General features: G+C 35.5%; 6 protein-coding genes across 12 annotated transcripts in view; 3 read left to right on the forward strand and 3 right to left on the reverse strand.

Moving 5' to 3' along the window:
• The first annotated feature begins 12,378 nt into the window (after window positions 1-12,378).
• LOC125190603 (uncharacterized) lies at window positions 12,379-17,356 on the forward strand. 3 transcript variants are annotated; one of them, XR_007170944.2, is made up of 11 exons: window positions 12,379-12,570; window positions 12,686-12,816; window positions 13,352-13,494; window positions 13,781-13,847; window positions 14,309-14,366; window positions 14,857-14,951; window positions 15,056-15,159; window positions 15,726-15,854; window positions 15,954-17,034; window positions 17,151-17,202; window positions 17,283-17,356. XR_007170944.2 is itself a non-coding variant. In XM_089058508.1 (11 exons), the coding sequence occupies exons 3-9, from the start codon at window positions 13,370-13,372 to the stop codon at window positions 17,026-17,028; spliced, it is 1,653 nt and encodes a 550-aa protein (XP_088914634.1). In that variant the 5' UTR covers window positions 12,379-12,570; window positions 12,686-12,816; window positions 13,352-13,369; the 3' UTR covers window positions 17,029-17,034; window positions 17,160-17,202; window positions 17,283-17,356. The 3 variants fall into 3 exon arrangements, 2 of the variants coding, with proteins under 2 accessions (XP_088914634.1, XP_047943891.1); XM_089058508.1 differs by having other exon boundaries at window positions 17,160-17,202; XM_048087934.2 differs by having other exon boundaries at window positions 17,151-17,356.
• Window positions 17,357-20,209: 2,853 nt separating this feature from the next.
• On the forward strand, window positions 20,210-25,049 carry LOC125188567 (phytyl ester synthase 1, chloroplastic-like). Its single transcript, XM_089058803.1, has 13 exons — window positions 20,210-20,906; window positions 20,998-21,049; window positions 21,323-21,378; window positions 21,521-21,679; window positions 21,787-21,891; window positions 22,255-22,361; window positions 22,646-22,767; window positions 23,043-23,151; window positions 23,370-23,500; window positions 23,624-23,993; window positions 24,156-24,269; window positions 24,358-24,449; window positions 24,518-25,049. The coding sequence occupies exons 1-13, from the start codon at window positions 20,540-20,542 to the stop codon at window positions 24,816-24,818; spliced, it is 2,085 nt and encodes a 694-aa protein (XP_088914929.1). The 5' UTR covers window positions 20,210-20,539; the 3' UTR covers window positions 24,819-25,049.
• Window positions 25,046-28,072, reverse strand: LOC125188569 (protein IQ-DOMAIN 22-like). The gene is made up of 4 exons (XM_048085501.2): window positions 27,641-28,072; window positions 26,487-26,687; window positions 26,036-26,113; window positions 25,046-25,968 (listed from the first exon to the last, which is right to left on the reverse strand). The coding sequence occupies exons 1-4, from the start codon at window positions 27,947-27,949 to the stop codon at window positions 25,228-25,230; spliced, it is 1,329 nt and encodes a 442-aa protein (XP_047941458.1). The 5' UTR covers window positions 27,950-28,072; the 3' UTR covers window positions 25,046-25,227.
• A 15,022-nt stretch (window positions 28,073-43,094) lies between these two features.
• Window positions 43,095-48,368, reverse strand: LOC125188884 (uncharacterized). 3 transcript variants are annotated; one of them, XM_048085959.2, is made up of 15 exons: window positions 47,976-48,368; window positions 47,009-47,423; window positions 46,790-46,921; window positions 46,618-46,722; window positions 45,709-46,306; window positions 45,527-45,567; window positions 45,364-45,429; window positions 45,160-45,260; window positions 44,990-45,068; window positions 44,783-44,881; window positions 44,632-44,700; window positions 44,482-44,531; window positions 43,774-43,855; window positions 43,572-43,666; window positions 43,095-43,496 (listed from the first exon to the last, which is right to left on the reverse strand). In XM_048085959.2, exons 1-15 carry the CDS (start codon window positions 48,257-48,259, stop codon window positions 43,391-43,393), a joined length of 2,322 nt encoding a protein of 773 aa, XP_047941916.2. In that variant the 5' UTR covers window positions 48,260-48,368; the 3' UTR covers window positions 43,095-43,390. The 3 variants fall into 3 exon arrangements, with proteins under 3 accessions (XP_047941916.2, XP_047941917.2, XP_047941918.2); XM_048085960.2 differs by having other exon boundaries at window positions 45,709-46,285; window positions 47,976-48,363; XM_048085961.2 differs by lacking the exon at window positions 46,618-46,722 and having other exon boundaries at window positions 45,709-46,285; window positions 47,976-48,363.
• Window positions 48,369-59,165: 10,797 nt separating this feature from the next.
• On the forward strand, window positions 59,166-66,162 carry LOC125188939 (putative NOT transcription complex subunit VIP2). Of its 3 annotated transcripts, XM_048086042.2 has the most exons (16): window positions 59,166-59,413; window positions 59,834-59,934; window positions 60,065-60,176; window positions 60,257-60,435; window positions 60,596-60,644; window positions 60,736-60,882; window positions 61,188-61,243; window positions 61,363-61,408; window positions 61,496-61,588; window positions 62,466-62,572; window positions 62,653-62,793; window positions 63,149-63,466; window positions 63,867-63,919; window positions 64,001-64,042; window positions 65,318-65,462; window positions 65,753-66,162. In XM_048086042.2, exons 2-16 carry the CDS (start codon window positions 59,917-59,919, stop codon window positions 65,810-65,812), a joined length of 1,566 nt encoding a protein of 521 aa, XP_047941999.2. In that variant the 5' UTR covers window positions 59,166-59,413; window positions 59,834-59,916; the 3' UTR covers window positions 65,813-66,162. The 3 variants fall into 3 exon arrangements, with proteins under 3 accessions (XP_047941999.2, XP_047941997.2, XP_047941998.2); XM_048086040.2 differs by having other exon boundaries at window positions 61,199-61,408; XM_048086041.2 differs by having other exon boundaries at window positions 59,167-59,413; window positions 61,199-61,408; window positions 63,152-63,466.
• Window positions 66,163-70,187: 4,025 nt separating this feature from the next.
• CYP87A2 (cytochrome P450, family 87, subfamily A, polypeptide 2) overlaps window positions 70,188-70,723 on the reverse strand; it is a 2,416-nt gene continuing 1,880 nt past the window's right edge. Inside the window, exons 8-9 of the mRNA XM_048087898.2 lie at window positions 70,584-70,711; window positions 70,188-70,508 (exon numbers count right to left, since the gene is read on the reverse strand). Coding sequence (XP_047943855.1) covers window positions 70,418-70,508; window positions 70,584-70,711 — 219 coding nt within the window. The 3' untranslated portion in view covers window positions 70,188-70,417. The remainder of the gene's footprint in view (window positions 70,509-70,583; window positions 70,712-70,723) is intronic.

The raw sequence follows: 70,723 nt of genomic DNA on the forward strand, positions 1-70,723 counted from the left end.
ATTGACTTAATTAATTAACTTCTTATTAATTCCAAGAGTGGACTCAGCATGAAACACTTATTTATTATTCATAGAGTAATCAAACTCCAACTAGCTAGGTTCCGAATAATAAAACCTTGTTTCGCGCTCCTCTTGAGGACATTATCAAACGAGACTCAGCTCGTGCACGATTCAATATAATAGCAATCCTAGCACCGCTAGATATCGATCACCACTGCCCAATATATCAGGATAATTGGGTTACGAAAAACCCGCACCATTTGATAAGTCAAAGCAATGCATAATCAATACCGTATGCTCAATGCTAACCTACATTGATTAAGAAATAAATATTTATCAAGACCTCGCCTTTCAGTAGATAGCCCAAGGCAAGTCTTGCTGTTAGATCCGTTCAGTGCTATACCACACCAATGTCATCTTATTTCAGTAAGGCTTAGAAATATACGGACTGACATTGCAACCTTTCTCGATGGGTAGTCTAATTCCATCTAGGTTGTGAAATTCATATTTTTCTTTGTTTAGAACTGACCGTATTACCTTAAAGTGGACGACGCCCACAACCGGTCTACTAAAACAAAGACTTAGACTTTGTTAAGTTAACTTATACATTTAAACATGCATTAACATCCATTAAATGTAAAACATAACAACATTATGACAAAAATAATCTGTTTTATTCATTGGAAAATAAAATAAGAGTTTTACAGTATTCAATCACTCGAAACGTGATTTCTAGTATACAAACTCTAACAATCTCCCACTTATACTCAAAACACTTTCGAGTATACAAAATGTGCTAACGTCTAAATCTCCCACTTATACTGAAAGCGGATTGAGGTCTTGAATTAGTCGAACTCCCATTCCTTCAACATGGCTTTCATACGGCTTTACCGCTAACGCCTTCGTGAAAGGATCTGCCAGGTTGTTTTCTGACTCAATCTTGACCACTTGTATGTCTCCTCTCTGCACTATATCTCGAATGATATGATACTTCCTCTCTATGTGCTTGCTCGCCTTATGAGCCCGTGGTTCTCTCGAATTTGCCACAGCACCGGAATTGTCACAATAAACGGTGATGCTCTTGGGCATATTCGAAACCACACCTAAGTCCAGAAGGAAATTCTTAAGCCAAACAGCCTCTTTTGCAGCCTCCGAAGCGGCCACATATTCGGCTTCCATGGTAGAGTCTGCAATGCATTTCTGCTTTACACTCTTCCAAATTACGGCTCCACCTCCTAAGGTAAACACATATCCGGAAGTTGATTTTCTCGAATCTAGATCAGCCTGAAAGTCTGAATCTGTATATCCTAAAGGACAGAGCTCGGCTGCATTGTAAACTAGAACATAGTCCTTAGTCCGATTAAGGTACTTGAGTATGTTCTTTACGGCAGTCCAATGTCCTTGGCCGGGATTTGATTGATATCTTGCTACCATGCCAACAGCAAAGCAGATATCGGGTCTAGTACAAAGCATAGCATACATGAGACTACCAACTGCCGAGGCATATGGTATTTTTCTCATCTCTGCTATCTCAGATGCTGTCTTAGGACACATCTCTTGAGACAACTGGATGCCATGTCTAAAAGGTAGGAAACCTTTCTTGGCATCTTGCATGCTAAAGCGTCTAAGTACCGTTTCGATGTAAGATTCTTGGGATAAGCACAACATTTTCTTACCTCGGTTCCTAAGAACCTTGATACCGAGAATGTGTCCCGCATCACCCATATCTTTCATCTCGAACTGGCTGGACAACCAAGTTCGCACTGATGACAACATCTTTTTATTGTTTCCAATTAGAAGAATGTCATCTACATACAAAACTAAGAACACAACATTTCCTTTTTCAACCTTCTTATACACGCAGCTTTCATTAGGGCATTTTTCGAATCCAAACTTTTGAACAGTTTGATCGAAACACTGGTTCCATGATCTAGATGCTTGCTTGAGACCATAAATGGCCTTCTTAAGCTTCCAAACCATGTGTTCCTTGCCCTTCACTACATAGCCTTCGGGTTGTTCCATGTAGATGGTCTCCTCAAGACTCCCGTTTAGAAACGCAGTCTTAACGTCCATCTGCCATACTTCCCAATCCATGTAAGCTGCTATAGACAAAAGTATACGGATCGATTTGAGCATGGCCACTGGGGAGAAGGTCTCATCGTAATCGATACCTTCCTTTTGGGTATACCCCTTAGCCACTAGTCTTGCCTTGAAGACTTTAACTCGTCCATCGGGTCCACGTTTACGTTTGTATATCCACTTGCTCCCAATGGCAGTACAGCCTTCGGGTAGGACAGACAAATCGTAGACGTCTTTGTCTAACATAGATTGTAGTTCCGAATCCATTGCTTTCACCCATTCGCAATGATCGACATCAGCCTGCGCCTCTGCAAAATTCCAGGGATCCAGTACATTGCTGTCCGAGGAGTGATCCATACACTCACCCAAACCAATGTATCTATCGGGCTCATGAGAGACCCTCCCACTGCGGCGCGGCACTACAATATCTGGAGTATTAGTTGAAGTTTCTGGAATTGTTGTTACACTTGGTAATTGTTCTTGGTTAATGGAAGTTGAAACTTGAGTTAGCTCTTCTAGAGCAATCTCAATGCTGGACTTATGATTCATTACATAGTCTTCCTCTAAGAATGTGGCATGAGTGCTCACAATCACTTTCTGATCTCTGAGACTATAGAATTCATAAGCTTTCGTTCCTCTAGGGTATCCTATAAACACGCAAACCTCAGTCCTTGATTCCAGCTTAGTTGGATCCTTTTCCAATACATGAGCCGGACACCCCCATACTCTGAGATGTTCTAGATTGGGCTTACGCCCATTCCACAACTCATATGGGGTAGTAGGAACAGATTTAGAAGGTAAGACGTCTAAGAGATAGTTTGCAGAAAGCAAAGCATGACCCCAAAACGAAACAGGTAACCGTGCATAACTCATCATCGATCTGACCATATTTAATAAGGTCCTATTCCTTCTTTCAGCCACGCCATTCTGCTGGGGTGTGCCCGGCGCAGTCGTTTGGGATTCAATCCCAGCTACCGATAAATAGTCCAAAAACTCGGCACTTAGGTATTCGCCTCCGCGATCAGATCGCAGGCATTTGATACTCTTACCATGTTGCGTCTCTACTTTAGCCTTAAACTCCTTGAACTTGTCAAAAGTTTCAGACTTGTAGCGCATCAAATAGATGTATCCGATTTTCGAGTAGTCATCTGTAAAGGTGACGAAATATCGAAAACCGCCCTTTGCCTCGGTTGACATTGGTCCACACACATCAGTATGAATGAGCTCAAGTACTTCTTTGGCCCTATTCCCCTTTGATCTAAAAGATCTCTTAGTCATCTTGCCTTCGAGACAGGACTCACACTTCAAAAACGGTTCCTTCTCAAGACCTTTAATAAGATCTTGATCAACCATCGCATGAATCCTTCTTTCGTTGGCATGACCAAGTCTAAGGTGCCATAAGTACGTTTCATTCATTGAAGTTGAAGGTTCTTTTCTTTTCTTAGAAATTTTCGATGTAGCATTGAGTTCTGATTTACGTTGATTAAATTGTGTAGAAGTGATCGTGTACAGATTGTTTTCCATGATACCGCGACAGATATAAGAACCATCTTTCTTAATAACGCAATTGTCATTAAAAGAAATCGAATATCCATCATAAGACAATTTAGAAACTGAAATTAAATTTCTTCTAAAAGAGGGTATCAACAAAACATTCTTCAAAATCAAAAATCTATCACTAGAAAAACGTAAATAAACGTCTCCCACTGCAACGGCCGCCACTTTCGTAGCGTCGCCCAGCTGGACCTCTATCTCACGATCATGTAGCCGTCTTGTCACCTGCATCAAGTCAGGATCAAAACATATATGATCAGTTGCTCCAGTATCAATAACCCAAGTATGAGTAGATGTCAAAGCCAAACATGACTCGACTACTAGAGCATGGTGCATACCTGTAGCCTTGCCCTTTTTAGGACAATCTGGCTTCCAATGACCTTTCTCTCCACACTTGAAGCATTTTCCAGTTTGCTTCTTGTCACCCCGCTGTTTCTTCTTTCCCTTAGCATTGTTGACTGCTACTTGGTTCGGTGCCTTTTTCTTTCCTCTTCTAGCCTTAGAGCCAGAGGAATTAGGCGCGATACTCATCATAGCTACTTTAGCTTGAACCATAAGGTCCTCCGCCGACTGAAGTTCAGTCAGCAACTCTGCTAAAGTATAATTCCGTTTGTTCATCTCAAAGTTGAGCTTGAACTGCTGGAAGCTAGGGGGAAGACTCTGAAGGATTATAGTAACCTGGGACTCGGGATCGATCGTCCCTCCCAATACCTCAATCTGGTTGAGGTGACTCATCATCTCGAGGACGTGTTGCCTCACAGACGAGCCTTCCTTCATAGACTTCGTCATGATACTCCGAAAGGCTTGAGACTTAGCCGTTCGATTCTGAGTACCAAAAAGATTTGCGAGATTTGTCATGATCTCGGCGGCAGTTTCCATGGCAGAATGCTGATGCTTGAGTACTGATGACATAGAAGCCAACATGTAGCACTTAGCCATCTCATTCGCCTTATGCCACCGTCTATGCGCATCTCGCAATGCTTGGCTGGCACTAGCAGCCGGGACAGCTGGGCGTGGAGTAGTGAGTACGAACTTGTACTCTTCTGCTGTGAGAACGATATCCAAGTTTTGTTTCCATTCGATGTAATTTTGGCCTTCGAGTTTGTTTTCTTTGAGAATGGCAGAAAGAGGATTAAAAGACATCTTGACGAATTTTATTGCACTGCAAACAGAAGATTTTACTATTTGTCATAAACTTATGTAAGGAAATTGAGTAGATTAACCATAAAACTTTTCAAAATCTTACAACAGCCAAATTAATAAATTGTACCCTCCTCTGGAGGTAAATACGCATTAAAATTTTGACAATTTTACTGGTCACAGCACCGACGCATCAATATCTTCCTCCTCTGGAGGTCAACACGCCTAATGTTGCCTAAGCATGACCATCAGATTTAGCATTACAGAATTTTATTTCTACAACACACTCCCATAACAATGTTTATGTGCTGATAATAAAACCAAGCTATCTCATAAATTCTGATTGAACCCTGAAACTTGTAATTCCTTAGGATTATTGTCCCTACTCTGTAGGTGGCGATAATATTAGGAATCACTTTCTAGTTCATTCTATTTATTATTTGAGAAGTCCGCCCTTATGAACTTACTGTTTTCGTAGGATTATTGTCCCTACTCTGTAGGTGGCGATAATATTAGAAAATCAGCTTCACAAAATTTGGCAGTCCAACCGATGGAGACCATATATAAACATTTAGTTCATAATTATCGCTTAGATATTTTAGTTATGGTTTTTCATTAATTATCCTTTAGCCTTAAGGCAGATTAAGACTAATTAAATTCTGTTGGCATTTAATTGACTGGATAATTAAATCTTTCATTATCTTTAGTATCTTAGTTTAGGAATTATTATTCTAGAATTTAATTCTTATTCATGTCATACTATAAGATATATCTAAAATAAAGTACATTATTTATAATCTTAATTAGACATGAAAAATTAAATTCATATAATTTCCAAGTTCAAGATTAGGAAGATGATTAATTATATTATTTAATGTAATCTTACATATATCTTATCTTATTATAGATTCAAGATATATTATATATTTAGGAAACTATTAAATTATTCTTATCTATATCATCTAGGATATAAAATATTCATAGATATAGAAAATAATCCAAATATTCCTAAAATCTAGGGAAATCTTCCCAAAATATTTTATTTCATTAAATAATATTATTTTTAATGATATCTATTAATTAATAAATTAAATAATCATTAAAATAATCTTTCGTCGATATCTAGTGATTCGAGGTTCGCACGAATCAACACGACGAAGATTTGAAGACTCCCACCGGAGACGCTCGCCGGAGCGGCAAGTTCGCCGCCCGACCGCCGCCGGCAGGCCGCGCCCGAAGGCGCGCGCTTCCTCCTTCCCTCGCGGCGAGCGTATGCCGCGACTCCCTCCGTCTTGCCGAGCATCCCGCGGCCACTGACCGCCATGCTCCGGCGAGCTCCCACTCAACCGACGGCCTCGCGCGAACCAGCAGCTGCGGCGCTAGGCGCAGCTGCTCTCGGTCGTGCATCGCCGGTGACGGGCGACTAGGGTTAGGGATTCTAGGGTTAGGGTTTATCCGGTAGAGCTTCGGCACCTCGGTGGTTCTCGGACGAGCCACCGTGCCTCATCTCCTCTCCAGCGACGAAGTCGATTCCGGCCTGGGCATGCGGTCGAGACCGGCGGCGCGCACGAGCCCTTGCTCGTCAGCGCGTCGCCGCTTGATCGTATCCCTTCGGCTCCTTTTTCTGTCGCGTCGAGTTCAATCGGGGCCGGCTAGGGTTTGCACGGGTTTCGCCGGCGGCGCGCGCGAGCCCTTGCTCGCCGGCGCGTCGCCCGATGCCCGACTCCCTCGGCTCCCACTCAATTCGACAACCCTACTTCGATTGCACGTAGTGCGATTCGTCCCGGCGCAAGCGCCGACGAATCGCACATCTCGTACGTTCGAATAATTCAAGTTCTATGATTCGAATGTTCTTGAGTTCAACATGCATAAACATAAATAATAAAACAAGAACACGCTTCGTAATCAAATAAGACATGCATACATGAATTTCGCGAAATTTAAATCCAAATAATCAGAGCCAAAGACTGGCTCTGATACCAATTGATGGAGCTGGCAGCGGAAGCGGGTGCATAAAACAAATCACATAATTATCAGATCTATTTAGCAAATTATTTAGACAAAAGCTATTCGCGCAAATTTCACATGTATCATGCTCATAACTTGAATCAATCATGTTTTAGAATATAGAAACCTAAAACATGCTTTTCTACGGAGCAGGAAAAATACCTTGTTTAATTCTCCAAAGAATTGAAGATGGCTAGCGACTTCTCCACGTGATGCTTTGAGTACTAGACCACAAATCTTCTCTCTGGTTCCCGAACTGTACTCTAATATCAGTGTGGGCTGATCTTACTAGAATACTAGGACTTAAATAAAGAAGACAGAAGAAATCCTTTTTGAAACAGGAGAGGAATTCGAAAATTCCTACAGCTTGTGAGAGCTGAAATTTTCGAAAATTTTAGCAAATAAAATTGTGTTATTTCTGTCTCCTTTATTCTCCTATTTATATTAAGTTCCTTTTGGGCCCAGACAGGGATCTATGGAAGGCTTTGGATATGGGCTCATCCAATTTACTTTTACTAATTAAATTGAACCCACAATTTAATATAAGTTATAATTGGAATATTACGAGCAGCCACTACAGAAGTAATATTGAACTCTCCCCATCCAAATCCGAAATTACAAGTAATCCGGGTTTCCGTTTATCTTTCATTTCCCGCGCTTAAGATTAAAATGTCCATTAATTAATTAATGTCTGCTATTGACTTAATTAATTAACTTCTTATTAATTCCAAGAGTGGACTCAGCATGAAACACTTATTTATTATTCATAGAGTAATCAAACTCCAACTAGCTAGGTTCCGAATAATAAAACCTTGTTTCGCGCTCCTCTTGAGGACATTATCAAACGAGACTCAGCTCGTGCACGATTCAATATAATAGCAATCCTAGCACCGCTAGATATCGATCACCACTGCCCAATATATCAGGATAATTGGGTTACGAAAAACCCGCACCATTTGATAAGTCAAAGCAATGCATAATCAATACCGTATGCTCAATGCTAACCTACATTGATTAAGAAATAAATATTTATCAAGACCTCGCCTTTCAGTAGATAGCCCAAGGCAAGTCTTGCTGTTAGATCCGTTCAGTGCTATACCACACCAATGTCATCTTATTTCAGTAAGGCTTAGAAATATACGGACTGACATTGCAACCTTTCTCGATGGGTAGTCTAATTCCATCTAGGTTGTGAAATTCATATTTTTCTTTGTTTAGAACTGACCGTATTACCTTAAAGTGGACGACGCCCACAACCGGTCTACTAAAACAAAGACTTAGACTTTGTTAAGTTAACTTATACATTTAAACATGCATTAACATCCATTAAATGTAAAACATAACAACATTATGACAAAAATAATCTGTTTTATTCATTGGAAAATAAAATAAGAGTTTTACAGTATTCAATCACTCGAAACGTGATTTCTAGTATACAAACTCTAACACATCGGAGGCGCCGTTGGATAGGGCTACCGACCTCGACCGTTTGCTAGAGGAGCTGGAGGAGGATGCTACGACGTCGCCCCTTATACTTCGGATGAAGGCGCCCCTCCTGCCAACAAGCGAGGTACTTGAACGCTTTGAACTCCAAGCTTTGGTAGGTCGCCAAGGCGGCACTGATGATGTCGAGCTCGCTCTTGCCGCTCCCCGCCGCCCGCTCTTCCTGTTGGAAGTACCCCTGGAACTTACCGATTGCCTCGTTGCATCTGTAGATGCAATTGCGCACCATACTATCATTGCGATAGATGGTTCCCCCCAGTCGGGTTTCATTGTAAAGACGAGTGATGCGCCACCAATACGTATCCCCGGTTTGGTTCGTGCCAACGTCCGGATCTTCGAAGACTGCCAAGTAGGCTTTGAACATCGCCATCATCTCACCCGGAGTGTACGGGGTGCGGGTTCCACGAGTAGGAGGAGTAGGAGTAGGAATAGATGTAGGCTGTAGGAGTAGGAGTAGAGTTGTTGCTCCCTCCCGATCTGGGTTCGGGTGCCCACCCGAACCCGGAGGCATTTCGGTTGTCCATCGGGTAAGGACGGTAGCCACCTGAAAATTGCGAACCTTGGATTTGAGGAGGGGCAGTAAATTGCGTTTTCGGACTAGGGATTGGCTCATCGGAGTCGAACCAATTGTGGTTCCAACCGCGATTGCCGGAGGGGTGATCGCCGGAGCCGGACATTGTGTAGTGTGGTGGGAATTTAGATGAGAGAATATGAGAAAAAAGATGAGAGAATGTAGATGATAGAATAGATGAAATGTGATTTTTTTTGTGTTGAAGTGCGGGTATTTATAGATGAAAATGTGAATTTTGGGGAAAAAAATTGAAAAATAAATTAAAAGTGGGTGGAAAACGGATATAATTTTTTGGGAAGTGGGAATTTTTTTTTTTTTTTTTAAACATTTTTTTAAATAAATTTATGCCAACGGCTATGCCGTTGGCCAATCAGAACACGCCACGTAAGGCTGCTCAGCGATATGGACGTTCTCTTAGCTAAGAGCAGCGCTGTGCCGCTGGCACGGACGGACAGCTCACGCAGCGGCGGACGAGCTCGTCCTTGCCGCTGGCACGGACGGACGGACAACGAAAAACCTACCGCTGCGAATGCTCTTACTAATATGAAATGAGCAGTTACTTAGTTGCTTAGTATTCAAAACAAATGCCATATTAAACAAATGCACCAAATGATGTAACCACCTGATCTATTAGGGTGTGGCATTAAATTACCTTAATTTTGCATCTATTAATTTAATTCTGCATTATTTTCAAATCGATGATAAAAAAATATTACGAATTCAGAATTAATGGATACAAATAATATCTAAGGCTATAAATATATGTCATTTGCTTAGATTTTAACTCATTTCTTTCTTAATGCATCACTGATTTTCTGCGAAAAAAGAAAATTATATTTTTAGAGTGGTTCTTGATCTCTATCAATATCACATTTTTATATGCATCTACTTTATTTATGTACTCTTTTTGTGATTATTATAATACTAATACTAATATTTGTTGTTTGTGCTCTTATGGGAAGAAGAAGTTGAAACCATAGAATTCTCCTTCCTCGGTGTTCTACAAATCAAACATTGTCAAGTTGGAATGTGTTTTTAATAAGCGTACGGTATGTGTTTTGCCATCTCTCACCTTATAAGGTTTTTTAGTTATTTATCTAAAATATTTAACTTTCAATTTTATTTTTCCCTGCAGGGCGTTAAGATTCAAAGAGCATATTCTCAACTTTTGACAATAAACCTTTGAAGGGTTCTTGCATGTTAATTGTAGTAATTGGTGTTTAGTTTGTTTAAATTGATGATATTTGTAGTACGAGTATTGTAATAACTTTTCATTCTATTTACGTATTGTTTTTTTAATTTTATTTTGATTTTTTTTTGGATTAAAAAAATATAAATATTTTTCTAGATTTTTTTCTACTATATTACCACCATTTTATTTCTTTCATATTTTAGTAATCATAATTTTTCTTTTCAATAGTAATAGTTAGATTTTTAAGTTTTTTATTTTATTATTGATTATTAGTTTTGTTCCAGTTTAAAGTTATGGTAAAATATATTTTATTATTTAATTTTTTAATTACATATGTATTTTATTGCAGTTATAAGAGGTGCAACAAATGGCTCCAAGCAAGGAAAACAAGTTATTTTATCTTCGAGTTTTGTTGGAAAATATAAGTAGTGAAAATTTGGAAGATTTTAGTTTGTAACGACGGGTTGGTGGTTCTTTAAATTCTAATTCTAAGTATACAAAAGCTTTTAAAAGTATAATCCATTAATAGGTTTTTATCTTGTACGATTTAATTCTTGAACATTATAATCTGACTAATTGTTTCAAGTTTATTATGCTTCACTATTGATTTGTATATATATAAATCCTCTTAATTTATGATTTAAAATTAATGTTTTGAATATATATTAGTCCGTGTATAGCACGGGTGTAATACTATTAATTATAAACGGCGAGGGAGTAGATTACAATTAGCATCATATTTTTTTATCAGTATCTAGAAAATATATTTTTAGTCAAACTTAATTTATTTCCAAAAACATAATCCATAAAAATATCTAACCAATTAGTTTTTTTCTAGAAATGGCAACTACGGAAAGAACAAATCAGATCATGAATTTGTAAGTTAATAAAATAAAAATACATTATGTATACACTCATTCATAGTAGTATAATATACTACACTTTAGATAGATATGAATATAATTGCGTGGAGTATGTACTATGTGAGTTATATGAGGAATAAAAAACAAGATTGTGTTCCATGATGTTAAAGTTGAATCCAATTGGTAGTTTAAGAAAAAAAAAAGAGATTATTTTGACCCCTAGGAAGTTGGGCGAAAATATGATGACCACTGACCAGATATATTTGTTTGATAATTTATCTACAAAACATAAATCTCATAGATAACTTATGATTTTTATTCTGATGTGATACTCCCTTTACAAGATTTGATAAGAAAATTTGAATTTCTATGTTCTAAATTGTCTTGTGAGTTATCTAAGGAATAAAAAACAAGATTGTGTTTCATAATGTTCAACCTAATTGAGAGTTTGAGAAAAAAAGAGAGACTATTTTGGCACATTGGAAGTTGTGCGAAAGGATGGTGTCCAGATTGTGCATTCTCGCCGGGATATTTGTTTGATAACTTGGGTGAAATCAGAGAGTGAATGAGTGCAACGAATAATGCACTCATAATCAAAGATTGAGGTACAAAACATGACTTCTTGGACGTTAGCTTGGTTTTTGGTTTTCCACCTACAACATATATGTGGGTGTTTGCTCTCTGCTCTAAATATAGCTTGCTCACTACTCTAAATGTAGCTGCTTGTGATGAGTCTTTGGTCGTTTCTGCTTGATGGTTTGCTTTTTTTGATAGGGGTTGCTCGTGTTAGTTTTCTGGTAGATTAGCTTTGTTGGCTTTTTCTTTAGGTTAGCTTAGTTGTTTTGTTGGTGCTTTTTGACTAGTTTTCTTCTTTGTATTTTGGACTTCTTGCTCGTTAATTTTGATGGCATGAGCCTGCTCCTTTGTGCATAAAAAAACTTTCATTTATGATAGTTTCAAGCCACGTACTTGGAATTTGAGCAGGAATCCGACGCATCGGTGAAGGTGGGCCGATGTCGGAGACGGAACATGGTGGAGGTGCTGACCGATTCTTCAATATGTCCCCATGAGTTTCCACGGGGAAAGTTGTCACCACCTCACTTTGAACGTTGTCGCTTGAATTGGATGTATGTTGGAATCTAAATCCGGTCAAGCAGTTTGGCAGAATCGTACAAGTAATGAAACATTTAATTTTATGAAATTAAATCATAAATCTATATTTAGATTCCAATAGTTCCTTACATAGCTTGGTGCCATATAATATAGTGATAAGACAAAGAAAACAAATCTAATTACATTGCAATTAAATCTTTTCGAGCGAAAAGGATTGTTTGTCAAAAATAGTAAAAATATATCAATTTCCTTAGAATTTTTTAATCAATATTTGAACTACATTGACTTCGGCAACTAGATTCTCTGCAACTATTTTTAAAAAAAAATCCGTAAAAGAAGGAAAAACTGGCGGGTCTACTATCCTTATTTGAAATGCAGAGCTGAGCAGCAATAATCCCCTCTTTCTCTCTCTTCATAGCTGTCAATTGAATCTTGGGAGTTTCCCGCTGCTCCTCCGCCAATGCCATCATCTCATTGCTAAAACTCTTCCTTCTTTTTCGCCAACGTTTCAACCCTAACTCCGCAGCTCACTCCTCTTTCTCTAACGCGTAATGCCGCTGCTTTCCTTTTTATTTCTATGTTTTCCTTATTGCTTCCCTCCCTCTCTCTCTCTTTGCGGATTCTTAAGAGCTGCTTACGTTTTTGTTGCTGCTTGATTTACAGTTACAGATCGTGCCACGTATTTATCTCGCTCGCCGCATTGATTATCACTCGCTCATAGTCTCAATGCTATGCATTTCGTCTTCGAACTGGCTGTCGGTGCCGATTGTAGCTCGATGAATTGCCATTTCTAGGTTTTGTATTGTTCTTAATCTGATTGAAAATTGCGATCAAGTAGTTGAATATTCGTCATGACTCAATCATTTGCTTTGTGATTTGTTGATTCGTGGGGCATTTGATTGTTTTCTCACTTCCCATTCATTTGTTTGTGAGCATCTGAGTTTGATTTGCTCTCTGTATTTCATACCAGTCTAGTGTGTAATTATGTTGCATTCGTTTAAGATAATTTTGTTATATCAGCAGGCGGTTTATTATTTGGGTTTTTACTCTTTTTGTTTCCCATAAATGGCATTAGGATGTCAAAGTAGAACCTTGATGCTTTATTGACAGCCTATCTACATGTTTCTATGGTAAAGTGCTTAGTTTTTCCTCTTTATAACTAGTACGCGGCATTCCTTCGTTTCATAACTAGCACACCACCCATCCAAATGCAGGAGGTTAATGGATATGTATCTTTTGTAAATATTTGATGGATGTTTGTGGATGCACTCCTGATTCTAATTGTTTTATTAGTGAATCCTATTTTAATATTTTGCTGAATATTGATAGTCGACTGACAAGGAAGTCATGATCCGAGCAAGAAAGGAAATACGTACACCAGAGTCAACAAAAGAAGTTGGATTTGCTTCATACTCATCATTTTCTGACAGCAGTTCTGATGTTGTGACTCCAAGATCTTCTTCTGATTCTGGGTATGCATTTATCCATTTTGTGTTCTGATATACAGAATTTACATCATTGGCTCAAAATTATTCTTGTTATTACTTATTTGTGAATGGCAGAGAGTATTCTGCAATACGAAGGAGTATGATAATTTGAGAAGTGTCTTTTTGGTGTTTTCGGCTATGTACTTAGGTAGTTCATGGTGGGGGCAATGATATCAGGAAGATGATGAATGAATTTCGAAGAGTGAAAACTTATGACAAGATTCTCTATTTAATCTTTAATACTGAGTATTTTTGATTTTTTTGCTTGTAGCTTAAGTGTCCGGGGATGTTCCCATCCAACCAAACGTTCTTCTCAAGCAGGCTGGACGGATGATGAGGTAAGCATCTACTTTATGATGTGTGACTAACCCCAATTTGATGTGAACATGGAATAAACTCGGTTATAAAATCTTCCCCTTTTTTAACTTCTTGGTTCAGGGATATTACAAACAGATAGTAGTTTTGCCACATTACTGTATTACCGTGCTGATGTTCTGATTCAAATTGGATTGTGTCATAATTTGTTTGTTTTTCTTGGTGCGGTTATAAAATTGACTATATCGCATCTGACAATTTGAGTAATTTTTCGCTAACTTATTGTTAGATTGTTGGAAAGACAGGTATCTTTCATAAAACATGTTTTTTTTATGTTTAACTAGGGAAAGTCTTTAATCTGGAATAAGGAACATTTGTATTATTAAATGATGACTTGTTTTGTGTTATACTGGAATTTAGTGCTGACACCAGCAGAGTTCGTTTCTTATTTTTCTGAGATAATAATTGATATATGCTTTTGCAGGATAAGAGGCTTACTGAAGTAGTGCAGAGGTTCAATGCCAAGAACTGGAAAAAAATATGTGCGTATGCAATGTTGTGTTTTCAAGCTAGTTACGTTGCAATAACTTTCTTAAACATATTTGGCCCGTCTTTGATGCTTCTGTACTTCTCATTCTCTATTATTTGGATTATATTGCTTTCTGGTAAACTTGTATCGTGTGAATATATCTTTGCGTTATGGACTGTCAATGTTTTCTGCTTCTTCTCCTTGTTAAGGCGTAAAGATCAATTTGGCCTGTGAAAGCTGTTATATATCAATTTGTCTTATTGGTTCAAATTTAAAATATGGAAGCCAACAAAAGATGGTTTTGAATCTGGTGCATGTTATGCTGCTATATTTGAGTTAGAACATCATCTCGTAATCATTAAATAGCTTTTATTTCATATCATTGTCACTCCATGATGTGCATGTGTTGTAGAATCTAGAGATTTTTATAGTTTCTGATCAGCTGTCACTCTCGTATTGTTTTAAATTTGGTATTGTTGACCAATTGATATTTTCTCGTGCAGCTGAATGCATGCCTGGAAGATCAGATGTTCAGTGCTTGCACCGTTGGCAGAAGGTTTTGAACCCAGACCTCAGGAAAAGCCCTTGGACAAAGGAGGTATGTTTTTTTCGTCATTATTACTATGATTTATGTGTAACATAAATATCTAACTAAGCATTAGATTCTTATACAATATTGATTTCTTTTCTCTCACTCTTCAGGAGGATGATCGTGTTACTGAGTTTGTTGTGAAGTACGGTAGTAAGAAATGGTCATTTATTGCAAACTTTGTACATGGTCGAAATGGAAAGCAGTGTCGCGAAAGGTGATTTATCTGCATATTCTTATTGATTTTTGATGGGTTATAATCTATAAACATCTGGCGTCTTAATTTTTGGGTCTATGTAAAGATTTCTTCAATTAGCCTCTGATTATCTCTTAGATATGTTATCAGTTTACCTGTTTCAACTTAATAGGTATTTTAAGTGTTGGTATTCCTCTAAAAACGAAATGAACTATTTGGAAGTATGTTTGATTAGCTTGTTTTATATAAGTATAATTAGATCACTGGCATGCCTCTTCATCCTTTCTAGTCGATGCAACGGTCATCCAAAGTTTTTGGTTTGGAATAATACTTTATCTTGACAGCAACGCAGAATGAAAATTCTATGTATCTAGTTAACAGATAAGTGAACTTATGAACTTTCATATCAAAGCTGAGGTTCATGTTTTGATTTCTTAAATAGCGTCTTCAGGTTATAATTCCCCTTCACCCAAATTTTACTGTCTTGCTGTGTTTTTCTACAAGCATTACTATGATCTGTTGTTTTTGTGCTTATTGTTGTAAAGGATATTTCTTCGTCTTCTGATTTGCCCTACATAAGTATCCAGGTGGCATAATCACTTGGATCCGGCAATCAAGAAAGATGCATGGACAAAAGAGGAGGAAGAAACTTTAAGACACTACCATCAACTACTTGGTAACAAATGGGCAGAAATTGCGAAGTTTCTCCCCGGAAGGTATCTATTTCAAGGTTTCATATCTGCACAGTAGGAATTCAACATGTTTATTGGCTCTTCATGATCTCTTAACAAAATAACAAATGGTTGGCACTGCAGGACTGACAATGCTATAAAAAACCACTGGAATTGCTCGGTTAAGAAGAGGCCTGATATGAATTCGCCTCCTATTTTGGCAATGGAATCGCAGGGAAGTTCGTATCTGAATATCTTCAATAATGAAGAAGAAAAAATGCGAGCTGAAAGTGGTACAATATCGCCTTATCCAGACCAGAAGGTCACTCAGAAAAGTGATGGTTCCTGTTCTACAATCATGGCCTTTGGCAATACTAAATTTCCTGCAGATCATGCACAGGCAAAACCTGCCCTGCTGGATTCCTGCAGATCTTATGAGAAAGGGAGTACAAACGGTATTCATTTTGGTTCCCCGCCCACCAATATAAGTGGCAGTTGTTTCAATGGCAGCTGCAATAAAGTCGGATCCTATAACCAGTCAACCAACTCGTTGAATAATGTTAGAGAAGATGCTCTGGATAGCGTCCCTACAAATCCAAAAGTGTTTACATCACCTCAGATGTCTAGAGACAGCCAATGTGTAACAGATGGAAGTTGTGATCACTCACCTGTTGATACCGTTTTAAGCCTCTCAGTGTGTGGATACACTGACAATAGTATAAAGACCAGAAAAAGAAGCAGGATCTGTCAATCACCTCTATTGGCTGATGAGGGGAGTGGATTGTCATGTTATGATCCATCTCGGCCGAATGGTTCTGATATTAAAACTGAACATGCTGGTCATCAGCTCGTTAGTTCCTACCCCATTAACCTGTCACTATCTATCTCTAGTCCAGAATCTATACTGAAGAGTTCGGCTATAAGTTACAGAAATACGCCTTCAATTATACGGAGGAAAACATATAGAGAAGTAGCTAGTGGAATTTACTCTAGCACTTTTAGCACTTCAATGCACGCTGCTGACTGCTCAAATTTGACGAGTGAGAGAGGTGGCTTGCCTTGTCACGACACCAGATCTGGTTCATCAGTTATAGGACAAGCTGTGGAAAGACGACTCGAACATGCATTCGATTTAGAGTGGGATTCGAGCTCTGTTAAATGTTACTCTCCAGGATCATCACAACTTAAATCTGATAAAAAGATAATCTTGGCTCCCTGAAAAAGAGTGAGTTATAAATCCAGCAGTTTTTTTTATTAAATGCTGTCTTTTACCATGTATGATAACATTACCAAAAAGAGACTCAAGTTAGATCAATAACTAGTGCTGTTCTATTCTGTTAGATGTTGCAGGCTATCAGTGTACATCAAAGAAGCAATCTTGTGAGTAAGGCAGGTACAATGTGTAACCTCCTCTTGTATGCTTAATACATTCATTATGCTGTAATACAATCAAATGGATATCTTTCTTAACAGGACCGGATCAAGACAAGTAATTTGAGACGTGAGGTGGAAAGAATAAAGACTACACATACAATAAGTCCTTTGAATTTTTTTTTTTCAAATAGATCTTGTTCTTTCAACGAACTTGTTGATACATCTTTTCTATGAGTATATAACAAATTAATATGATGAATAATATATTTAATAAATTGATATGATTTAGGAGTATAAATTAATTACTAGCATTATTTTAATAGGTATAGTTCATAAAACAAATAAATTTATTGCTTGCATATATTTTGGATAAATAACAATAAATAATTAATAAATAATGATTTGTATAAGCTAGTGATAAAATGCAAACTTATATATGGTACAAACTCAAAACTCCTCAATACAGCTTCAACACTGTTTCAATACAGTATCAACATAGTATAAAATTTCAAGATTTTAATGTCAACACAGTATCAACACAATATCAATACAACATCAATCATTGACTACTGTTGAAATACTGTTGTGTTGACATTTTCTTGTTGATGCTTTTTGTGATCTGTTGACATTTTTCAATGGTCCAGATCATAGTTTTGAGTTTGTACAATATTTAGAGTTTTCATTTGATCACATTCCGATTTGTATATTGATGTATTATTATAATTTGTATTCTGATAGATAAATATGATTTTTATACTCATAGCTATCGATAAATAAATTTATTCATTAAATATATTATTAAATACTCCCTCCGTCCCCGATTAGTAGTCACACTTTAACCGGGCACGGGTTTTAAGAAATGTAAAGAAAAGTTAGTTGGAAAAGTTAGTGGAATGTGAGATCCACTTTTTATATAGGGTAACTGCTTTTAAAGTCACCAACTTTCCATGAATTCCGGTTTTTCCCACAAACTTTAAAAAGTTCGTGTAATGTCATGAGCTTTATTGTCGGTTGTCATTTTCCCATGTCAAGTTTTCCAGTCTGATTCAAATTGTTCGTTTCCTATTAAGGCAATGTCCAAATTCTTTTATCTTACTATCGTTATCTTCTTCTTTGAAATAGCTTCGCGTGGGTACCTTGTACGCCTCAATCGGAACTCGGATGAAGAAGTTATGGTCATTTGATGATGGTTGCGACCTTTGTGCAACCTTATACTATCATAATGGCCATATCTTCTTTATCCGAGTTCTGATTGAGGCGTACAAGGTACTCACGCGAAGCTATTTCAAAGACAAAGATAACGATAGTAAGATAAAAGAATTTGGACATTGTCTTAATAGGAAACGAACTGTTTGAATCAGACCGGAAAACCTGACATGGGAAAATGACAACCGACAATAAAGTTCGTGACATTACACTAACTTTTTAAAGTTCGTGGGAAAAACCGGAATTCATGGAAAGTTAGTGACTTTAAAAGCAGTTACCCCTTTTTATATTGATTTTATAATAAAATGTGAGTGGTGTGAGTTAGTGGAATGTTGGACCTACTTACCATTTATGGTAAAAATGAATTGTGACTCTTAATTGGGGACGAACTAAAATGGAAAAGTGTGACTTTTAATCGGGGACAGAGGAAATACTAATGAATAGAAATAAACAATCAATATGATTGATAAATTCATATGATTTGTATATTTATTGTCTTAATGTGTTCTGACTTTGTACTAAGTAAAATCCTTACTATCCCCTCTTATAATTCCTTCCCGGCTGGGTTATACATAATCAAATTTGCCATATAATATCAGAATTATATTTCGAGGGGAATAGTTTTTTTCTACACTATAATAATTACTTATATTACTCCATTCGTACGATTTCAGCCGTTATGATTTATCATTTTTTTTTTCTCATTTTAGGAGTTCCGATTAAAATATTCTATAAATGGTAAGAGGTTTCACATTCTAATTTTTTCCATTCACATTTTATTATTAAACTAATATAAAAGTAGAACTCACAATTCAATAGAGTATTTTTTTTTTATCTAACCTTTTTTATATTTCTTAAAATTCATGCCAAACTCAAATTAGACTTATAAAAGGTGGAATGGAGGGAGTACTAAGACCATCTCCAACCATTTACCCCAAACTCAAATCCATTTTTGAGTATTCATCACACTAAAAAGTAGTTTTACTCCAACTATTTATCAAATTCAAAATTTACACCATTTTTGAGTGTCTCACAAAATTTTTGCAGTATTTGGTGTTATTTCACAAAATACACTAAAAATGGGTTTGAGTTTGGCGTATAGAGAGAAGATTTCTGTACCAAAAATGACTCATTTTTGGAGCATGGTCGAAAATTGTCTTATTAAAACGCATACGTCAATCTATTTAATTCGTATCCCTCAAATTCGGGCAACCTTATTTGGGATTGGAACAATATCTCCATCAACTATACTAACATATAGTATTAGGTAAAAAACAAATGAAGAACTAAAATATTAGGTAATGTGATGCTAACCAATCAAAATTTAGCAAGATAGTTGCTATAGTGATAGACATGATTATGTGTACTACCCAACTTTAATCAATTACTAAAATATTACTTTTTAATTCATAATTATAAAATGTAATGCAGAAGCTTGTCAACTTAATTAGACAATAAGAAACCTTATTTATTAAAATTAACTTCAAATGCATTAATTGGCCAATGCCAATAACCAATAATTTTGATTAATAAATTTATGAGTTGATTAAGCATTAGTCAGTACCTATTGATTTAATATGCATCTTAGATTCAAGGTTGTTATAGTCTGAATGGTTAGTTTTTGATACTTTATTTTATCATTATTACGGTATACCGCACTTTTACGGTATAATTTATACGATACGGTGTACCATACGCAATAATACATACTGTTATCGTATCGGAATATTACGGTGTAACAAAAAACTGATTTTATATTTTTTGATGTGGTAAATACAGTATTTCGACATTTTTGGCCCTAAATTTGGATTGAGTAAATCCACTTTCTCACACCACAATTCGACCGTTCCATTTTCAGCAATCTAAAACGGTGCTTTCCAATTATCGCATAAACGCTACCAATCTTTCCATTTCAGTTTCAACTTTCAATCTCTTCAATGGAAATAGTCGCGACTGCCCATCTCCATGTGCAATCTCACTCTACTGGTTTTATCTTGCTTGTTTATTCTCACACGAAACTCCCGCAACATTTCGTGTCTTTCTTGCTTCTTCTCATTTCCCTTTTCTCTTCCTCTTTTCTACTCCTATCTAAAAGCATGAAAGGACACTTCATTTTCAGATAGTTTTGAAAATTTTGCAGCTTCCACTTCATGGCTTCAACTATGAAGAGTTTTTCGCTGTCACGGCCTCATTTTGCTTCGAATTTGGAGAGAGTGGCTCATTCTAGATATTCAAGTAGGTGTTTATCTAGTAAGGATCCCGCAGCTGCATTATCTGTGAAAGTGAATGGTGCAGTGAAGGAGGAGAGAGGGAAGGTTGTGATTGAGGGGAAGGGGAGAGAGGAGGTGGTAAAGTTGGAAGCTTTGTGGGAAGATGGCTATGGGACTGAAACTGTGCAAGATTACCTTGATTATGCCGGAGATATAATCAAGCCGGACGGTGGGCCGGTGCGGTGGTTCACCCCAATCTCTTGTGGGCCCCATTTGAGAGGCTCACCTCTGCTACTTTTCTTGCCTGGTAAATCATTGATTCTTGATTGCTGTTCATTAATTTCTGAAATATTTCTACTTAAAAAGAATATATTTTGAAGTTCTACTTTTTGATGCAGGAATAGATGGTTTGGGACTCGGCCTTATCCTGCACCATAAGTCTCTTGGAAAGTAAGTGGAATATTTAAGTAAGAGTTTTTGTGTATTCAAATGCATAATTGCTATGCTTTTTGTGTGGAGAGATAGTGTATTGAGTTCATTTGACGTTCAATTTTCATGATCCTTTACATTGAAGAATCGGTGTTAGTAATTTATATGCATCTATGCCAAGCAACAAAGTCTATGTTGATTGGAAATTTGAATATAAAAACATTCTGTGGTAGCAGTATGTATCTTGCTCCTTTAGTTTGTTCATTATAATGGTTTTTTTTTCTTTGGTCTCAGGGTCTTTGATGTTCGGTGCATGCATATCCCAGTGCAAGATCGAACCCCATTTGCAGGTATCTGTGTTTATGGTAGCATAATCAAATTCAAACAATGTATTATTCTTTGGTTTATTGCTCTGTCATGCTTCCTGTGACCTGAAAATTTTCTTGGTTTCATATGAGTAACACAAAACTCTTATATTCGTAAATTTTCTAGAGTTGGTAGTGTGGGTTGAACAAACTTTGAGAACCGAGCACTCTTCATGTCCTAATAAGCCCATATATCTGGTGGGAGATTCCTTTGGTGGATGCTTGGCTCTTGCAGTTGCAGCACGGAATCCTGATATTGACCTTGTAGTCATACTAGCTAATCCAGGTCTGTTTCAGAAACTCGTTAGTGACTTATTCAAAAATTTCAGATACACCGGTTGATAACTGTGGCTGGCAGATAGGGAAGTTTAACTGATTATTCGTTTTTTTCAGCAACTTCATTTGGAAGGTCTCAGCTGCAGCCTTTTCTACCTTTGTTGGAAGCATTGCCTAATGAACTTCATAGTGCTTTTCCTTATTTTTTGAGCTTTGTTATGGGTATGTACTCAATACTCTTCGATATCTTATTCTATTGTTTTAAGTAGTCAATTTATCTGACGTTATGCCGTTGCCATCGATTAGCTATCTGGATTTCTGTGAGGATTCCATGTGATTTAGGTGTTCTAATAGCACATCTGTAGACATATTTCTAACAATTTTCTCTGTGGATTTGTTAATAGCAGCATTTTAAGTTTGCTGTTATTTCTAGAAATATTCCATGTGTCTCATTTAGGGATTTTAAGTTTGTAGCAACATTGATAATACACCTCTGATTACCATCTTGTGAACAAGATTTTATCTGGAAACATATATTTTGTTCAAACTGTCTTGATTGTAAACTGTCTACCATTCTGAAACCAGGTGATCCAGTAAAGATGGCCGCGGTGAATATTGATACAGCGGGCCCTCCTAACCAATACTTTGAACAGTTAGCGAACAACCTTCTTGCTATGCTGCCACGTCTTTCTGTAAGAACATTGGTTCCTTTTGCTTGATTCATATCTGCACTTAGTTTTCAAAAGTTATTTCTAAGAAAGGAGATTGTGATTTGGGAGCTTTTTGTAACCTGCCGATAAAAGAATGGCAGGAGAAACAAATGAAGCAAAAACGATGCTCAATGGAACTGTTTGCATCACATGTAATTGCATCACCCACTTTACAGGGCAACACACCCACACTCACACATATATATGTACATGTCTACAGGCTTCTTGATAAATTACTAGCTACTTATTCAATAAAATATGGATAGGGCTTGGCTGATATCATACCAAAAGAAACCCTGCTTTGGAGACTGAAGCAGTTGAATACAGGTGCTGCTTATGCTAATTCTCGTCTTCATGCCGTTAAAGCTGAAGTACTTGTTCTTGCTAGGTTTCTTCTCAATCTTTCTCTACTGTTCAATATTATAATTTGTACAGCAAAAGGATAAAACCAATCTTCTTCTTCTTCTTTGGGAGGCAAGAAACAATAAATCATCTAGGAAATTATCTCAATAATTTACCATATGCATCTGTTCTAGACTTTTACGTCCTAAAGTTTAACTAATTGTTCAATTGTGTTCTTTATATTGTTAAGATTTGTCCAAATTACATTTGATGTGACTTGTTCTTGGCACACACTCATTACTGATGGATCATGCATCTCAGTGGCAAGGATGGCATGCTTCCCAGTAGAGATGAAGCTTGGAGGCTCTTAAAATCACTGAAAAATTGCAATATAAGATACTTCAAAGACAATGGGCATACCATATTATTGGTAGGTGGGGATATTATTATGGTTTCTCCAGAGATGTATAAGAACGTTTCCTTGCATTAAAGGACTTTTCCTTGTTGGTTTTTGTTTCTGAAATGCCTCTTGCGAAGATTGAAGTATGCAAATATATATTCATAAGATTAATGTTTGAGTGTTTACACTTTGTTTTTTGCCACTGTCTTCTTCTCACATATTGAACATATCAAGTTTTATTTTTACAGGAGGATGGTATTAATCTATTGACCATTATCAAAGCTACTAACATGTACCGTCGGTCCAGAAACCATGATTATGTGATGGATTTCTTACCTCCTAGTAAATCCGAGTTCAAGCTAGCAATCGAGGGAAATGAGTAAATTTCCAACATGATTCTTTATCCTTGTATATTTCATTCTTACGCTAAGAACATAACCGAGAAGATTTAGTCATGTATGTCATATTCTATTACATGTGAATTAATCGAATACAAATACAGACTCCTTCAGAATTTTGGAGGTCCAGTGTTCTTGTCTACTATGAAAGATGGGAAGATCGTGAGAGGCCTAGATGGAGTTCCCGAGGAAGGTCCAGTCTTGTTAGTTGGTTATCACATGCTTATGGGTTTAGAGCTATCACCATTAGTCCTACAATTTCTGCACGAGAAGAAGATCTTGGTTCGTGGTATAGCACATCCAACTTTGTTTTCAGATGTTATTGAAAGTGAAAATAAGGAGTTTTCGTTTTACGACTATACAAAATTATTCGGCGCACTACCTGTCAGCGCAAGCAATCTTTTCAAGCTGTTTAAAACAAAATCTCATGTGTTGTTGTACCCTGGTGGCGCTCGAGAGGCTCTCCACAAGAGGGTTAGTATGCATCTGTTTCGTATTTCTTCATCTCATGAAACTAGCTAAGAAGATGATCAGAAAGATGTTTGTATCAATCTCAAGATATCAGTGTCCGATATGTAAAACTTGGATGATTACAAATTAATTATTTGAACTTGATGGGAAGTTTTTGTTGATCAGGGTGAAGAGTATAAATTATTCTGGCCAGATCAGCCGGAATTTGTGAGGATGGCTGCAAGATTTGAAGCCACTATCGTACCTTTTGGAGTTATCGGAGAGGATGACCTAGCTCAGGTATCGTTGTAACTACATTCGTGATAAGAAATATTATTTGTAAACAAACTTGCGTTGCGTATAACCATTCGCGTTTTCTTATTGGCAGTTAGTCCTGGACTATAATGACATGATCAAAATCCCATATTTGGGTGATCTAATAAGAAGCGAAAATGAAAAGGCACAAGAATTTAATTTCAGGTATAGCCACCTTACACTCTCAGCTTGCTGTTGTAACATGTGCTTAGAGTTGAATGCCATTGCTGCAGGGCTGGGGCGAGTGGTGAGGTTGCGAATCAGGATCTGTATGTTCCCGTAATCGTACCGAAGATTCCTGGGCGGCTGTACTACCTATTTGGGAAGCCGATTCAAATGAAGGGGAGGAAAGAGACGTTGAAGGACAGAGAAAAAGTGCGAGAGCTCTATCTGTCGATCAAGTCTGAAGTAGAGGCAAGCATGTCGTACCTGCTCAAGAAAAGAGAACATGATCCGTACAGGAATATCATTGATAGAGCCATGTACCGAGCTTTTCGTGCTCCCATGGATCAGGTCCCAACTTTTGAACCATAGATGACTGACTGGTTCCAAGGTAACTTTCTGATCACAATGGACTCTTGCTTCTGCTCAAGGTTTGATCGTATTGTTCGTGGTGTCACACAAACTCTGGATCGTAGTTGACGAACGTAGTGGTACATTTGCAATCATTCAAATATTTGGGATGAAATACAAATTTATTATTATGTAGGGAACTAGTATGTAAATATAAACTTTATCTGAAATGTATCCAACACCTTCAATTCATGCCAATGCTAATAAATACTGATTACCAAAGCTCTAAATAAGTTACTTAACATTTTTACTGTTACAATTGATACTAAACGAAACAACACAACAAAACCATCCATGGTTAGAGTACTCTCTCTACCTGGTTACATTAGCAATTAGTTAAAAGTTTCAAGAATATATGCCAAGTTTTAGCTCAAAATCTCTGCCAGTTACCACCACCACCGCTGAAACCATCGAAGTCGCCTCTAACAGGCATCCCGGACCTATCTAGGCGTCCGGATCCAGGGTAAGCCTTGCTGGTGAAGTTGGTGTGCAACGTAGACACTCTCTGAGCAGGCCTTGAATCGCCATAGCCGTGAACTGAATACCTCTTGGTAGAGCTCGATCTCTCGTAGTTAGGCCTCTGCCTCGGAGCACTGAGCGATCTCACCTTAGCTTTAGAGGATTCTGTGTAAGACATGTAGTTTGGATGATCAGAGTAACCGCTCAGGCAGCTTCTCGTACCATCACTCTTGGTAGGGGTGAAGGGGCCTCCTCTTTTGGACCTCGATGATGCTGAATAGAATGCCGGGCTGTTGTCAGCAGTGCAGAAGGCGCTCTCGTCTGGGTCCTCCTCTGCAAACTTGAAGGGGCTCAAGGACTGAACTTCGCCTGATGACATGCTCCGTACTGACTGTCGGGCTGTGGAGTCCTTGGATGTGGTGTAGCTCGGACAGTTCTGATCGGAGCCTAGGCTAAGATGAGACGAGTAGAAGAGGGTCCTACGCTTGGAAGTGACATGATGTATATTACCGGTGTCCACTTCAAGAATCTTGTCGCTTCTATCATCGCCTTGCTCCCACAACCTCCTGCTGTCCATCAACAGCACACGGCTAGCATGTGGCTTCTCTGGATCGTGGTGGTGGGGAGTTCCGCTTGACCTCGAACCATTCCTCTGCATTTTCATTAGTAGGCATATGGTTAGAGATAGTTAGCAAACCAAACCACAACAATCAACAAACCTTTAGCATCATTGTTTGCTCATGCTTCATGCTCCTAGACCGAGTAGCATGCTCGAATTTCTCAGGTGTTGCTGGCCCCTACAAAGCAACCATTTATTATTCGAACATATGCAAACTAACTCATAGTTGCTCGAGCCCCCCACCTACTAGCCCGGGGGCTAACGTCTTTTATTGAGGCTCAACTTATGCACAATGCCATAGCATGGAACAATGAAAACAAATTTATTTGACCCCAACTAGTTTGTACAAATATGTAATAGTATTGTCAAATATAGAGGGTAGCTAATTGTTTATGAGCATTATTTTGAAGGGTAAAATATGATAAGAGTGAAAGGAATGGTCCCCCCTTCTAATTAGGTAATGTTTATGTCATAGTACTACTATCTACTATCTACTACCAACCAATTCAAGTTTTAAATCAATGGGAGGGAAAATAGAATAACTTTCTCACCGGATAATTGAAGTGAGAGGATTTTGTGCTCGAGTGTGGGGATTCCGACATCAGAGCCCGAACAGCCCTAGCTCGCACTTGTGCTCGGACAAGCGCCTGCAACCGGTGCATGGCATATGCAGTTTGCCGCCTCACGAGGTGACCCCTCACGAGTGCTTGCAGCTTCACCAGCGCCTTGAGCGCCCGTAGAGCTCTCCTCGACTACACATCATATTCATGAAAATTTTAAAATTTGGTGGCGCTCAAGACTTGATTATTTTTTTCACTTTTGACGATATATAGGATGGTGACATGTTATGGAAAATGTGGGCACTGCAAAGTGAAAATGAGAGGCATACATGCATGTACATAATTGATAAATGTAGTAGTAATAAAGTAATGCAGCTTTATATCCAAACATGTACCAAACCTAGATCTAAATTGCCATTTAATACATGTTCCTAATTTCTGTCCGTAACATTTACTAGAAGAATCAAGAAACGTAGTAGTAGTAGTAGCACATAAATTAGGTGGTTGCAAAAGTGAAGAAGCCCAGAAAATAGATGAGTAAACTAAAATCCAAGTCAAAGAAGTAGCACTATATCACTAAGTACATCACAGTACATAGTATGAAATCTTGAGCAGAAGGAGAGAGAGTGTGACAAATGAAGTTTTAGTGATTATTACTCCTATTAAAAAAATGTTGCACCGACCACGTACACCACATTGGACAAATCCCATTAATGCATCACATTATTTAAATAATCAATAAATAATGTTTCACAAAATTCTTTTTTTCTCTTTTGGAATGAGGCCAGTCGCCCTCCACAGAGATTCAACTCAGCCTTTTTGAAGTTTGACATCACAATAATTCTTCCAAGTAGAAAATCATAGATACAAAATCTGTCAAAAAATTTTTAGTAGTAGTACTCACTCATCTCAACTAGTTAAGTCGTATTTCTTGTTGGATTTCACGATTAAGTTGGATTATATTCTTAGATTGAAAAAAACACAATATTTAATCACTCTTTCTCTATTTCATCACTTACTTCTATTTCGTCATTTATAAGTTTTGACTCAATATAGAGAGTATGTGATAAAAGCAAAGCAGATGAAAAAGAAAGAGAATAAGAAGAAATTAGGCAATCTGAGTAGATTGATTTGATTTGACAAACCAGATAGGCGCGGAAGTGAGACTGAATGGCGACGGCAGCCCACTCCTCGCGGCGCGCGGCGGAGATGTTCCTGCCGCTGGTAGTGAGCTGAACAACCGCGGCGGCAGCGTGAGCGGCGGCGACGGCGGCCTCAGCGACGGCGGCGGTGGCGGCAGCGACGGCGATGGCGTGCTTGCTGGCCTCAGCGTCTTGGTCCGGGAGGTGCTTGTGGCGGGCGGCGAAGGTCCATTTCTTAGGCGAGTGGCGGTGGGTGGAGTCGGAGGGCTTCAGGCCGAGGAGGCCTCTGAACCATTTGGCGGCCTTGCCCATGTGATGTGATGTGATGTGAAGAAGAACTAAGAAGAGAGAGAAACTAAGAGTCGAAAATGGAGGGGAGTCAACTCCAGAGTCACCCTTTTTCTTGTGAGAAGTTGCGGCTTTTTATAAACTGTTGAATTATCTGGGAATCACTCCTTTTTCTACTACTTGGTAGTATTACTCTATTGTCCTACGAGTAAAAGAATAATTTAATGCTGCGTTTATCAGTACTACAATTCACACGCTTTGGATCCAAATGTCATAATTATAATTGTTTACAATTTTCGATTACTCTTGTGGGATTGGCCGTCCCAATAATAAGGAAGTATTTATCTTAATTGTTATCCAATTTAATGTTATACTTCCTCCGGTTCTGAAAAATATGATTTATTTTCTTTTTCGTTCATTCTTGAAATGTATGAATTTTTTAATTTTGAAAATTTTCTTTTCTGATAAAGTGAGATTCATTCTTCACTAATAATTTTAATTGTTTCTTATGCACCTATAATGCATCATAACTTGTGCCCAACCAAATGTCCATATTTTTCAAAAATGTAGGGAGTTTCATACTGATAACACCTACTACTGATCATTTAAAATATGAAGTGATTTTAGATCTTAGATAGATATTGCTATGGGATTTTGGATCTATCTAATTGTGCTTAATCCAAGTAATTGTGAATGACCATATGATTGTGAGTGGCTCAAGTCTTTAGTGGCCCGTTAACTAACCTGATGTGATCGCAACATGGAACTCCACATGGATCGTGGCTCTTAGCCATCCGATTGAGGTGTGTTTCTTTTGTGAGACTTAAGTCTCTTACGACAATTTGAGTCATTCATTCACACACTTTCTCTCTCTCTCTCTCTCTCACTCTGTCTGTGATTAGGGTTTTCTCTCTAGATCTCTTCGACCTTTATCTTCGATCATCTTCCTTGAGTGTTCTATCTCTTGTGTTGGTGAGTTGAACGTCGATTTCCCTAGCAGATATAACTTTTGTGTTGCCTTGCGAAGTCTGACGTTTGGTTGAACTCTCTAGTTCGATCTGCTAAGTCGAGGGGATCTAGACAGTTATTTGTCAATTTTGAGAGTTTCTGTGTTCTTTGAGTCTTGTGGAGACAATGCGAAGAGTTGTGTGAACGATAGTGTGCTGAATGGGGTTCGTTGTGCGATAATTGGTGAGACCTAGGGTTTCTATGGCCGACACTTTGGGCGTCATTCCACGATTGCTCACCTTGTGGTTTTTGGTGAGATAGCAGAGGGTTTGGTCGGTGCAGCTGCGTTGCAATCTGAGCCAACTTCTTGTTTTACTATTTTGTCATTTTTTCTATTCTTCTACAGATCTAGTTAGATTTGTGGTTTCTGTTACTACTAATTCTTCTATTTAGTGTGCTGGAAATATTATATGATAGCTTGAACTTGAATCGTTTGAGATTCGTGTAGCTAGGGTTCAGATTATATCTTGTACATGTAGCTGAATTGTGCTTTGTATCTTGGTCTGTTCTCTGAGAAATTTTTGACCATCTCTCACCTATCGACTGAAAAGAGGTCTCGAAAATAGTGAATCTGTCCCTACAGTGGTATCAGAACCTTAGTTCGGGGGCTGACATTTGTGGTCCAGGGTTCGGTCGATATCAGAACCTTGGTTCGGGGGCTAACATTTGTGGTCCGGGGTTCGGTCGATTGCTTGCACATTATCCGATGTTTCTATATGAGCTCCATTGATACTTGTGGTAATCTGAGATTTGTGCGGTCTTTGGCCTTGTGGTTTTCATTTGTGGGGAGGTTTGTTGGAATGCAAACCACATTTCGCATAGCAAAATGAGTAAGAGTTGCAAGCAATATATGTGCCACCCCAACTCCATTATTATGAGGCTTTTTGGGGAATGTTCCAAAAGCAAAATCGTAAGGGCTCTGCCCCAAAGTGGACAATATCATACCACTATAAAGTTCGAAAATTGACCAACAAACCCTACTTTGCAATTATTATGATAATTGAATTTATTATTAAAAATAATCACATTTGTTAAAATATTTGTAATAAAATTTTAGACAGAATCATAGTATTTTAATTAAATAAGTTTTTTATTCATTTTATTTACACTATCACAATGATATGAAGAGAAATAAATTGTTCCTTTTTCTACAGAGTAAAAATTTGGGCAAAATACTCTTTTATTTGGAAATTCACTTTTATTCTGTCATATATATTTTCAAAACCATTGGTATTTTACTACTATTAATTTCAAGTTTTAATTTCGTACTAGTACATATTGGTTGATCTTTCAAAGGAGAAAAATTATTAGTTTACAAGTATAAGAAAATACATGCCATTTACATTTTTTAATATTATATTGTTAGGTTTGTGTTAAAATGACAACCCCTCTTAAAATGACACCGTGACACCACTTACACAGCAATATTACAAACACTACACAGCAATATTACAAACACTACACAGCAATCTATAGATTGTTGTATAGTGTGACGGATATTGCTGGACAAGAAATATTGTTGGATAAAGACCAGCAAATTGCTGACCGTCTTTTTTCAGAATTTTTTTTTTTGCCACGTGGCAGCCTATTATTCGTTCACGTGTACAAATGATTGGCTAAGAATGGTGGTATGGTGTTATTTTAAGGGGTGGTGGCACCCTAACATGCCCCTATATTGCTATGTATAATTTTTTTTTATCTTTTATTAAGAATTTTTCAAAATAAATACTTAGATAATTACATCTTCATTCATATAATTTCAACAATAGTATGAATGATCATGTATTAATCTTTCTTTATATATTTTTCCATGTGCTATACTATACATAAAATATTTGAAATAACAAGCTTCAAATTATATTTCAAATCATAAAAATTATAGCAATCGAAAGAAATGAAATAGTAAAATTACAATGTACATGATGAGATCCAAATTAAAAATGATATAAATTAATTAGTTTTTAGAATATAAGGACAATTTAAATAAATTTATGAAAATTAGTTTATACTTAATTGTTTTATGGAATAAAAAACGTTAAGTAGTTGACAGACAAGGGAGTACTAGCAAAATTAATATACAAATAATTTTATAATATAATTTATTATTATATTATGTTAGTATACCTTGAATCTGTATAGGATTAGGTTTCCTAATTAGGATAGGATTATGTTTTCTAGGCCTAGTCTGTCTCATATGTGCCTATTTATATGAGAGTAGAGCACATAATTTTGTGATCTAAGATCCAATCTGAAATCTGTAGCCACAATCTGAAAACACTCTGACTAATATTTGTTCTCCATTTTTGCTCGTGGACATAGCCAACGGAACGTTGGTGAACCACGTAAATTGTGTCTTCTTTACGTATCTGTTTGTCTCGATTACACAATTGCTCTATTATGTCACAATAAACTGGTATCTAGAGCTTAGTTTTCGAACCTAGGGTTTCTGAATTACATATCAGTTAGGGTTTCTGAATTCCGCATCTGTTAGGGTTTCTATGTTAATCGATCAAGATGTCCGCTCTGAACGTGAAGATCGACAAATTTACTGGGAGAAATAGTTTCGGTCTATGGCAGATCAAGATGTGATCTTTGCTGAAACAACAAGGGTTGTGGGCGCCGCTAACTGCAAAAGGAAAGGCGAAAAAGGCAGACGAGAAGGATGACGAGTGGGTAACCCTAGATGAAAAGGCTCACTCGACAATCATGTTGTGCCTTGTAGGAATCAGATCACTCGGGCTTCACTAATTACCGGGACCTCTTTTATTGATTGATCTCTGAGATTGCTAATCTCAGACAATACAAGCCAAGTACAAAGGTTGTTACAAGATTACAAGTAATCTACATCGCTAAGATGTCTTGCTATTACAGATTGTTACCCTAATTGAAACCCTAACTCTTTCCATATTCTTGACCAATTTGGAATCCGAGTCCTTATCAATTAGTACCTGCACACTAAGATAGACAAGTTAGAATACTAACACAAGACCCTTTCGGATCTAAGTAACAACAAGTAACAGCAACTAAGACAGAACAATAAGGGTGTGGCTCAGGTCACAACAGTGACTACACTAGGCCAAGGACCTGCCCACACGCTTCTACCACAAGTCACAAGATGAGAAACCGTCGAATGCTAGGTCAGAACCCCTAGCCACACCGATTGCCACACAAACTGTCAGAACCCCTCGCAATCACCAGAAACCCACAAGATCCTCACAAGTTCTCATTTCTTGAACGCCAGACTTCACCAGATTCAAACCCTAGGTAAGAATCCTCCAAGCACTCTAATGGAAACCGAGAAAGTATCCAAACTCAAGATCTAAACCGATAGAACCCACTAAAACAAGGATAAATCGGTGTAAACCAAAGATCTGAGGAGTTCACTGGCAAAGTCGCCTGAAAACAAGAGAGAGAAAGAAGAGAGAAGGCAGAGAGAGTTCTGGAGTGAAAGAGAGAGAGAGAGATAGTGAAAACAGAATAGGGTAAGTGAGAGTTCGGCCTCTCACTTAACAAACACAGCTCAAGATCAACGGCCTCAAAGCAGGATCCGGGAGAGAGCTCCACGTGGCAAGCATCGGTGTGGTCAAGGTAAGTAATGGGTCAAGCCGGATTAGGCTTCCCATACACAATATTGGGCTTTATCATTTAACCAATTGGGACTAGCCCAAAACAATTAAATACAAAGGCCCAAACCATAAGTAGACCACAAATATTCAACATGCATGTCGGACGATGTTTTCATCGAAGTCGCTGATCAGGAAACTGTGGCTTCTCTTGGGACGAAGTTGGAGAGTCTATACATGACGAAGTCTCTAATAAATAAGTTGCTCTCGATTACGCATGCAGGAAGTTACGCCCCTTCGGGATCATCTGAAAATTTTGAACAAAATTTTGCTGGATTTGCATAATGTTGAAGTTAAAGTAGAAGATGAGGATGCTACTTTAATTCTGCTAGTTTCTTTGCCTGAGTCGTATGAGAATTTTGTTGTCTCTTTTATGACTAGGAAAGAAACTCTGTCTCTGGAAGATGTTCGATCTTCTCTCCACATCAGAGAAGATCGGCAACAGGCAACTAGTTTAGCCACAAAAAGTCGGGTTAGAAGAAATCTGGAAAGAAGAAGTCAAAATCAAAAGGGGGATCGAAAGGTTTCCAACCGCACTGGAAGTATGATTGTCCGAAGAAGAAAAAGAAAGAGGGCAAGAAAGGGGATGCCAATGGTTCAGCAACTGTGGCAGAAGCTGATGACTCAGATTCTGAAGTAAGCCTGGCGCTAGTTGCAGATGACCAGCCACACAGCAAGGATGTGTGGATTTTTGACTCAGGAGCATCGTATCATCTGTGTCCGCACAGGGAGTGTTTCACCACTTACGAGCAGATAGATGGAGGCAATATTACCATGGCCAACAGTGTTGTCTGCAAGGTGGTTGGCATTGGCTCTATCAGAATAAGGACTCATGATGGGGTGTTCTGCACCTTGAACGATGTCAGGCATGTTCCAGAGATGACGAAAAATCTGATATCTCTGAGTACCTTTGACAGTAAGAGATTCAGCTTCAAAGGTGAAGGTGGAGTAATGCATATTATGAAAGGTTCGAAGGTGGTTCTGACAGCCTTGAAACGGGGTACTTTGTATATTCTGAAAGGTTCCATCGTGACAGGCTCTGTTGATACTGCATCATCCGAGATTCCGGCCGAGAGTATGACAAAGCTATGGTATATGAGGCTTGATCACATGGGGGAACGAAGGATGCAAATTCTGTCCAAGCATGATTTTCTCTCTTGGCATGAGGTGAAGAAAGTAGGTACTGCTGATAATCCTGCTGATATGTCCACCAAGCCAGTCCCGCAGAGCAAGTTTCAACATTGTTTGGACTTGCTTAACGTCATGAGTTGTTAGTTGCCGAGGAAGGCAAATCTGAGGCAAGGAAGGAGAAGTCTGTTCGTCTGGCATTGTAATGATGCATCTGCAAGGGAGAATTCAAGTCAAGGTGGAGATTTGTTAGTATGGCTTGAATCTGTATAGGATTAGGTTTCCTAATTGGGATAAGATTATGTTTCCTAGACCCAGTCTGTCTCATGTGTGTCTATTTATATGGAAGTAGAGCATAAAATTCTGTGATTTGAGATCCAATATGAAATCTGTAGCCATAATTTGAAAACATTCTGAATAATACTCCCTCCGTCCCGCTTTAGGAGTCCCGGTTGATCAATTTTGGGTGTCCCGCTTTAGGAGTCTCGGTTGGGATAAATTAATAAAAAATGCCTACAAAGTGTTAAAAGTGGGTCCCAACATCCACTACAATTAATAAAAAAGTGTTAAAAGTGGATCCCAACATTCACTACAACTAATAAAAAAGTGTTAAAAGTGGGTCCCAACATCTACTACAATCTATCAATATATAACATGACAGTTGTGGAGAAATTCACAAAAATGCCATTTTAGTTCGTTTTGGCGGGAAAAGTGAGTATACATTGGACAAGTATTTAGATTTACGTGTATGTAGTAAAGAATAAATTGATGTAGAATAGATATTGCCAAAAGTAAATTTACATTGAATAGTGTGAAGACAAGAGGTGATGCATATACCAAAAGTTAGTAATTTACGAGAAATGTTGTCAATCTCAATTAAGGGAAAAGATCTTGATTAAGGAAAAAACTGACATATAAGAACGATAAATTGGTAAGTAAGTATTTAAAATTTGAATTCAAGATTCTAGAATGAAGCCATATTTTTCTATAAATAACAAGCAAAACCTTCAAATATTCGGTAACAAAATTTTCTCCCTCAAGTTGGTATTGTCATTTTCATTTTTAGAGAAGTCCTTCAAATGTTTGTTGATGAATCGGTACTGACGTACTGTGAAGTGATGAATAATATGTGGTCTCAACATTATTAGGAATTTTTTAGATATGTTGTTTCACATTGTTGTAAAGATCAAATTTGCCTAATTTATACCCTGAGAGGTTCAAAACTTGAGATATTTTTCGTTTCTCCTTGCAGTGTAGTGGTGGAGAATTGGAGTGGAGGAAGCTTTGAAAGTTGAAACCATTCTTTTGATGCCTTCAGGCAAGAAAATCGTTGGCATAGATCGCTCGCCATGGCCGTTGAGGCTCTGAAATTGAATACTGCAAAAATCGGACCTCCTTTTCTTCCGGCATTGGAGAAATTCCATCGAAGGCGTACATACATGAGTTTAAGAAAGGGGGGTGGTGAAGCCTGACAAACGGAGAGCTGGCAGGGCGGTTGAGCAGCTAGACGCGATGGCAGCAAGGCGGCGACGTAGGTTAGCCGGCAAGGTAGGGCGGTGGTGTGGGGCCAACTTGCTGTTGCAGAGAAGAACAAAGAGTTTAGTTTTCTATTATAGATTAATTTAAAGTCAATTTTATTTTACCCAATTTTTGAATCTAAGTTCCTCACTCTAAGTCTTATAGTAATTGAAGTTTACATTACTTACTATTTTTCGTTTTTCAACTTTGTAGTCCTGATCAATGGATGGTGTATTTTCAATTTTTTTTCTAATTCATAAATTCGTTTGTATCCTAATTTTAATAAAAAAAATGTAAATACTTTTGATTTTGGTTATTGATATTACTTTACTTCTCTTAATGAGACTAAATTGAATAGTGGTATAATATCATAATTAGTAATTGAATATTAATATGTTTTATCCATATTATCAAAAATAATTTATATTAAAATAATGTTTAATCATTTTGAAAATATATGCTTATTGAAGGCAATTCTCATATGCAATATAGATAACATAGTGCTATTTAAATTTTAATATTTTTTTTATTAGAAGTTAATTTTAATGTTATTCTATTATATTTCTCATTCTTTTGATCCTATGAGTATTAGTTCTTGGATCCGCCGTTAACCGTGAGCTTGGTGCTGCTGCGAGTTCCTATTATTAACGGGAAAGAGAAAGAAATGTTGCACCATCATGAGGTATGGTTTAAGGGGATATAAGTTATTGTACCACTTGGACTTTAGTTTGGGCTTTTATACGTTGGATTCTATTATTTGAACTTTATATGACAGTAGGGGTATACTTATAATTTTATAATAATAGTCAAATTGTGTTTTAATTTGAGTGTTCAACTTTACTATATATTTAGATTTAAATCTATTGAATTTTTTAATTTATTTATCATATAAATAATTTTAAGTATATCATCAATGACTGAATATTTTTTTAGTTATGTATTTTTTGTCAAGAATTTTTTATTCTGTTATTTGAACTTTAAATGATAGTTGGAGTATACTTTAAAATTTTATAATAATAGTCAAATTGTGTTTTAATTTGAGTATACTTAAAATTATTTGCCGAATATTAGATACTTAATTTAAAGTGGGATGAAAAAGTACATTTCTCTTTTTGTTATTATTTGTAATGTTTTGAATTGTTTATAATTTTATGAATACTTATTTTATTTATCCTTGAGACATTTTTTTATATACTTTATTATCTAATAAAGTGTTAACATATACTGTATAAATGAAAATACTATTATCTTCACTTTATTCTCTGACTTACTTAATTTTTTTTTTTCACTCAACTCACAAAATAAAAGAAGTATAGATGTATATAATGATATTAATTTTATATCTATTTAATTATTTAGAATTTGTATTTATTATGAGAAAATCTTATGTCCCGTGCATAGCACGGGTGATAACACTAGTATTTATTTATTGGACACTCAATTAAAATTGGGTCCCAACATCCACTACAATATTTATTTATTACATAATCAAACACTTTTTTCTTAAAACATGTGCCCGACTCAACCGGGATTCCTAAAGCGGGACGGAGGGAGTATCTGTTATCCGTTTCCGCTCGTGGACGTAGCCAACGGAACGTTGGTGAACCACGTAAACCTGTGTCTTCTTTACATTTCTGTTTGTCTCGATTACACAATTGTTTTATTATGTCACAACATATTCTTTTTAAATTTCATATTTGATTTAATAAATTTAATTTAATTATCAATATATTCACTAATTCTTTTATTTTTGTTCTTTTTTTACTTCTTCTAACCTGTCTCCATATTTTTTTGTTAGAAAAAATATGATGTAAAATATTTGTTTGAATTTCTGAAAATAAAACATTTTTGAATGAAAAAAGTTTAAGTATTTTCTTTTTGAGTTTTAATTGAAAGTATTATTATTCATTCTTTAATTAATATGAGGGGTCATAATATAAAATTAAAGTACAGTTAAAATAGATAAGTTCCTTAATTTTTGCATATGATAGCAAATTACAAAAATACCCTCATTTTGTATATACAACTTCCTTAATTTATCATTACTCTAAAATTATGTGGGAGTACTTTATTTTTGTATATTTATTAGGTACTAAATTTGGGATTAGCGACGCATTTAATATATTCCAGTCTGTAGACTGCAGAAACTCAGGTGGAATAATGAGGTCCTACCTATAGTTTTATATTACCAACGTTCCACAGTAATAGAATCATTTTATCATTTTAGTACGTTCCATAGTAATAGAGTATTTTCCTTTTTTAGTAAAAGTCAACGCATTTTTCCACACCTACTTTATTCTTTCTTACTTTTTTCTCTCTTCATCTCTCAACCTTTTTCATTTGCCAATTTATTCACCCTTTACTTAATTCACCTAACACAATTTTTCTTAATCTCCGTACCGAAAAGAAACGTCTCCATTATTGTGGAACAAAAAAAGTAGTATTCTTTTACCATTTCTATGTATGAAACTTAATTTTTTATTGAAATATTTTTAATGGATAACATAAAAGGATTGGACTGTTGTTATTTTGAAAATTTTACCTTAACATATAAACTTCACCCATGTTTTAAACTGTGGTAAAAATGTCGTATGCGGCAGATTTGGCCTAAAGTAGTTTAACTACAACATTTAATATCATAAATTTCAGCTGCAAACTCATCTACTACTCCATTTTTAGGATTTTTCCCATTCCACTTAACAAATTAATGATTTTAAAGGACTGTTGTTGTTGTTGGTTTCTTGAAGTCGAATCAAATGTGTGGCTCTAATAATATTGTGTGAGTACTTAACATGATATTGATTTAGTCTATTTATTTTTTAACTTAAATATTTATAAAAAAAATACGTGCTATCAATTTTTTAATAATAATTAATAAAAAGAATACAAAGAATTAACATGCAAAAAAGAACAAGTAAATTTTTGAATACCAACCTGAACAAGGCAAATATAAAATAAAGATAAATAATTTAAAGAAATAGAGTAAATAAAAATAAAGGACCCCAAACAAAAGAAACATTTTGCTATTTCTTCCAATTTGCAATATTCATTTGAACGTGGCACATAGGGGTGGGAATACGGATATCCGTGAATACCCGATCCGAAAAAAACCGGGTATCCAAACCCGAAAATTATCTAAATGTTTATCCAAAATCCGACCCGATATATTTTCGGGTACTCCAATACCCGCCCAGGGTATCCATACCCGACGTATCGGGTACCCAAATACCCGACTCTTTATATTTGTTAATAACTAATAAAAAAAATTCAAATTTTATATATTAATATAAATATAGAAATATTTAAATTGACTAATATCTTTAATGTTGCATTTATTTTGTAGTTTAAAACTATAAAAAAGGGGTCACTTTTATTTTAAAGTATATGATTTTTATCTATGGGGATTGGTTATGCAATATGTAAGTAAAATAATAAAAGTTATGCATTTAATTAAACTGTAGAAGCAACCAATAATATAATTCAAAAGTCAAAATAATTAACTAAAATATAAAAACCACATGAGTTGGTTATGCAATACGTAAAACTTGAGAGTTTGGAGAAGCCGTGACTTAGAGTAAGAGAGATTGACTTATTTATATAAGTTTAGAGAAAGTTAACCTAGTAAGTTGTAATTAGTAAATAAATTAGCCTAGCTCTTAAAGCCTAAAATGGCTTAAACCTAATTTAAAAAATGCTTTAAATAATAAATTGGATATTCGGGTAATATCCGATATCCATTCGGGTTATCCGATATCCGATTTATCTTAAATTTCAATACTCAATCCCATACCCAGTCCCATAAAATTGGATATTGGGTATCCAATACCCGGCGGATATCGGGTCGGGTACGGGTAAACCCAATACCTAAAATCCGTATTCCCACCCCTACTGGCACAGTTTCAGTTACTATATTTAAGGAGGATTTACATGTAAAATTGTGAATAGTTGGTAGTATAAATTTAAGAAAGTACTAACAAATTATTTCTTACAGTCAATTTTTTTAAAAAAATATAGGAGTAAAGTATTATGCTCATTTGACTCATTTCATAATACGGCTGATTGCAAACGAATAAATTTTTACAACTTTATTATTTTGACAGAACTTTTAAAACAATATCTAAGTTTTTGCAAAACTAACATACCAAATGATTTTGCTCACTAAAACTAGCATTCCATGTAACCGTTTATATACTAGACTGAACCCACCCAAAACCAAGAGGTGGGAAATATTAATATATGTTGGCCTCAATTTAGATTGAGAATTAAATAATAGATGCATGAGGACTTTAGGTAGACATCATATATAAAATATTATGGATACAAAATAATTAAGAATTATATTTATGTACTATTTTTTTGGTTAAATTAAAATGAATATGGTCGTTGGTCAGCCGGTGGGAATACAGCCGAGTCAAATAAAGACGAAGTCGGCTAATTTATTAAACCCATACTGCAGTTAGAGTTAGTCCTCAATTACCAAAAATGTTAAACACAATAAAGGGCCAACATTTTTTTTCACCAAAAAAGGCGACGTATTCTTTTTCTTATAAACGATAGTAATTGCAAAATAAATATCTTAAATTCTTTTTTTATTAATTAATAGAAAAATGTTTGAGATAGCATGCGGCGAACAAATATTCAAAACAAACGGACAAACGCCATTTAACAAAAACTAAAAACAAAAAATCACTAACATTCCTACTAAATAAGTATAATTAAAGTCAAAGCAGCACCAACAATCTAATTAGCCTAAGAAATAGGAGTACAAGCATCAACAACCAAAGGGAAAAAAAACACAATTGAAAATGACCGCTTAGGCATCCAACACCCAAAAACAGGAGCAAAGGCCAATCCATGGTTGAAAAATAAATTTGGTAACACTCTAATATTTGATATAATTCATTTAGTCGAGCGACAGGTCTTCTATAAAAAATTATTTCTTCATTATAGTGTTTACTTAAACGGAGGTCTTCATCTTAAATTTTACCCGCATTTTTAAGTGGAATCTACGTTCAAGTACTCACTTCGTCCCACTTTAAGTGACATAGTTTTCTTTTTAGAATGTCTCACTCTAATAATACATTTTTAAAAATAGAAACATCATTTTCTTGGACAAGGATCTCCTAATGTGTACGGTTATGAATGAAACACATTATATGCTTTCTTTTATTCTATTTTTTTTATTCAATTGTGTGTCTTGAAATGGCACAGCCCCTCCCATTAACAATAGGGAATCTGTTTCCTACTTTCTCAACTTTTTCCATCTATCTTACTTTATTCTCTTCATTTAATTTACAAAATAAAACTATATAAAATTTCACACCGAGAAAGAAATGTTTCACTTAGAGTAGGACGGAGGAAGTATATAATTTATACTCATACTTCCTCCATACTACCTCCGTCCGCCAATTAAAGACAAAATTGTCTTGGTGATTTAACTCTACTAAAAAAAAGTAAAAAAAATAATTATTGAAATGTGAGTTTTATTTTTATATAAGTATTCCATAAATTTTATAGTAGAATGAGTTAGAGAAGTATGAAGCTTAATTACTAAAAGTGGAAAAAAGATAAATGTGTCTTTAAACGACGGATGGATGGAAAATATAAGTAAAGGAGGATTGGTAATTTTCATACTTACTTCCTCCATTCCTTTATAATTGAGTCATTTTTTCACTTCGAAAAGTTATAGCAATAACCGTTTTTTCTTTCTCTTACTTTATTCACTTTTTATTTTATTCTTTCTATTTTTTCTATATCTTACCAAATTTTAAAAAAAAGAGAATATAATGAGTAATTGCCATACTACATTTGTCGAATGGTAAAAGAAGTGATCCGTGAAGCTATTGCGTGATCGTTACAAACTCTAGTATCCAACAGCTACAGTGGGCTATGTCCTGTCACATGCGTATAAAATATAGAGCTATGATAAAATAAACTTTTATTTAATCTCAGATAATTTTGAATTGTCATATCGAGAGAATGATAAAGCCAATTAGCAAGTAGGTAAGCTTTTATTGGATTTTTATGAAAAATTGTTGGTAAAAGAAAAAATAATTTTTGGCTTCACCATTTTCATGTCCCTCACACTCACCATCTAAAATAAGAAATGTAAAAGTACAACAACAGTTTCAATGATACAACTATTTTGGTGTATCAAAGATCACATGCATCTGTTTACTTTTCTTATTTTGTTAATAATCAATTTTTTTTGTACATTTATCATTTAGGATAGCAGTATCACACTAACACTTGCATAGGCGTATTATTTCTTGCAAAAGGGTTTTTAATGGATATTAATGAATAATCATTCCACACTAACACTGCATAGGCGTATTATTTCTGCTATTTTTAATAAATTTAAAAATTGGATTAAATCATAAACTTTTAACAAGTACTCCATCCTTCCCCTAAATTTTGACACAGTTTACTATTTCGGTAGGTCCCTGAAAATTTTGACACACTTCACTTTTTACCATTTTTGGTAGTGGATCTCATATTCCACTAACTCATTACTACTCGCATTTTATTATAAAACTAATACTTTAAAATAGAACTCACATCCTACTAACTTTTTCAATCCACTTTTCATTACATTTTTTAAAACTCGGGTCAAAGTGTGTCAAAATTTGGATACGGAGATATACTAATTATCCCAAATTCAAGATTTTTTAATTCATTAGTTAAATTTCAAAGTATTGTTTAGAAAAAGGAAAAAGTAAAAGTGTACAGACTGGAACCCTCGTCACTAGCTCTGCGTCAACTCAGTTCTCTACAGACGTAGACCACTTTCCATCTCACACACAGACACACGTATACATATATGTTTTACTTTTATTTCGCAATTAAAAGTCTAATTCTTCAGTATATATTCTCTCCATCGTAAATTAGTTTGAGAATTTATTTTGGACACATAATTTAAGTGATGTGGTAAAAGGTTATACTGGAGAAAGTAAAGTAAGGAAGAACAATAAAGTAAAACATGAGAAACTTTTTGTTAAAAAAAAAGAATGATTCAACTATTTTGAGACAATTTAAAAAGAAATACGACTCAACAACACTACGATGAATGGAGGGTTAGTTTTAAATAAAATATGAGTAGAATAAATTAGTGGAAGATAAACCTTATTAGTACCATTTACAGTAAAAATAAATCGGGACTCCTATTCACAATTGTGTATCTTATTGCACTGAAATGTGATTTTTCTAGTAGTTTATTTTTGAAGCATTGTGCAATCTAATAGAGGTATAATAGTCTCTCTCTCTATATCCGCAATTGAGTCCCAATTTTTTTTAAAATTCGATATGTATGCTAATAAGGGTCTGATTTATTTTTAACATAATTGGTAATAAGACCGTCCATACATTCCACTAGCTCATTTCACTATCATTTTATAGAGTATAAAATTAATATAAACAAGTGGAATTCATATAAACTAACTTTTTTTATCCATTTTTTAAACATTTCTTAAAACAATGCCTAGAAAAATGAGACTCATGTTCAATGACAAAGAAATATCGTATTATATTTATATTTTGTCCTGATCTTTATTTTCTCACTTGTCATTGCTATGATTGAGAGTTCCATTTGTTTTTGAAGAGATAATTAATATATACGCTGCAAGAACATAATTTCTTTCTTGGATTGAATTGAGTATCTGAATAAACAAGGTTATTATTAACTGAGTCAATTAATTGACTGTGATAGAATGTGATGTTATAAGCTATTTTTGTCTATTTCTTATTGTATAATACATACACAAGTTTAGATAATTAGAAATAGTTTTCATTTTATTCCGAAAATATTAATTCTACACTTGACAACTTGTCTTTTACCAGACCACTAAGCTAACAAGGAACGAGAAGAAAAGCCCAAAACATAAACACACAACCCAAAGCATCCAAAAGATTTTTTTTAATTAAAACCACATCATATTACATATTCCGCAATCCTCCCGTTGCTGGAGATAAAAGCCCAGTATATCTTTATTAGCCTCATTCATGAGAACTCATAAACATAATTTCAATAATGTACAGTTGGAGGTATTTATATTTAAACGTGGTTATCAAACTACAAGAGAAGGAAAAGCAGCATCTAAAACCTAAAACACAGCACATTCAAAATCCTTTTCCTTTCATGTTAGAGCAAGTGCTGCTCTGGTCAGCCGGTGACACGGCAACATCAAAAAAATTAAGTCTGGGAACCTGCTCTATTCAAACCTCCACCACTTGCTTGTACTAATAAGTTTGCCAGTTTTGGGATCATGTCTTTGAACGACGGCCGATCTTCCGACTTGCTGCAGAAAGTTCAACAGTAATCATCAATTTTTTATATTTGGCATGTTGATAACCACATGTTACAGCTTGATTACCTTGTCCAACATTCCGATATGATGGACGCTATTTGGGGATCGATACTACTTGGAATATCTAGTCTGCTATTCATGAAACCCACAACTCCAACAACCTTTATAAGCATAAACAAGAAAATATTCGATGGGTAAGAAACAGAATGGCATGCCATGAAAATACATCATTCTCGCAAGTGGTAGGGGTTGCTTAGAGCTAAGTTACCTGCAATGCATTCAGGTCGCTCCATGGAATCCGTTCGGTCATTAGTTCCCACAGGACAACACCGAAGCTATAGACATCCGACCTGTTAAAAAAGGTCAAGATCATATTATTCAAAGAAATAGGTCACCTTTTATGCTAAGATCCCCTAGTATGGTATAATGCCTACAATTTTCTTATTTGGTTGTGTACGGTTTACTAGTATTTGCGGCTGCTGATCCTCTTATCCAATATTTCATCTACTAGAGTGTGTTCGGCTGAACTTATAAACTCCATAAAACTCTAGAAATTTGTCTGCCAAATAAGTTCATTAACAACTTATAAGATCTAAACATTAACTCCAATAACTAATAAGGTACCTGACAAATAAGTTCATCAACCTCGTTCCATTTCTCATGATTTAGTAAGCAACAATCATCTGGGAAAAATAGCCCTACTACGTTTAGTTTTTGGCATCCTATACCCTTCCCATTTCATAATTCATGGTTCTCTTTTTCTCTCTAACACAATTCTGCCTCTAATAATAAGCTCATATTATCCGACCAATTTAACAACTTATAAGCTCTTGAAACATTTATAAGATGTTAAGAGCGTAATGTTTGATTCATGTCACCCTCTTAAACCCCACCCTTTATGTCTGACTCAATTAATACGACAGATTTAAGTATATTCAAATACAAAAGTTACAAATCATTAGTTGCCAGGCATTACTTTTCTGTTGAAAGTTCATTCCGGAGGACTTCAGGGGCCATCCACTGAGGCTGCAGTAAATTATGAAACTCATATCAGATAGTGCGAAGAAAAGACTCAAGCAAGATAGAGAAATGTGGCATAAGAGGGGGCACAGGCAATGATCTTAACTGTGCCTCTTCCAGATCTTGCTGTTAAGAAAGTTGAATGTTTCAGCTTTGATAAGCCGAAGTCGCCAACCTGGAAAGAAGTAATTTTGATTTTTCTATATACTTGGATGCAGTAAAATGATGTGATCCAGTGAAATATTCCTACAAAATACCTTGACGTTCCAGCTTTTGTCAACTAGAAGGTTTGAAGATTTCAGGTCTCTATGCACTATTGGTGGATTTCTGTGATGCAAATAGTTCATCCCTCTAGCCTGTACACATGATCAAAGAGAGTGAATAACTTCAACCAGCTATGCGCATGGCTGCCCCACAAACACAGAGAAGTTGATGGAAAATCATCGACTTGAGAACAGACATACCACATCAAGAGCAATCCTTAGACGACGCCTGATGTCCAGCGATTGGTTGCTCCTATGTAATGTTTTAAAGAGACTCCCCCTGATCATAGTCATAAGACTTGTGCGGCTATAAGTGTTGCAAGTTGACAGGGAACAACTGAAAAGCAACTTTCACTGTTAGATTGACTTACCTGGTCATGTATTCGGTGACAATGGCAATTTTTTCCTCCTTGCACGATGCTCCCATGAATAGCAATACATTTGGATGTCTCAATCTTCTCATAATATCAATCTAAACAACATGGTGAACTTCAAAGTCAGTATTGCGAACTTCAAAGTCAGTTTTGCATGAGTTACTTGAAACAACTACATCATGATGTATATTGTAGATGCACCTCTTTTTTGTAGTCAAGTAATGTCTCATCGTACTGACTACCAGTGTAAACCTTGACTGCAACGTCCTGAAAAGTATAAATAAAATAGAATGATAAGTTTAAGAGACAAGAAAGCTCTCTGTTGTTTGTAGTGATTAGGCTACTAATGTATACGGCTACGTACCGATCCATTCCAGATTCCACGATACACAACTGCAAAAGAACCTGAAAGGAAACACTGTTCATCAAAATTAATAATGCCTAATCAAGAAATCAGACATGCATCACTCCAATTCTGGCCTGCCGATATGTGTCTCAATGTTGCATTGAACACACAGCTTCTAACACAATTTCCTTAAACTTTACCTTGCCCAATTTCCTCTTTGAGCTGTAGATCCTCCCATTGAATTGCAGAACTACCAACCAGAGGGAGATCATTTTCACCTTTGCTCGAAGAGCTTCCATGTCCACTGCCATAACTCTCTGCCGAACCTAGATTCTTTTGAGGATCCAACTGCTCCTGATCAACATCTTCCGTATCTAGCGACTTTGTATTTGGAAGGTTGGCCACGAACTTGTTCTCATCAGTTTGGAAGCTTGTTCCAGGCAACTGATCGGCATGTCTTTGAACTTCAAAATATCCCTGATATGCACCTGAAAATGCTTCTCCCGAGGGACTCTCATTATCAAAGAATGGATTCCTATGCATATTTGTTTCTTTTCTTTTTGCAACATCAGAAGTTTCTTTCATAGCATCCACTGCATTATTGCTGGCATGAAGGCTAGAAACAGTTTGCATCGAATATATTGGTGAACATGTCCCATTTGCAGCTTCTTTCCCCCCAGAATTGTCTTCAAAACCATTTTGTTTTATTCTCTCGTCCATGACTCTTTCCAAGTTGCTGCTTGCTCCTATCTGAAACTTCTCTAAGATTTTTACTGCCTGCAGTTTACAGTAGACGAACTGATTGGAAATTTACAATACAGTTCACATGCAACCACTGAGCAAGCTTCCAAGTAAATATTACATAAGATTGAATAAACCAGAATGTCGTTATATAAAATCCATTAACAAAACAAATAAAAGCATGAGTTACCAAAAGGCCTAAAATTGAGCTAAGCCGATACTGCTATTAAAGAATGCAACAGAAACAAACTCTTGCTATAACTGAATGATATAATGGCAGTTATAAGGAAAAGGGGAGAAGCTAATGTTGCCAATGGACAAGGTTGGACAGTAAGGAAACGTTAGGAACAATGGAGGATAGAGTATACAATTTTTGAAGGCTGAGAAAGTTCAGATGCTGTGTTTTCCATTTCAAAGCATGAGCCATCATTTCTACTCCTCCCTACGGGTAACCCGAAAGCACCCTTAGTAATCTGCAAATAGTTCTAAGTTTACATTCCCTCTTAATAAATCAATACCACCTGCTTAACTAATACTCACAGGGGCTCTTGGTGGTCTATCGGCTCTTGTGTCTTGACTTTCTGCTTCAGCTTCCTCGCCATCTCTTGCACTTCTATATGTATCAGAGGAGGAGGGAACATTCCCTCGTGTCCGAGATAAAACTTTTGAGGCCTGACCAATTATCAGAAAAGTCTAATGTATGCGAAAAGGAGGACAAAACATGAGGCGGAAAGACACATAGGGACATAATGTAAGCACCAAATTCGAAACAGAAGATGCAAGGTGGGGCACTCCTGCTATTTGTGGCCGCTGATGCCACGAGATGTTCTTCAAATTTATTCTAGGAAATTTAGATTGTTCATTAGCCTTATCTTGACGTGTTCTCATATTTCCTGAGTTTGTCTTATTAAATACAGCAGCATCACTTGATACGGTAACTATTCCGGCAATCTCACCATCCTCATACAGTGGGCTCAGTGTAACTAGCGCGATGAAACTTTGACCAGATCGCTTCCTGAGAGGGAGTTGCCCTGACCATGATTCTCCAATTCTCATTCTCTCCATGATTGTCAGAACTAAATTATGATGCTCTTCATCAAAAAGTAGTTCAACCGCTCCCTGTCCTATTACTTCATAGTCTTTATACCCAAACAATTTTTCAGCTGCGCAATTCCTGCAACATGAGATTTTCCCCCTTATTCTATGCAATATGGGCAGCAAATGCCTGTACTCTTTATTAGCATAAAGATGTTGGAGGTTCACAGATTCAATAGGTAGAGAAATGACCAACTACTATCCAATATTATCCAACCTATTCCAGTTTTAGAGGATTTTGATTGTGATAGCTGAACATGTTCCATTTACTCAAATTTCAACGAATCCAAACAACAGTAATATGAAGCTTTCCTACCATGACAACACACATAAATAGTGATATTAAACCATATTAACCGCTTCTTCTATATACTTCACACCAAAATCAATGCTGGAGAGTTCTCACATAAAAAATAAATCAACTGCCACATGTTCATACTGCACAGCATTAAATCATCTTTATTTCCCAAAATAACATCCCCAACCAGATTTGACCTAATTCAAACCAACTTGATCTTGCAACAACCAATTAGCCGTATTAAACAAACTACCACCAACGAATCAAATCAAACAATCAACTTCAATAGATATTCATTTGAAAATTGTAATCGGATTGAATCAAAAACAGTACCAATAAATGATCTCGTCGGAGCCAACTCTGCTGACGTGGAGTGCATGACCCATGTACTCCAGCACTCTCCTGTACGGGCTCTCAGCGAAGTAGGCCCCCGGCATGTCGCCCCAGCCAGGATACCGCCTCGAGCCGCCGGAATCTGGCGGCGACTCCCTCTCTGCCTTCTCGTGCACGACAACTTGGAACTGCTCTTTGAGCTTCTCGTGGCTGGCCTCCAGGCTCTCGAATCGATCCAATAGAGCCCTGAGGAATCTGTCCGATGACTTTGCTCCGCCGTCCATGGCGGGGTTGGGTGGTGGTGCACATGTGGTGATCGCCTCAAGGTTTTTGTAGTAATATTTTATTTTAAAAATATAAAAAAAGAAAGTGTCATTTGTAATTTAAAATTTTGATTACGCCGTGGGGCAAACCGGTTTCCGCCACGTGGTTTCTACCGCCTTACAGCAACGACCTTACTGAAACGGACGGTTTTGTTAATTACGGCCTTCAAGCGCCGGATCAGACCCGACCCGATTCAGGCATTTGGACAGTATCTTTGCCACGTGTACGCATCGTTGTTGGACTTTCTTTAAATAGGAGATGAATAAGGTTTTCGATTATTGTGTTTTAACAATTTTATTCGTTATTTGACACGTATGAAGAAGTAGATAAGGTTGAAAAGTTGCACAATTTTGTAAAACTGGTATTGCCGTATTGCTGACGGTGGTTACCCGAGTTAGTTACTCCTATTTTCTACGTGGTAGTTCCAAGTCAAATAACATATTTATACTTCCTCCCCCACCAATACTATACAACTAATTAATATACTCCTCCAACTTTTCATTCTAACTTCTTTTATAAAATTAAATAATTTCTTAACTCGCATTAGGAGACATTAAAAAATAACCTAATAAATCATTTCACGAAGAGTATAACTGTCAATATGTTGGAAGTTAGTTGCATAAGGGACCAAGATCTACTTTGATACAAATTAATTAGCTTATATTATTTACCTTCTATAAATTAGGATTTTCTAAATTACTTGCATTGTTTAATATTATCTTTGTCAATGATTAGAAGTCCTGTTTTTTCATTTCGGTCTGCAAATAAGAGTTCCGATTTATTTTAACTATAAATGGTAATAGGTCTCATATTCTACTAATTCAATCTATCTCATTTCACTAAAACTACTATATACAAGTGAAACTTATATTCCACTAACTTTTTTCGTTCTACTTTTCTTTACATTTCTTAAAATTCATGTTTCTATGAAATGAGACTCTTATTGGCAAACAAATAAAGTATTTATTTGCTTTCCTAATTAATTTAAATAAATAGATGGATATTGACCAGTATTAATTGGCTTTGACAGTCTTTCCTTCTACAACCAGTGTTCCCTTTTAGTTTATTTTCTTTCTAGTCTTATAAGGTTTACTCCTATTTAGAATTTTCTTGCTTATACTAAGAATTCATTATCTATACTACTAAAAGAGAGAGTTGGATGGAAAGTCAATATTACCCTTTTTGGAGGGAAAATATAAAGCTATTTTGTTTATCCTTTTGGTCATTTTGAAAAATGACAGCCATTGGATAGAAAATTAGTCCAACTAAATGATAACTTTCCAATCAAGATTTGGAACAATAACTAATTTATTAAATATTTTTTATAATCCTTTTGATATTAAAATTATCGTATACAATATTAAAACTAAATTTATTATTTATATTTAATATTAAAGCTATATATGTAAATATATTTACATTTAAATTTAGTGCACATAATTATGAAAGAATATGAAATTATATATATTTAAAATTAAATCTAACTTATAAAGTTTGTATAGTTTCTTAATATAAATAGTAGTGTAAATTGTCACATTATTCAAAACATCCAAGATGCATAAAATATTATCGTTATTTTAAGTGATAATTTACTTTTTATACTTATATGTGGCAAGAAGTAAGAAATTTATTCTTTCTAATATTAAAAATTTATTTAGTCTTTGGCCATGTATATCAAGTTATGCTATGGTCTAAAGTTAAACAGAAGAAAAAAAATAATCAACTAAAGTGTGATTGTTGGAAAAATACAATTTTTTTAACTTGACTTCTCAAAGAAATTTTAAATTTTTATGATTTAAATTATTCATATATTTAAAGTGGATATGTTTGATATTCCATAAATTTTTCCATTAATTTTTTTAATTAAGCTATTAAATTTTAATTTTTCTTTTATTTGGATTAATGACTACCATAGCACTATCAATAAACATTTTTACTCACACATATTTTCTTTATTTGCATATCTTATTCTAATTAAGTCATATTCTTTGAACATAGTTACACATCTTCTTTTTGTCATTAATTTTTATTGTTTTTACTCCATTTAAATTATAAATTAAAATTGTGTAGATATTTCATTCATTAGGGAGTAGTAAATTCTTCATTTAGAGTTATACAAGATAAATATGTTTCTATTTTTTTAAATCTTCATATTGATTAGAATTTATATTTTCTATATATTTATTATATTTTGTATTCATTATTTGAAACTCTTATGTCATGTGCATAACACAAGTGTTAATACTAGTTAGACTAAAAAGACACCTTTTGATCAATAATATTTTGGGAGTTTAGAGCATCCACAATGCAGCCATCGTTCGGGGCAACCGCTTGACGGGGCTGCATTGCAGCCCCTTCTCGGCTGCGGCGGCCCAACGGCGCCTCCTTCACGATTGGAAATTCGGCTGCCCGACGGCCTCCTCTTTTTCCGCGGCTGCATTGCAACAAACCCACTTCTCTTTTCTTTAAAAAAAATATTTTAAATACCCCTTACTTTTCTTAAATTGCCAACTCATCAACGTAGTATATTAAAAATGTTAACACGATTACATAAAAATGTCAACACATATTTGTGTTGACATTTTAATAAACTGTGTTGTCATTTAAATACCAATATCAACATAATATTGTAAAATATCAACTTAAGTTTATGTTGGCATTTTAGTATCATCGTGTTGACATTCTTAATACATTGCATTGATGAGTTAACAAGTTAGTAACCTAAGAAAAGTTAGCAACGGATCACACCCCTAATTTAGATTTTTTTGTAAATTTTTGTAATTTTTTAATATTTAGATTATCGCCTTTTTATGGATATTTATTTTTCGGTTTCAACTTTCAATTAAGATTCAATTATATGAATGACAAAAAAAATGTTAAAAGTTAGGGCAGAATTTGGGGATGACTACATTGTAGCTTTTGTGCTGGATTAAAAAAGCTGACGTGACCGTTGAAAAATGGGTTTGTGGCTGGATTTTGAGACCAGCATTGTGCATGCTCTTATCTCTCTTGAATTATCAATTCATCAAGACTTAATTATCTGATTTATCAAACGACCTTTCATAATCATTTATGGCGTTATACATTTCACCTTCATGACTTATCAACGGATCTTCCATAACTATTGTGGCATTATTCACCCCACCAGTCCTTCCTTTCAAGTCTTTTGTGTCTTTTGTCACGTTTCTCTTAAGATCTTCATCAATAATCAAAGTTCAAATGCAAGGATCATACATATAATTTGGTATCATTAGTCAAATTTTGATCAAGTTGTTTTTGATATTTTTTTTAATTCTTTTCATTATAATTTTTGAGTTTTATTATTTAAGAGTATTTTTTCCTTTTATTGTTCGAATTTATTTAGAAAAACTTTTTAATGTCTTTTTTGGCGATTTATTTTCCAGATGTTTATGTCATGTCTAAAGTATTTTCTAGACAAACATTCAAAGAGAATCTGGAAATTTGATACTGGATAGAGAGAGGATGTGGTGTACACACGTTGTTACATAAATGACAAAATTTTTAAAGTCGTCATCTATGAGACAAACATAACCAATGTACTTAGTGATATTGTGATGGAAAAAAATAGGTCTACCTCTCACATAGAGCACAATGGATCTTACCAATTACGGAGGTGTCGTCAACAGATAATCATACCTATTCATATTGGTAAATATAAGCAAAATATACTTTGTGATGTTAGAGTGTACTCATATTTTGTTGTGTTTACAATGGCAATTGGATTGTCGAGTGATATTCACTACATTTCTCAACAAATACTCTCTTAATTTTGGTCAAACGAAGTTGCATCTTGTCATTATCACGTCTCAATATGTACGCAAAGATCAAATGTATTTGCAACGTCGACGTGAACAAAAAATGAATGATTCAATGTGGGCACAATATTGAAGGTGAAAAGAGTCAAAATAAAATAGAGTATAGAAAGTAGAGTGAACAACAAAATAACCAATAGCAACTATTGAAAAATCATGAGCTACAACAACAGTCCTCTATGGTGGAGATGTGTGGAAAAATAGAGAACATGGAAGAAGAAGAAGAAGAAGAAGAAGAAGAAACTCCAAATGTGATCTCTTAATTAGAATCAATCACTTCGCCAGAGGTTAATCCTTCTGTCATTATTGCGGCATCTACAGTCATTTTTCCAATTCTTACTCATGTTGTAACAGATATGAATTCTACTTACATAGAGCCAACAAAGACACTAATATATGTGAAGGGAGGTGTTTTTGCACGTGTGTCGTGTGCACGTGTCCCTCCTTTCAACATGATTTATAATTTCCTACTTTTGCAACAAATTTTACTAAGTATAAGCGGCAAGAGCGGGGTTGAATCCACAGAGACCATGGACCTACTCGAGATTGTTTCTACGACACGGGGTTGGTGTTAGCCACCACGCCTTGAGCATTGGAGTATGGATCTAAACACTAGAGTGGGAAACTTGAGTTTTAAACATGAAAACAGAGTTGAGAGCTTAAACTAAATCTAACTAAGGGAGCATGGAATGAAATGTAATCTCGGCGTCGGAGTTGTCAATTCCTCCACCGAAACTACAGAGCTAAGCTAGATGGATTTAAACATCTAAAAACCAATTGCGAAAAGCATCAAGAAAACACGAGTAAATAAATCATCAACATGAAAGTAAATCAAAGTGGTAAAGAAAGCAAATATCGAACATCGGAGTCGTCAATTCCTCTGCCGAAACAATTAAGTCTAACTAGAAAGCGAAGTGGTGAAGGAGGATTGCTCTCGAAACCATCAATTACAATATTTAGCTTTGGTTTACTTTTAGTTTATTTATTTTCTAGTTTATTTCCATTGAGTTTTATTTTTACTTATATTTATAATTTTCTTTGCTTATATAAAGGCCTTGTTGTTGGACTACAAAACTACCATTTGAGCAATAATATTTTGTGAGTTTATCTCTCTGGAGTTCTCTCTTTAATTATCGATTCATCGAGACTTATTTATCCTACTTATCAAACGACCTTTCATAATCATTTGTGACGTAATACATCCCATCTTCACGAGTCATCAAAAGATCTTCCATAATCATTGCGGCTTCATTCGCCCCACCTATCCATCCTTTCAAGTATTCTGGCGCCTTCTTTTCAAAATCTTCGTCAATAATCAAATTTCAAGAACGAGGATCATATCATGATTTTCATATAAGTGGGAGATTTTGTTCTTGGTATACTAAAAAACAATAGTTTAGTATTGGTAGAAGATTTTTAAAATTAGTATACTGAAAAGTATGTTTCAGGTGATATGTATATATATACTCCCTCTGTCCCACTTTAGGAATCCCGGTTGGAATATTCCATAAATGGTATTAGGCCCCGCATTCCACTAACCTTTTTCCACTCACATTTTATTATAAAATTAATATAAAAAAGTAGGACTCACATTCCACTATCTTTTTTCACCAACTTTCCTTTACATTTCTTAAAATCCGTGCCGAACTCAACCGGGACTCCTAAAGTGGGACGGAGGGAGTACTATTTACTCACTTTAATCCATTAAAGAGAACAATTGATTTTGTGACATGTTTTCATTTATTCATTTATGTCTTACATTTATGAATCACAAATTAGGGGTGTCGAAACGGGTACCCGCACCCGATTTCAGCCGAAATTGTTGTCCCGATACCCGTCTCGCACTATGTCGGGTATTACCCGATACCCGAGTAGGGTATCCCGCACCCGACACAACGGGTACCCGACCCGACCCGATTTTTTTAAAATTTTTTTGTTTTTATTTATATTTGCATTATCCTCGACTTGTTGATAGTTATATATCCATAGTAATGTTAGTATTTTGGTGCATCCTAAAAGCATATAAAAGAATCCATAATCATTAGTGATTAGACTATATGTATATGCTACTATATTTGTGTAGCTACTATATACATATCACATATGCTACTGTATTTGTGTAACTACTGTATATACATATCACATATGCTATTGTATGCTATATAAGATTGGTATTTGTAGGCTCTTTAATAGAAGAAAAAAAAGACAAAAAATATTATATGTAGAAATCTGAGTGTGACCTGGTTAATTTAAAAATTATATTAATATTAATGATTACAAAATACTTAACTAAAATCGGATAATTTTCGGGATTATCGGGTATCCCGAGCGGGTATCAGATATACCCGATACCCGCAAAACCAAAAATATGATTACCCGATCCCGACCCGTTACCCGTTTCCGTCGGGTAGCGGGTATCGGGTCGGGTGCGCGGGTACCCAATACCCGCTACTCGTTTCGACACCCCTATCATAAATAAAGCAAAGGAGTTAGATCTTCTAAATTGTAGCCGTTGAACATGTCATCATATTAGGTGACCCGATGAAGAAAAATAATATTTCACAACCTAAAGTGGATGATATTTCACAAACGAAGGCCTTGGCTACCTATATGTATAAGGGTTGCAGTGTTAATCTAATAGCGTCCTTACCTAGGGAATCTAATAACAGTGGTGTAGTAAAGCACTGAAAGAATCTATCAATGAGATAAGTCCTTTGTTGATATCTAAAGAAACACGAGGTCTCGACAAAATGTTATTTCCCAATCTTTTGCGATAACACAAGATGAATTATACCACTCTTGGAACAACATGCCAATTTATGAAGAGCCAGTAACAAACGTAAATTAAAATTAATTGATGGATATTGAAATCTTAAACACGAGAAATAATAAATAAATAAAAGAGGTAGTCCGAATTACTCATAACTTTGGTCTTGGACGGACAATTATATTACTTTTTATAGTGGCACAAAATATTACTCCCTCTGTCCCACAATAATAGTCACTCTTTTCCATTTTGGTCCATCCCACAATAATTGTCACACTTCATTTTTTTACCATAAATGGTAAGTAGGTCTCACATTCCACTAACCCTATTCCACTGACTCACTTTACTCACATTTATTATAAAATCAATATAAAAAAGCGGGTCCCATATTCCGCTAACTTTTCCAATCAACTTTCTTTACATTCCTTAAAACCCGTGTCAACACCAAGAGTGACAATTATTGTGGGATGGAGGGAGTATCTGTTTGTTGAAATCTTAAACAAGGGAAATAATTAAATAAAAGAAGCAGTCGAATTGCTCATAATTTTGGTCTTGGACAAACGATCATATATTTTCTTTATAGTAGCACAAAATATTATCTATTTATTGACTTGAATTAAACTGAAACTCAATTTAATTTGCAAGTCCAAATAGTTGAGGCTCGGTCCAAACTCCATGGATCCATGGTCTGACCTAATTTTCTCTATAAATTGGAGAGTTAGTTCGAGAACGAAACCCGAGCCTCCATACATGAAATTTTAGAAACCACCGAATCCACACTAAGAGGATTTTCAATTTTTCTTATCTCCACACTTGGGTTATTTCTCTCACTCAGATTCTATTGGTATAATTGGCCCAAACAAGACTATACTTGGAGTTAGGGCACAAATCAGAAGATATGCGATGGAGTATGAAGAACAAGTGCAGAAGGCGTGACCGACGACCGCGGATAGACACATGACAACATGGGCGATAGAACGATGTCAGCTGTTTCTCAAGATGGTGGTAGGAACACGACGACAATGACGAGCTGTTGGGTGTGAAGAAACTGGCAGCGGAAGCGCGTTTGGATTCCATAATTAAAAAATTAATCGAACAAATAAATCACATAATAATCAGATCTATTTAGCAGATTATTTAAACAAAATCTATTCGCGTAATTATCACATGTATCATGCTCATAACTTGAATTGATCATGCTTTAAGTATAAAGAAACGTAAAACATGCTTTTCTACGGAGCAGAAGTAATACCTTATTAATTCTCCAAAGAATTGATGATGGCTAGCGACTTCTCCACGTGACGCTTTGAATACTAGACCACGGATCTTCTCTCTGGTTCCCGAACTGTACTCCAATATCAGTGTGGGCTGATCTCACCGGAATACTAGGACTTAAATAAAGAAGACATAAATTCTACTCTACGGAGGAGAGGAAAAATCGTCCAACTCCAATAGGGGGAGGGGGGGGGGGGGGGGGCGAAAATTTTAGTGAAAAATAAATTATGTTGTTTCTGTCTCCTTTATTCTCCTATTTATATTAAGTTCCTTTTGGGCCCAGACAGGGATCTATGGAGGGTTTTGGATATGAGCTCATCCAATTTACTTTTTACTAATTAAATTGAACCCATAATTTAATATAAGCTTTAATTGGAATATCACGAGCAGCCACTACAGAAGTAATATTGAACTCTCCACATCCAAATCCGAAATTATAAGTAATTCGGGTTTCCGTTTTAATTTTCATTTCCCGCGCTTAAGATAAAAATGTCCATTAATTAATTAATGTCTGCTATGGACTTAATTAATTAATTTCTTATTAATTCCAAGAGTGGACTTAGCATGAAACTCTTATTTATTATTCATAGAGTGAACAAACTCCAACTAGCTAGGTTCCGAATAATAAAACCTTGTTTCACGCTCCTCTTGAGGACATTATCAAACGAGACTCACCTCGCTCACAATTCAATATAATAGCAATCCTAGCACCGCTAGATATTAATCACCACTACCCAATATATCAGGATTATTGGGTTACGAAAAACCCGCACCATTTGATAAGTCAAAGTAATGCATAATCAATACCGTATGCTCAATGCTAACCTACATTGATTAAGAAACAAAATATTTATCAAAGACCTCGCCTTTCAGTAGATAGCACAAAGACAAGTCTTGCTGTTAGATCCGTTCAGTGCTTTACCACACCAATGTCATCTTATTTCAGTAAGGCTTAGAAGTATGCGGACTGACATTGCAACCTTTCACGATGGATAGTCTAATTCCATCTAGGTCGTGAAATTCTTCTTTTTCTTTGTTTAGGACTGACCGTGTTACCTTAAAGTGGACGCCGCCCACAACCGGTCTACTAAAACAAAGACTTAGACTTTGTTAAGTTAACTTATACATTTAAACATGCAATTAACATCCATTAAATGTAAAACATAACAACATTATGACAAAAATAATCTATTTTATTCCTTGGAAAATAAAATAAGAGTTTTACAGTATTCAATCACTTGAAATGTGATTTCTAGTATACAAACTCTAATAGGGTGAAGACCATGATGACTTAATTGTAGCGCGTCAGCATGGTGATGGCTGGGCTTAGGGTTTGAAAACATTAGGCGACAACTAGGCTGAGTGAGAGTAACGACAACGGCCCCAAGGCTCCTAGGGTTCTGTGTGAACGATGATAAACTAGGATTTTGCAGACGTCGCACGGGTGGAACATCTCGTCCAAACAATCCTCCATAATTAAAAATTAGGAAATCCGTGTTTTTTTGGTAAATTAGGGTTGGTAATTTATTTACTTAATTAAATCATACTATATAGATGGATGGGGTGCGTTATATTGCTAACTATTTAAGTTGCTAACTCTGCTAACTCATCAATACAGTGTATAAAAAATGTCAATACAGAGACATTAAAATGTCAACGCATTATAACCAACAAGTAGTTTGAAATTGAATGTTATGAGTCACCCTGGAGGCATTGGCATTTTCAGCTGATGCTAGAGATGTATTATTGTTTTATGGTCATTTGCAAAAATTGTACTATATTGCATGTAAAGAATGAATTTTTTCATTCGATTTTCATTCGTCCATTAATAAATGTCCCGTTTCACTAGTAATATATATTTTTTTAAATGGACGTTATATTCCACTAATTCATATTTTATTGTAAATTATTATATAAGAATAAGATCCACATTCCATAAACTTTTTCTATCTACTCTTTTTACAAAGTTAAATAATTTCTTAAACCTCAAGCCCGGTCAAATATAAGACACTTATGGATGGACGGAGGAGTACTATGTTTTGGCAAATACTCCTAATAACAAGATGCTCCCTCCGTCCGCCATTAAATATCCCATTTTTCCTTTTCCGTTCATCCGCCAATAGAAGTCTTATTTCCCTTTATTCCATCCGTCCCAAAAGAATATGCACTTTGAGTTCTGCACCGGTTTTAATGCAAAATTTGGTAAAGTAAGGAGATGGAAAGAAAAAAATAGTGAAAGTAGTGTCATTGGAGAGTGGTTTCATATATTTAGTTGGATTTTAATACAAGTTGTAAATAAAATGATAAGTAAATGTAATGAGTTTTTAAATATTTCCAAAAATAAAAAATGCATATTCTTGTGCAACAGAAGGAGTACTATATTTATAAGTGGGGGGAGTGATCAATTGCTAACTAATTAGCAATCCTAAATTAAGACTAAATCTTAGCCATTAGATTAGAAGATCTAGTGGTTGAAATAATTATGTTACACGGATTATATTTTTAATTAAAAAAATTAATAAATAAAATTAGAGGGTATTAATGTCAATTCCCTCTCATTAAAATCATCTTAAAACTTTAAATTTACGTAACTCTCTTGATATTTGTAATACACTATGTTGATATAAAAAAACATTCACGAAAATTATCATATGATAACATAATGACGATATTACCCTTTTGTTGATATTTTGTCTACTATTTATTGAGATTCGTAAGATTTAATCTCATCCACTCATTTTAAAATCCAAGGGTGGAAATTTAGTCTTGATTTGGATTAGAGTGCTATAAGTATTAGAATATAACCCTTATAAGTGGACCCTACATTTCACTGACTCATTCTACTCATATTTCATTAATAAATTAATTAATATATAAAAATAATATTCACGCTCTACTAACTTTTTCTCACTTAAATCTTTTGCCGATGAGTAATTACCATTACCGTTGCAATGCTAAATGAGGCCCAGTTACATAGCACATCTCCGAAAAGCCCAATCAAAACTATCAAAACTATTAAACTAAATCTCGTCTCTCACTCTTCCTTCTTCACAAAATTTCCGGCGAAACTCGCCAATCGACAACCACCACCGCCGCCTCAGCCTCCTTTTCTTCCTTATTCTCGGCCGGCTGGCCAGCACGTCAGATACTCACCGCTTTGTCGTGGACTTGTGCTCGCCGCCCTCTTCTCAGCCTCAACTCAACGACATCGAGAAGCCTTTATTCTATTTATTCATCAGGTCAACTTCTTCTTCACCAATGTTTCATCTTCTTCTCCAGAGGCTTCTTCTCCTTTCCATCTCAGCTCACTCTTTGCTGGCTTTTTGTAACGAGATCTGCAAGTTTGCTTATTTTTCCTCAATTGGAATTTATGCATCTAAAAATTGGAAATGATAAGAATTGATATACTGAATTTGATGTCAACTCGTTTGATTTTAATTCACTTACGTGATTAACATTAGGCTTAGAAAAAACGTTTGGTTTTGTCCAGAATTGGATTTTCACGTGCATTAAACCGCTAATATCCAACATATGAATACCTCATCCTGCAAATTACAACTTTATTTGACTGTGCCACTGTATTGGCGGGAAAACATGGCTGCACTTGGCTTTTATACATATATAGATGTTTCTAGAATGTTGTCTGATTTCTTCGTCAGGTTGCTAGAAGATTAGGATTTGAGGTAATAGGAGCTCTATCCGGAGAAGAATGACCTTTTGTCTTTTGGTTTGAGGATTCACAATGTCTGGGGTACTGAGTGTAAGTTTTTCTCACCTTATAAGTTATAGCTCACTTGGTTACCTGAGATAGCTTATTTTATCTCCCCAAGCAAAGCGTATTTGTTTTTGGATTATGTATTAACTAAATTAACATGTAAATGTGGACACAGTCAGGTTTGAATGGATCAAATTCTAATATTCCGGATAGCACTGGAAGAGCTTTCACAACTTCCTTTTCTGCGCAATCAGGTTCCTCTGGAGCTGTCTTGAACCAGTCCAGTGGTATGCACTATACATTGCTTTATTTAGATATATTTCCAATACAAATGAATGAAGTTAATAATGTATTTTCTCATCGGCAGGTAATCTCCAGGGGCTTCATAATATCCATAATAGCTTTAACATGTCAAACATGCCTGGGCCTTATGCATCAAGAAATTCGACAAATATTGGTGGTCTTCCAAATGGTGTCCAACAAGCTCAAGGAAGCGTGTCTAATGGTAGATATGCTATAAATAGTCTTCCTAACACACTTTCTCAGGTGAATCTATGTATTTAGATTTTGGATGAGACTAATAATTTGATATAGTCCATAACTCCATAAATGGTCCCAGGAATGGGTCTTATAGACAAGTTGATGCTATCTTGCTACCCTTTATTTATTATAAAAGTAATTATCTGATGATGGCCTTTTGATGCAGCTATCTCTGGGAAGTTCACATGGACATTCAGGTCTTAATAATACTGGGGGTATGAGTAGTCATTTGTCAATTGGTTTACATATGCGGTATTCCGACCCGGGTTTCTGAGGACACTAATTGCTACAATTGGATACCTATAGGCCCCGGTGTACTTCCAAATATGGGAAATACAGGGAGAATTACAAATACTATTAGTGGTCTTGTGGGCGGGGGCAATGCTTCAAGGGGTGGAAGCTCTACGGGCGTTGGAAACATCCCTGGTCTTGCATCTCGTTTGAATCTGTCAGGTAATTATTTGTTGTATCTTGGTGCAATTTTCTGGTGGCTCTGATTATTTATCGATCATAACCTAATTTGAAAATAAAAGGCACATATAGCAATGCTGTTATGTTTAGAAAATTAAGCCGGCTGGGGACTGCAGTTGCTAAAAAATTTTAAACGTAACAGTGATTTTATCATATGCGGGTATTGAATTTGTCGGAATGCTGTATCCATATTTGCTATATTGTGCTCCTTAGATGTTTTGTTTAAATAATGAATTCCAAACCAGACTCTGCATCAATCATTTTTCTTTAATACTAATGATCGACAGATATATTTCAGCTCCACAGGTGGTATCCATGCTGGGCAATTCTTACTCTGGTGCTGGTGTGCCACTTTCTCAAAACCAATTTCAAGCTGGAAATAATAATTTTAGCTTTATGGCATTACTAAATGAGTCAAATGCTCATGACAATGCTACTTTTGATGTAAATGACTTTCCTCAGCTATCAGGGCGTTCTTCTTCAGCTGGTGGCTCTCATGGGCAAATAGGTTATTCAGTTTAATTAATAGCAGATCTGTTTCATGTTACTTTCTGAAGTGGCTGAATAATTTATCTTTAAATGCCCTTTTGTGAAGGTATGATGCAAAAACATAACATTGGTTTTGGTCAACAGAACCAAGAATTCAGCATTCAATATGAAGATTTCCCTGCTTTACCGGGATATAAAGGTGCTTCAATATCTGTATTACTCTGATTCTGGGATATGTTTACTACGGCTCTTTCGGGGGAACCAACTCCAATTCTAGATGGAAGTCCAGATGGTTTGTGGTGATCTGTGTAATTCAATTTTCCTTAAAGAGATTCTTAATGACTATTATTTCTCAATAGATATCATATGCCTTTTATGGTATGGTACTAGAATACCTTGTATAATCTTATAATAATAGAAATTTTAGATTAATGTTGAAAATAGTTGCAGTGTCTCCTCGGTCAAGGCAATATCTCTGTCTCATTAAATAACTGTTCATCTTGGTTTAGGGTCATACTCATTAGATTTTTCCTTTGTCAAGCATAAAATTTCACAAATGTTGGAAGTCTTATTCATAGCTTGACTTCTGCTGAGAATTTACCCAATAAATGCGATTTGCATGATACCAAAACACTAGAATGGCCTTCTGACTGAACTTATAGACTGAAACATTTCTTAGTAGGTGTATACAGTATATGCATTGGTAGCATGTACTTGATGTAATAATAATGTATATGGAAAGGCTTGCTCCTTTTAAAACTTTAACCATATCATATACTCCCTCCGTCCCAAGGAAGATGACCCCTTCCTTGGGCGGCATGGGATTTTATGCAGTTATATTTTGTGTGGTAAGAGGAGAGAGTAAAGTAAGAGAGAGGAAATAAAGTAGAGATAAAGGTGTTTCCATTTTAATTAATGGGTCATCTTGATTGGGACAAACCAAAAAGGAAAGTGGGTCATCTTCAATGGGACGGAGGGAGTACTAGACTTAGTTTTCTTTTTTGAATGGTATTTTTTTTATTGTTGATGGTTGTCTTTCAAGTGCTCCATATCCTTTCTTTTTATGTGTTCTGCAGGTGGTCTTAATGTTGGTGGTAGTGCTGAATATACCATAAATCCTCACCAAAAAGAACAGATCCACGACAGTATGACAAATTTAATGCAGCAGTCTCAGCAATTATCTGTAAGTCACTGTACGTGAACATTTGTCTCATATTGGACAATGTGGGTGTGACCTAGTGGTTGAATGCTTTTGGTTTCCAGCTGGGGAGGTCTTCAGGTTTTAATTTTGGCAGCTCATATTCATCACATCATCCTCAACAACATCGTGCTTCCTCAATAAATGGCACAGGGGTTTCCTATCTAACATCGGGCAGCTCCGATCTTCATATTCATGGTCCCGAGGTGAGGGACAGCCTATGCTTGTTATACTGAAACTATTTTTGACTTTAATGCTTTTTTTAAAAAAAATTACTGGTTTTCTCATCACACTTTTTTATTTCCCTCCTTTGTTGTTTTCATGGTCCTGAGGTAAGGGACAGCCTATGCTTGTTATTACTGTAACTATTTTGATTTACTTAATATTTTTTTATTACTAGTTTTCTCATCATACACTTTGTTATTTCCCTCCATTTGTTTTGTGAAGGGTCATGCTTTTCTTATTTTATCATGCATCACTTTCCAAGGCCCATATAATAGGCCTGACTGTCATTGCTTTGGGACTTCTAATTGCTTTGGATCTTATGATCATCTTGTGCAGCAGTATCAGCAGTTCCAGCAGTCCCAATCTCGTTTCATAAGTCCATTTAGAGATAAAGACATAAAAGCCACACCGGGATCCCAAAGTATACCGGATCAATATGGGATGCTTGGTCTGATCAGTATCATAAAAAAGGTAAATCCAACTTTGGCCACTCTTGCTCTGGGACTTGATCTGACGACCCTAGGTTTAAACTTGAATTCATCCGAGACTCTTCACAAGAAGTTTTCATCTCCCTGGTCTGATGAGCCTGTCAGAGGAGAACCCGAGTTCAGTGTACCTGAGTGCTATTATGCCAAACAGACACCTCCTTTAAAGGTGAGATTACTATGTTAGTACTCCATCCGTCCCATTCAAGATTTCCACCTTTCCTTTTTAGTTTGTCCTACTCTAGATGTCCACTTTCTATATTTGGAAATAAATCACTCCTCTCTCATCATTAAAATATTCAACTACCTTTTTTCTCTCTACTTATTTCAGCTAACAATTCCTCCTAAAATCCTGTGCCACTCAAGAATGTGGACATCTTGAGTGTGTCGGAGGGAGTGTTTTAGCTTCAGTATGCAAGAATACTTGGTTTTATTATGCTAAACAAGTTAAATCCACTGCCAAAAACAAGATTGCCTGCTCTTTTTTATTTCTTTTTTTTTTTTGCTTTTGCAGAAGAATATCAATTGTATGCCCTTTAAGAGTGTTTTATTTTTATTTGAATTTGTAGCAAACCTATTTTGCAAGATTCCGTCCAGAAACACTATTCTACATCTTTTACAGGTACGTTGTTATCAGTTTCTCGGAAAATTTAATAGTTGGCAATGATCATACTAATTATGTGATTCTGTTTTCCTGTTATAGCATGCCCAAAGATGAGGCACAACTTTTTGCAGCAAATGAACTGTAAGTTTCTCTGTTCCTAATTCTTTGTTTCTTGTTCCAGCTTCCTCTCGCGTATAACACATGAACTAAGAAGTAAACTTCCCTCATGCAAAGATAATAATGAAAGTTTAGTTGATTTAATGCTTGTTCAGTGATGCCACATATAACAAAAGATGCTAAAGCATATGATAATGCATCTCCTAAACTCCTACCAAGCATTCCATATCTATACTAGTTCGTCTTCATAATAATGCCTTCACAAGTTCCATAAAAAATGAGTTCATTGCATGCATCACCTTATAGGTGAACCCCCCATGTTGTTGTAAATGTACATGACATGATGACAGATGAGAATCATGCAGGGAGTGATAAATATAGTTTGTTGAACACTACTAGCAATAGCTTACCTACTTGTATATAAATATGAATTGCTTTTCCTACATATATACAATAAGAAAATATTGTGTTTATGGGATGGCAATAGCTTACCTACTTGTAAATTACTGAGATTCAATACAGCCCTTAGCACTAGAATTTAAGTGATGTGAAGTCACAGGATGCCACGCTTAGTTGAATGGACTTTGTCCTTAGTTGAGAGACCTTGATTGCTAGTATTTTCTCTTTACCATCTTATTCATGCTCTAGATTGCCTTAGGTATATTTCACCGTTGCCATTCCCTGAACCATTTCGTTGGCTTGACACTGAAAACATTGTGTTTTTTTGTCCTATCCTACGACCCCCTGAACAGTAAAATATGGAGTAAATTAGCCCCTTTGTAACAGTTGTCACTATAGCCATGAAGTTGTATCGTGTTTTATGTTTAATTTCTTTTGATTGTTGCATTATTTTCCTTGACATTAGTGTTGGATTTTAAATGTTCTGTCTTCAAATTTTGAAGAAACACTATATGATATTGTCGAACTTTTAAGATATTCCAAAAATTGTCATGACATTTAAATTGCAGCATTTTGGTACCTAATGCAGTATGGACAGTGTCATAAATATGTGTCAAAGTTGCATTATCTTGGCCATGGAAAACTGGCAAGTCATACCAATGGGTGGCATGGATTTCTTAGAAGGCCTTTTTCCTTGTAGAAACAATAAAAACTATTGAAAGTCTGTGTGTTGGTTATATTAACTAGATGAATAATGTAGCAATCATTCACTTTTGCTAATTCCTTTTTTGAATTCCATAAGTGCAACCATATACATCGTTTGAGAATAAGTACATAAATCAGTTTATATATTGTTAAAGAATCATATCTTAGCCCATATATTTGAACATTTTGTTGCAGTTACAACAGAGGTTGGTTTTACCACAAAGATCTGAGGTTTTGGTTTACGAGGGTGAAGAATATGGAACCTCTTGTCAAGACTAACAGTTATGAGAGGGGTTGCTACTTCTATTTTGATCCCAATGGATGGCAAACAGCGAGAAAGGTTTGTACTACCTGATTTAAATTATACTACTAAAAATAGTCTTGGCAGTGGATGACCCAAGTTTTAATGTCAAATTGGTAAAATAAGAGATATATATAGAGAAAAAGTGGTTGAGTTTTGTTGGTGGAAATTGAAACCCATCTCATCAGATAGGAAAAAACTTACCATGAATAGAAAGATTAAATCGAAAAAATATGTATCTTTTATGGACAGAGGCAGAGGCAGTATATGTATTAGCCATAGATGTTTTATGTAGGTTGAGGAATAAGTGGATGTTCCTCCTTTTGCAGGATAACTTCGTCCTGCAATATGAAATGGTTGAGAAAAGACCCGTGCTACCGCAGCAATAGCATAGTTATTCTCCCGCCTCCCTAGTTGTCTAATCACTTCTTAGAATTAAATACGCCAATTGTTATATGTTGTAATTTGAATCACACACCCCCCTTATCTGATTACCCCGGAAACAGCATTTTCTTTCCGTTTTGAAAGCTTGTGATTGTCTCTTTACCTGAGCCGGAGTTAGAGAATGGTGTTGCCATGTCACCTCTCCGAGCACGACATGATCTTAGTTAATGCTGCATTGCAGGATAGAGTAAATTTCTGTAACCAGATGCTGATATTTTGTTTTATTTGGCTGGATGCTGTTGCCAATAATAGTCTTACTATAATTTTGGGAAGAAATGCTACTCTATTATTGCTATTTCTTATGGTATTGTTCTAGTTTGCAGTATTTTATAATGAAATTGAATCTTGATGGATTTACTTTTAAGTGGTCGCTTATTAGTTTATAGATTGATAAAGACGTTGGTTAATCATTTTCTGAAATATTTGGGTCTTTTGTTCCATTATGCTAAGTCAAATTTAAATTGTACTAAAAAAAAAAAATTAAAAAAAATAAATTGTACTAATACTGAACTGTTTGAGACTTTTAAGGTCCTTCACAGTATTTTTTGAGTACGTTCTTAGTTCACTAATATTTGTGGTATTTTAAGGTCTTTTTCTTACAAGCTGAATTCAATATTAGAAATTAGTGTTTTAAAAATTGGACTGATAAGCTTACTAGTAAATTTATCAGTTTACAAATTTAACTGCTATGATTGACTGAACCGGAATACTATAGAAAATAATTAAATATCATAAAATATACAGAACAGAGGAATGATATGCAAGGGGAGCGATCAATTGCTAACTCATCATTTAATTGCGGACTCAACTAATTTAAGGCCATAGGGTTTTAGAAAACGTATGGTCTACAATTTGCCACGTGTAATTTTCGTTTTTATTAATAAAATAAAAAAAGAAAAAAAAAAACTCCAAATTAGGATTTTGGATGAAAATGTCAATATAGTGTTTCGAAAATATCAATACAATGCTTTGAGAATGTCAACACAATGCTTTAAGAATGTTAACCATTGTTTATATTGACATTCTACATGCATTATATTGACATATTTTATATACTATGTTGACATTTCTGCTGTACGAAAAAATTAAAATTTTCGAAATGTTTTTCAAATTTTGACGTCGGAACATATGCATGTAGGATATCGTTGGAATCCTTATGAAATTATCTTTAATTTGATATATGTTATATGAATTTAAAGTTTTGGGATTTCTTTTAAAAGTTAGTTATAACTAAACATGTAGTTAATTGACATTAATACCCTTACTGATATTTTTTGGAATTAATCCTATGGCCTTATTGACGTTTTTCCTTGATCGTATTGACATTTAGGGATTGATGATCTAAGCCCTTAATTTGAATATCTAATGGCTATTATTTAGTTGTAGTTAGCAATTAAGTTATGAGTTAGCAATATAACACTCCCCTGATATGCAATATATCTTATGTGAGCATCACTCTCGTTTGATGCACACTTAGCGTTGTTCGTTTCGATTTATATATTTAGTTTAATACATTAAAAAATATTGAAAATTTTAAAATTTCAAAATTCATAAAAATCAAAGCTTGATTTTCCCGTTTACTCAATTTATGCTGAATATAGAGAAAACGGGCAAATCGAGCTTTGATTTTTATGAATTTTATAAATTAAAATTTTCGATAACATTTTTTAATTTATTAGAAATAAATTAAATATATAAATTGAAATAAACAACGCTAAACGTACGTCAAACGAGAGTGGTGCTCACATAAGTAGCTCACATAAAAAAGAAGATGTTTTGTTTTTCACTCCTTTTGTTCACCGAATGTTGTCCATATTTTCCATTTTGGTCCGTCCACAAAATATTGTCCACTTTACTTTTTCCATTTTTGGTAAGTGGATCTCACTTTCCACTAACTTATTACACTCACATTCTATTATAAAACTAATAGTACATGAAAGCGAGATTCACATTCTACTAACTTTTTCACTGTTTTTTATATTTCTTAAAATCCGCAACGAATCAAATATGGACAACATTTGGTGGACGGAAGAATAATAAAATTTTAATAAAATGAGTTAGTGGAATGAGAGGTCCATTATCAAGAGTACTAAAATTAAATGTGACAAGTATTGACGGGAAAATCGGAAAAGAAACTAGTAACAAAATAATAACGAACAGAAAGATTATTAAACAATACACAATCTGTACATGTACATACCATTAAAAATTCTATACATGTAAAGAAAATCAGTACATATAGTAGAAATAAAACTCATTTCACGACTTAGATAGGTTTTTTGGTTATTTATTGCGATAGGTTGCAGTGTCTGTCCGAAAGTTTCCTTACCAAAACCAACTAACGACAGTAGTGTGATATAACACTAAATGGATCTAAGAGTGAGATAAGTCAGTCTTTCTTGACTATGCACTGAAAGACGAGGTCTCAGAGATAATTATTTCTTATTCCTTGCATACAACCTTGAGAATTGCTAGGATTGATATTGCATTGAATCGTGTTTGGGGGAGAATCCATTTTGATAATTTCCCAAGAGATGTTCTAAAAAGTTTTATTATTAAGAGAATTGAGTAGTTGAAATTTATTCCAAGAATGATAAATAATACTCCCTCCGTCCCCTATTAGGAGTCACTCTTTGACCGGACACGGGTTTTAAGAAATGTAAAGAAAAGTTGGTTGAAAAAGTTAGTGGAATGTGAGACCCATTTTTTTAAATTAGTTTTATAATAAAATGTGAGTGGATTGAGTTAGTGGAATGTGAGACCTACTTGCTATTTATGATAAAAATAAAGTGTGACTCTTAATTAGGGACGGACCGAAATGGAAAAATGTGACTCTTAATAGGGGATGGAGGGAGTAGTATTTTTGAACTGGATCACTTTTGACCAAAAAAAATTGATTAATAAGAATCAGCAGCAGACTTAAATTAGTTAATAAATATTTTTATCTTAAATGCACAAAATAACTAAATTAAAGAGGAATTCCAGATTATTCGAAATTTGAGATTAGACTCAGAGTCAATCCTATTCTACTGCACTAATTGATTATATTTTGTGGCTTAGTTTAATTAGAGAGAGCCAACAGGTGTGCCTCAGACCTCAGTCCAACATCCATAGATTATTTATTTGATCATTTTAGTTCTATATAAAGGAAAATAGACATGAGAGAGAAGATAACTGAAACCCCTTGCTTTCAAAAATAGAATTATAAAAATTCCATATCAAGGGAATTAAAAAAATTTGATTTATTTTCTGAAAGAATTTCTTTCCGGCTCTTTTTTGGCTAAAGTTCTTTATCTCATTCTATATAGCTATTCTATCTCGTCATTTCCAATCAAGTTCGTACATTATATGATAAGCTTTTCTTGATCAAATAAAAAGTTCAAAAAACTTATCAGAAGATATAGAATATAGTATGTAGACGTTTTGTGGAGACGTATCAAACAACCTTTGATTCTTTCCACAATTAACTGGTATGTTACTAATTCATTGAAATCACATATTATTATTTAATTATTTATGTGATTTACCTATGTTTGTGGCATGTAACATATTTATGTTCATGAATCAGAATATCACAGATTAAATCGTATAATCAACTAAATAGATCTTTATTTGTGAATTTGTTTTAATTTGCAAGCTTCAAATGCAAAATCAGGAAAAATTTATCATGCACTACTTTGATCAATGATTATTTCTTTCTAAATTTATACAAATAACATTAAGCATGCAATGTTAGTCATACATTACTTAGACTTGTCAATATGTATGAATTTTTCACATTCCAATATTCATGAATGGCTATTATTGTTATTATGTAGAATTGTACCATAGCTTTGCCTGATAATTAGACACCAGTAACCCTAATAATAAATGACAATTCATGTGATAACTAATTCTAGAAATAAGAAAATTACACAACAAAAAATAGTTAGAAGCATATTTTTTAATACACCCTAGCAAAATGTTGCTCCAATTTTCACATTCCTTCTTAGAATCGTTTCCACAACTGGATATGATGCGTCTTGCTACTTTCTTTGGCATCTAGAACAAGTTGGGATATTAGATCGGAAGATTGTTTAAGATAACTTTGGTGATGACATGTCTTCCTACTTCAAAGTCCTAATCTTTTCTCTGTTTTGTCTATGATTCACTTTCAGTGAACCCCTCTTTATATTATATGCTTAATTTCTTTTGTTTAACTAATCAACAATGTAAACGTATTTTTATTACTTAGAAAATTATATAAAATTGACCAAAAGTACCAAAAACGGTAACATATTACTCCATTGCAAATACATGGTAAAAATGTGGACCAGGTGATTAAAAATAATATACGACAAAGACTTATATAATACTCCACAAATATGAACATCTAATACATACTCTGAGATAATATATCCTATATATATCTAAGTCCAACAACCTTTTCTTTTCCTATTTCTCTAACATTCCATTTCCTGACAAAAGTATAAAGAGCCTTTCACACTTTTCCGGATCAAAATTTCCTCACATTTGGAGGAGAAGATGAAATTAACCCCTTCCACATTTGTTCAATCTCTTTCAGAAACTTGAATGTGAAATCCATCTGGAAACTGCAATCCGGGAGTTCGTAGAATATTTCCTCCTTTGATCGGATCCCATCTGTTGCACGCAAAACATATCAGTTCCTAATGAAGTCCGAGGTTTTTAAAAGAGTTGTATGATGCGATTTCTTACTTGTATTTGGTGACAAGGCAATGTAGAAACACGGCCATTTGCACCTTCGTGAAGTCCGTTCCCACACAGAACCTCATTCCCCCTCCAAACGCCATGAAGTTTTTCGAGGCCCCATTCGTGTCAATTCCCTGCACGTTCGA

The sequence above is a fragment of the Salvia hispanica genome, chromosome 5 (assembly GCF_029641045.1).
Source record: "Salvia hispanica isolate PSC_SH4W2 chromosome 5, Shi_PSC_v1, whole genome shotgun sequence".
In the NCBI taxonomy this organism is placed as follows: domain Eukaryota; kingdom Viridiplantae; phylum Streptophyta; class Magnoliopsida; order Lamiales; family Lamiaceae; genus Salvia; species Salvia hispanica.

Coding starts and splice junctions, on each gene's coding strand:
- LOC125190603 (XM_048087934.2), top strand. CDS start 13,370: ATGATCCGAGCAAGAAAGGAAATACGTACACCAGAGTCAACAAAAGAA. Junction 15,160..15,725: donor GGAAAGCAGTGTCGCGAAAG/GTGATTTATCTG, acceptor ATAAGTATCCAG/GTGGCATAATCACTTGGATC. Junction 15,855..15,953: donor GCGAAGTTTCTCCCCGGAAG/GTATCTATTTCA, acceptor TTGGCACTGCAG/GACTGACAATGCTATAAAAA.
- LOC125188567 (XM_089058803.1), top strand. CDS start 20,540: ATGGCTTCAACTATGAAGAGTTTTTCGCTGTCACGGCCTCATTTTGCT. Junction 20,907..20,997: donor TCTGCTACTTTTCTTGCCTG/GTAAATCATTGA, acceptor TTTTTGATGCAG/GAATAGATGGTTTGGGACTC. Junction 22,768..23,042: donor GAAGTACTTGTTCTTGCTAG/GTTTCTTCTCAA, acceptor CATGCATCTCAG/TGGCAAGGATGGCATGCTTC.
- LOC125188569 (XM_048085501.2), bottom strand. CDS start 27,949: ATGGGCAAGGCCGCCAAATGGTTCAGAGGCCTCCTCGGCCTGAAGCCC. Junction 26,688..27,640: donor CTCACTTCCGCGCCTATCTG/GTTTGTCAAATC, acceptor TATGATGTGTAG/TCGAGGAGAGCTCTACGGGC. Junction 25,969..26,035: donor AGCAAACAATGATGCTAAAG/GTTTGTTGATTG, acceptor ATGAAAATGCAG/AGGAATGGTTCGAGGTCAAG.
- LOC125188884 (XM_048085959.2), bottom strand. CDS start 48,259: ATGGACGGCGGAGCAAAGTCATCGGACAGATTCCTCAGGGCTCTATTG. Junction 47,424..47,975: donor TCCGACGAGATCATTTATTG/GTACTGTTTTTG, acceptor CTCATGTTGCAG/GAATTGCGCAGCTGAAAAAT. Junction 46,922..47,008: donor CATCTTCTGTTTCGAATTTG/GTGCTTACATTA, acceptor ATAATTGGTCAG/GCCTCAAAAGTTTTATCTCG.
- LOC125188939 (XM_048086040.2), top strand. Junction 62,794..63,148: donor TTCATATTCATGGTCCCGAG/GTGAGGGACAGC, acceptor CATCTTGTGCAG/CAGTATCAGCAGTTCCAGCA. Junction 65,463..65,752: donor GATGGCAAACAGCGAGAAAG/GTTTGTACTACC, acceptor CTCCTTTTGCAG/GATAACTTCGTCCTGCAATA.